We start from the raw sequence: 72,089 nt of genomic DNA, 5'->3' as shown, positions 1-72,089 counted from the left end.
AACAAGATAGGGTATCTCTGGAGATGGAAATGTCCCTGTGGAGGACTGCAACAGGCTACAGAAAATGTTAAAGGATGTTATAGGTGGCAGACAACCCTTTACAGGATTCTCAGGTGGCATGAAATGCTGAATATTTTCATCAGATTCGATACATATTTTTGCAGATCTGTCCGAATTATATAGAACATAGCTGTCTGTAATTAAGATTTTGTAAGAACATATACCTGCACAGAATGATGGATTGATATTTTTTCTTTTGTACTCAGTAAGACAGTGTTAATTTCCCTTGATTAAATGCAAGTTCTGTCTTGAATTTAAATTACTTAGTAAGTTAGTGATTTATTACTTTGTTTCCATACAGGAATTTTCAGGGATTCTTTTGGCCCATACGTAAAATTTGCTCCCAGAGTTTGATATGATTTTGTAGCAGTATATTTGGCTGTCTTAGAGAGGTGACAGGTGGAACGCATTTGCTGTTCTACCAATATGACAACTAACAGGCAGCAATTTTGTTTCACTTTATTTCACCTTATATTTCATTTTGATGACACTAGCATGAACAAAATAATCCGATATTCAATATTACATGCTATTAGAGAAAACACATTTATGTGCATTGATGTCTTTAGTTGTACTTCATGTACTCTAGGAACTGAACACTCAATAAAATATTCATCAAATGTCTTACAAGGTATTGTAATGCAGCAAGTAGTTACTAAACAAAATCTCCTTCAGATAAAACAGTTAGCCTTTTCCCGTAGTGTCTGAAATCATTATCCTGGTTCCAGAGTTTAGTAATGTTTTACAGAATCATTGTTAACAGCTAGTTGCTCCTTGCACTTATACTTAAAAATGCACAGTAGGCTCATAAAAGACAATTCTACCAACTGTGGAGGTGTCTAATTTAATGAGAGATTTGTCAGTTGAAGTGTTCCAAGCAGCAATATCAAGTGACCTCCCTCAGGAATGAAATTCTGACTTTCCTTTACCTTAAGCTACAGACCATTTGCAGCACAAGGGCCTGTTTACATTTTTAAATAGAAAACCTTTGTATTCACAAATAATTCTAAAATGGAAGAGGAGGTAAACAACAGTGAATATAGAGAAACTAGAAAAGTAGAAATGTGAGATAAAATCAGCAGAGAAAAGATTATGCCATTGGGGGTGAAAAAACCCAGATACCTGGTTGAATATCAATTTATTAAGACATACTTTTACATAAAAGTTATTTTGGTCATTTCATTATTGATAAAAGCAAGGCAGATGCTTCTGGTTTGTATTTCCCCTTTCTTTTGATCTTTCTTTGTGTTGTGCATGCAAGTGAACAGTGTGCTGCACCTGGACTGGGCTTAAGAGATTTTCCTTCCAAATAATGCTGTAACTGAGCAATTAAGAAAGTCTGATGCTGGCTAATGAGCAGGTATAGGGTGGCAGAAGTTCTATTACATAGAATGAAATTATTTCCATCATTCTCTCATTTATTTAGCGATAAGTTCTCTGGTGGTCTGTAGACGTGTCTGATCTCAGCTTTTGGAGCACAAAACACTACATCTTGTTTTATGTAGTTTATCATGCTTGGTAAAATTTGTTATGGCCTTCATTTTAACTATAAAAATAGTGGCTACATGTCATTGCATCTTCACACACAAGCATCCACACAATTACATGAACCATTTAAAGAACCATCTTGCCTTAGCATCTTAAACAGGAAGAAATCCTGAGAATACAGGCAGGTTAAAATTCCTACAAGTTTTCATATGAAAAATAAGAATTTCATATATTTGCTTTAGAAGAGGATAAAAGTCAATGAAGAATGCAGGTAGGTTATATGAGTGGACTAGAATGTATTAAAAAAGGTCATGAGGATGTTTTAATTTTGAAAGGTAAGGAAGAATTAATTAGACATTTCTAAGACTACTTTATTTTTATTTGGAGGATTTTGATAGTATTTTGAAGAAGTTATTGCAGCTCTAAAAGATTTTAATAAACTTTGTAAATTGTGTGCCTTTAATAAAATTACAGATATAGAGGGTACAAATATAAGTTAAAGTGCATCCATGAAGCACACCAAAGGTACTCTGAAATACATTAGCATGCTTTAAAAAAAAAAAATAGTTTTAACCAATGAGAAATCATGTATAAAACCATTTTTGGTTTTAAAAAAATCTTTTCTCAAGGTACTACTTTCTATTCTACATTTGTTAGTCATCTTGCTTTGGCATGTACATATGGAAGAAATAATGGACAGCAATGTTTTACTTTGTAAAAATGCTTCTTCGTTTTTAAAATGAAAAAAGTAAACCTAAGAACAATATTTTCTTTGGTTTTGCATGTCAACTTCTTTCAGTTTTTTGTAAGGAACTCTAAAAAGTTTCTACACCTCTCATACTTCAAAGATATCATCAGACCATTTCCTCATTTACTCTAGGAAAAAATACACAATCTTACCTTCTACTTTCCTATAGAGCATTTGATCACATCCTCCTCAAGAAGATATATCAGGCTTCCTATGTAACCTATGCAACTAAAAGCATCTTGCTCCCCTTATCAGCATGGTCTAGAACAGTTTGTACATCAGATACACAGGTTATGATGATGTCAATCATACCTTGTCTAGAGATTTTTACAACTCTCTAGTGTCACCCTTTCATCCTTACCCATGCCAAAGCTACTTTCCACAGTAAACATGGTTTTTCAGATTATGATGGATAACTGATTGTCCCATCATATGCCAAACTTTTAATGAGCCATTATGATTAAGAGATTTTGAATAAATTCAATAGTGATTTAAATAAGTTACCATAAAGTCTATGATGCACTGCAGGTACGTAACACCCTCATCTTTTTCATAAAATAGTTTGAATTACAAGCCAATTATTGCAGTCAAAAGTTAACAACCGTTATATCTCTATGGAAACTTTATATATATATATTACAATATCATTTTCCTAGGGAAAATAACCTATAAACTGCAGTATACTGATAAGCTTGTAGAACAACAGCCATACTTGCATAAAGAGCCATATGAAACACACTGAAGTGTGCTCTATACAGCCTTAGACAAAGATACATTTTATTACCTATACTGGAAGAAGAACTTATATTGAAAGAAAATTTCCCACAGTAATGCTTCCAACAGATCCCTCTCCATTACCATACCAGAGACAAATTCCCTGAAAGAATATAAGGCCTTCAGCAAAGCAGATGCCCTCCTCCTACCTAGGGAAGTGAAATGAAACAAATAATATCCGTGAACTAGTGACCACCTCTTCCTACTGTTTGTTTGTAATAAATGACAGAGTGGACTTGGCACTCGAAAGTACGCCTTTGTTGATCCTTTTGAATGCATTTCTTGACTTGAACTGAACAAATATATGAGAGTCCCATACCCATGATATATTCCTTTATGTCCATTTAGCTGTGATTTCAATCATGTATCAGTTTACACAGTTGGATAATTAAGTTGACATCAGACTGGTTATTTGAATCTCTTCATATTTAAGATGGTCACACAGTTACTTTTGCATAAGTTAGTTCTAACATTATTTTGAGGGAGCCAGGGATTCAGAATATTTGAAAATCAGGCTTGATAGGCCTTTTCCATCTGTTCTGGTTTTAGATTTTATAACAGTCAAGAGTTTTTGTTCAACGCACTGCAAATTTCACTATGTCTCTCTCATTATAATATAGCTAGAATGTATCTGACTGAATTACCCGATGAGATGCCTAATACGTAGTCATTTGGGTTTTTTTCTATGTAAACATATTATCCTAAACTGTACACGAATAGCTTATTATTGATGTAAACTTTTTGCCTAAAAAATTTCAAGTGCCATCTTCCTACAATATGACTTTTGAAATAATTCACAGAATGAAATAAAACAGTCATTCTTATCTCCTTGAGGTACAGAAAACAATGTAGTATACTGAGATATGCCCTATTATCCAAAGATTTGCATTGTGCTTTGTAAATTATCGTTCAATGAAATTGAATTTATTCTTTATCATGCATTCAACAGATGCTTCTAATACCCATCAAATTCACTGTGTTCAGACTCATATTATTTTAATGTAAAAACTTATAAAATATTTATAAGGAGATGGTGCAACAGTACTTTTAATTATGTTTATGTCTTTCTGCTCCATTTAAAATATTTATTGCACCATGAGGAGATATGTAAATTTGGAGAGACTGAGGAAGAAATAAAGGAACTTGGTACAGCTTATATAGATTATGCTAACATCAATATCTTACATTATTTTATCTAATTAAAGCATATTGTGGAGAGTTAATTGGAAAAGTTCTTGTGTTTTTATCTTATGAGTACTAAATCCTTTACAAGATTCAACAAAGAGAGGGATTTGGCATTACTGGAGGAGGAATCAATTTTTAAAAAATTGTTTGGTTCTTGAAATATTTGTGTTCTGTAAGCTTTTAGCAGGGGGAGATGTATTTCATCAATGATTTTTCCTATCTGTTCCAAAAGTGTAAAGGAAATTGAAGATTACGTGAACTCTTATATACAGAACTCCCTTCAGACTTTCTAAACTCCAGCACCAGCTTGTATTCCATGGTTTCCATATATCTTCTATCAGTGCAAGACAGCCAAAAGTAAGGCAGATCTCAACACACCTAAACTGACAAATTAATTAAGGGTTTACCTTTAGAAATTGAGCTCTTCTTTGTAAATAAAATACTATATCTATGTCCTGTACCTGGATGATTTAAATAGCCAAAGAACAGAAGGTGTGCAAAAAGAAAAAAACTCGTCTTTTATGACTGGTCCCCTGTTCTTCCAATAGAACAAGAGAAGGGTTAAACATATCTGAGATGCTACGCTCTATGTAGTTGTGACCCTCACTTAAGTGTTACAGCCATGACCAGGGTTACAGGATACTGAAGTCATGCTTAGGAGAAGGCTGAGCTAAGAAAGCCAATGTCAGGGCAGAACATACTGAAGTTGGGAAGCAGAGATTGGGAAGTGACAGTCAAAAAAAACAGGTTTAGAGATAAATTGAAGTCAGGAGCTGAGCAGCAGGAAATAGAGCCAGAAGTGCAACCAAGAAACATGGCAAAAATAAGGATTCTAACCCTGTCATTAAGTTCTCAGGATGACTTTTTTTCACAGATACTTACTTGGTATCAGCCTAATGATGAGATGATTTTACTTGGTGCTACACCATTTTCAAGTCAAGGTTTCATGACTCCTGGGCACTTTCTGTGACTTCTGGGTACTGTACTCTGGTAGTAGATGAAGACTTACAATCCACTGTAATTTTGTTTATCGAGTGTAGAAAAGTCAGGGTGTAAGAACTTTAATACCCACACATCTTTCTATTACAACCCTATCTTAGATGGGAAGATATAAATGACGGTTTAAAAAAAATCAATTGCATCTTACATTCAATAACTTGGCTCAAGCTTTTTTTGCCTGATAGGATTGCATATGACTAATTTAAACATTTTTGCTAAAACACTGAGGCTTTTTCTTCTAAAACCTGTTTGCTTTTGAGATCAGCTGTCAAAATGGGAAAGATATGCTAGCTGAAGTGATTGTCTAAATTTTTCAATTTTTCCTAGAGACCTGTCATTATCCTTGACTAGCTTCACTTTTTTTTTTTTTCTTTATTTTTTTTGCGGCTGAACAGGTTTTCAATTAGAATTAACTGGATATAGGGACATGCCTTCAAGAAAGTGATCTAGAAAATCAACAACAAGTGGAGTTACAACCTTGGACTTCAAGAGGTACAACTTTGACCTCTTCAAAGACGTGCTAGGAGGAATCCCATGGGCTAGGGCTCTGGAAGGCAGGGGGATCCAAGAGAGCTGGACAGTATTCAAGGACCACTTCCTCCCAACTCAAGATCAGTGCATCTCCAGGAGGAAGAAGTCAGGCAAAGGAGCCAGGAGACCAGCATGGATGAGCAAAGAGCTTCTAGAGAAACTGAAATGGAAGAGGGAGGTTCACAGTATGGGGAAAAGGGACTGGCCACTTGGGAGGAGTATAGGAATGTTGTCAGGGTATGCAGGGATCCCCACTTGGAACTGAATCTGGCAATGCATGTCAAAGATAACAGAAGGGCTTCTTCAAATACATCAGCAGTAAAAGGAAGACTGGGGATACAATGGGCCCACGGCTGAACAAGGAAGGGGCCCTGGTAACGCAGGATGCAGAGAAGGCGGAGTCACTGAATGCCTTCTTTGCCTTAGTCTTTGTGGGATATCTGGAAAGCCAAGGACACGTAGTGAACAATCCAGGCTCAGACTGTGCGGACTTAATCTGCCTGTGAACAAGAAGGCCTCAAGGATGTTGCAGGTTAAAACCAATGTATGTAGCTGTTACCAACAAATGTGATTTTGTATTTACCAAGACTTACAAAGTGGCATTGTACAAACTTACTGTGGGGACGTGCAGGATGGCATTACGTCTTCCTAATAAGTTGCAAATTCCAAGGTTGGCCACAGGCGCTACTCTGTCAACAGGGGCCGCATCCCATACCTCCGGCGGGAGTGTCTCGTTACAGTTTAGCAAAACCAGGACAATCCACATTCGGGAGTTGCTGATGCTGCTAGTGGCTATCCTTATGATAAAGCCCAAGGCCATACTGACCAAGTAACAATAGGCTTGTGTGTGATAAGGTGGTTACAGAGCTATATTAACCGTGCTGTGTCTGTAATAAACTGGCATTTGCTTGATCATATTGGTCGTGTGCTGTGCCCGTGACATCCGCGTCAGCAGGTCTTTACTGCTAAGGCTGGCCCTCAGGCATCTGAGACCTCAGAGAAGAGAGGACAAAACTGGAGAAAGGAAGGTTTACCATCGGTCGAGAAGGATTGGGTCAGAGATCACTTGGGCAAACTGGATCCTCACAAATCCATGGGCCCCAATGGAATGCACCCATGAGTGCTGAGAGAGCTGGCGGATGTTCTTGCTGAGCCACTCTACCATCTTTGAAAGGTTGTGGAGGACAGGAGATGTGCCCAAGGACTGGATGACAGCAAATGTCACTCCTATCTTCAAAAAGGGCAAGAAGAGGGACCTGGGAAACTACAGGCCAGACAGTCTCACCTCTGTCCCTGGAAAGGTGATGGAGCAGTTCATCCTGGAGGTCATCTCCAGGCATGTAGAGGACAAGAAGATGATCAGAAATAGTCAACATGGATTCACCAAGGGAAGATCATGCTTGACCAAACTGATAACCTTCTATGATGGCGTGACTGGCTGGGTCAATGAAGGGAGAGCAGTGGATGTTGTCTATCTTGACTTCAGTAAGGCAGTCGGCACTGTCTCCCACAGCATCCTCACAGGCAAGCTAAGGAAGTGTGGGTTGGATGAGTGGACGGCGATGTGGATTGAGAACTGGCTCAACAACAGAGCTCAGAGTGTCATGATCAATGGAGCAGAGTCTGGATGGAGGCCTGTCGCTAGAGGTGTTCCCCAGGGGTCTGTGCTGGGTCCAGTCCTGTTCAACATATTCATCAGTGACCTGGATGAAGGGACAGAGTGTAACCTCAGAAAGTTCACTGATGATACAAAGCTGGGAGGAGTGGCTGATACACCAGAAGGCTGTGCTGCCATCCAGCGAGACCTGGACAGGCTGGAGAGCTGGGCCGAGGGGAACCTCATGAAATTCAACAAGAGCAAGTGCAAGGTCCTGCACCTGGGGAGGAACAACCCCAGGCACCAGTACAGGTTGGGGGCTGAACTACTGGAAAGTGGCTCTGTTGAGAAGGACCTGGGAGTGCTGGTGGACAACAAGCTGACCCTGAGCCAGCAATGTGCCCTTGCGGCCAAGTAGGCCAACAGTATCCTGGGCTGCATTAAAAGGAGTGTGGCCTGTAGATTGAGGGAGGTCATCCTCCCCCTCTACTCTGCCAGAGTGAGACCACATCTGGAGTACCATGTCCAGTTTTGGGCCCCCCAGTTCAAGAAGGATGTAGAACTGCTTGAGCAAGCCCAGCGGAGAGCTGCCAAGATGATCAGGGGACTTGAGCATCTCCCTTATGAGGAAAGGCTGAGACACCAGGGTTTGTTCAGCCTGGAGAAGAGAAGACTGAGGGGTGATCTTATCAATGGTTATAAATATTTGAAAGGCGGGTGTCAAGAGGACTGGGCCAGGCTCTTTTCAATAGTGCCCAATGACAGGACAAGGGGCAATGGGCACAAGTTGAAACACAGGAAGTTCCAGCTAAACTTGAGAAAAAACTTCTTTCCTGTGAGGGTGGCAGAGCAGTGGAACAGGCTGCCCAGGGAGGTTGTGGTTTCTCCTTCCCTGGAGACATTCAAAACCTGCCTGGACACATTCCTGTGCCCCCTGCTGTAAGTGTACCTGCTCAAGCAGGGGGGTTGGACAAGATGATCTCTAGAGGTCCCTTCCAAAACCTACCATTCTGTGATTCTGTGAATAATGTGAGTACAGGATATCTCAAGGAAGAATAATCCAGTGAAGCTTTAGGAAAGACAAAATGTTAAACCCAAACTAATTTTCATTTGCATAATATTATTATTAAAAATAATATATGTATATTTGGTCTATATGGACTAGATAGAGAGTTGACTGGCTGTTTCACTGAATTAAGCGATTAATTGAAATGCATCTGTCTATACTCACCAGTATAAGTAAATACGCTTCAGACTTCTGTGATGTTACCTTCATGCTACATAGCAACCCTTCCTGATGAAGTAGTCGCACTCATGACAGCCTCCAGAGTTCACTGCCCTTCAGGAATGTTGCTCTAAATGAACCTGCTTGGAGAGAGAGACCCTTGAGTGAAGGTCTTCAAGACATCAGAAGTTTTCAAGGAACAATGAAAAGAACTCTGCAGCACTTCTTGCTTTCACCCGCCTCGGTGGCAAATCTCGTTCTGCTGGCATTGGCCCTCACACAAATGCCAGTGTTTGTATTCTGCCACTGTCTTAGGAAACTAAGAGCTCTGAGTGCATACTAAATACTAACAACACCTTTCTTGAATGGGTAGAAACTGGATATCCACCAGAGGCTACACAACCATTTCTATTTTGCCTTTTCATCCGTATTGATTCCCCTCCTTCCAGTCAGATAAGAGACACTTCAGAATCAGGTAGTGTTTAAACAGTACTATATCACACATTTGGATGCATCAGTCCTCTGTCCCCCTCTCAAAAATCAAAAGTCTAAGATGTGCCTATTCTTGCAGTTCTGACAGCTAATGTCAAAAGCAAACAGATTTTTAAGAAGAAAGGGAAGAGGTAGGAAAAGAAGCAGTGTTTAGCAAAATGTTTAAGTTAGTCATATGCTATTATCTCAAGCAGAATGATCTCGAGCTAACATAATGAGGGTTAGTTACAACAGACTTTGAAAGGATTAATATATACTCTTGAATCGCCTCAGATGTAGAGCTAATAGAAAGCTGTCTGGGTACATCAGTTCTCACACATCTTTCAGCTCAAACAGAGATTCAAAAGCTAAATCAAACACCCTGGGACATCTGAGGGGTCTTGGAACACATACAGCAGTGAGCTGATTGTTATGATCAGGAGGTTTTTGTTCCCATCTATAACAGTATTGATAATGCTTCTCCTGTAATCTCTGTTTATATTCTTCTTCTAACAATTAATAAAACAATGCAGTACAAGTTATTTATATAAGCTAAATGTTACTAATTTTACTCTTTCAGAATGCAATGATATCACAAGAAATAGAGGGCAATTCACAGTATTTATGGTGCCTTGTCACTGGTGTATCAGAGCTCCTTACAGTTTTGAGAATATTGATCCTCTCATCACGTCATTTGATGTAGAGAACGAAAGTCTAATGGGTGAGGAGGGAAGATTAAGTTTGTCTGGTCTCTGCTTTGGGGTCTGCATGAATATTATAGACTAAAAAATTCTTGACAGAAAATGATTCAGTAAGAGGAACAAAAATTAGGACTCAGGATTTCCTGTAGAATGTCTTCAACTTTAGCTCTGGACAGTATATAATTTTGTTCACTCTCTCTCTCTGATCCTGTGAATTTACTTAAAGCTGCACTTACAGTGTCAGCTGGAGCCTGGACTGTGGTCCAACACATCTGTTCTCCTGGGGAAAAAGTCACTGACTGTAGAAACATGGAGGTACTGCTGTTCCATCAGATGTAGTGCAATCACATGCCTCCAGTCCTTGCACTAAGTTTCATGGTGGAATTCAGGCAGCTCTACAAGACTTCAACCAAGGTGGCACACACGTTGTTATGGGATGCTGTAGACTATCTACATGCTCTTGCACCTGATCTATGAGTTGAAATTTCAGACAGAAACCTTGTTGCTGTCCTAGGATCATGTGAATTAATAGCACAATAGTGAAGGTAGCTAATAGTGACCACCAGCTATTTGGAGAAAAATAGTATGTACCTTTGCATTGATGTCTGTCATCTGCTGTCTGTGACTTCTAACAACTGAATTCCCCCAAAAATTGTCCAGAATGTTCATTGGCAGAACCAAGAAAATGTTGAAGTCCAACATATTGCCTGATGCAGCTCTCAATGACAGGATTTAGGATATTCGTAGTATGGCTACCTGTGTTTTCCCAAAAGCAGGATTGTTCACTCAGTATGCAAAATGCCAAAATGCACACAGAGTGGAGGTATTTTATTAATTTCCTATTTGCACAAAGATGGGTGCTAGATGGTAACTCCACAAAGCTAGCACACAGCACAAAGAAACTACAACATATTTATCTTGTTATATGATTAGTAAAACTCTGCCTAAATTCATATTAATTGGTTAGTAATTATACTATCATCTTCTATTGGTTTGCTATATTCTAATTATCCTCTCTAGCTATATGAATTGGTATGCTTGCTCCTCACAGGAGTGTGGGGGAGGAAGTCTTCTCAGGCCTGAACTGAGTCGTTGGTCATGATCTCCCCTGGCTGCCTTTTCTTTTCCCCTAGTTACTGTAGTTTTGACTAACTTCACACTTTATCACCCAACTTTCAGCATCTTCTGAGGAGGGATATCCTCTTTTATCAGTCTCTCAGTTCTTCTTCAAGGGTATAATTGTAAAACAAATGCTTCCTTATCTCTCAGTTCCCCCCTCTGCCTGCCAGATTCTGTTTTGCAAAGCTCATGTGGTTCATTGTTACTACTTAGTGGAATTATCAGTTTCTGCAGGATATCACCTGTAATTTCCATTTCCTTGAGTCCTTCAGTGTTGAGGTCCTTTTTGGAAAGACTTTTCTTCTCATTTTACTTTGTAGTGCTGATGAGGCATTTCTGTAAGGCAGATGAGATACATGGCCCAGACTGTAGTTAGTTAAGGGGGGATCTGAAATACCTATTTTAATCATACCCTAGTAGTTGAGTGATGAATTCTGCTGACACATGAAAAACATAAGCTTAAAGTTGGTGTCTAGCTTTGGTACCTGAGTAGCTTTCTAGACACCTAGATTCTGCCAAAGTACTATTACCTGTATTGTTAGATTCCGTGGTTTATTTTGCAAAGAATGGCACTTAGCTGCTTAATACCATCTGTAATCTCAAATAAAGTATTCCTAAATATTCCTAAATATTAATTAATTAAAATTCCTAAATATTAATTTAGAAGCATTATATGATTTGTCTCAATTGTGTAGTTCATTCTTTAAAGTGTATTAATCTCAGCAATTTAGGAACACAAAATGACTAGAGACTCACACACTTGGCACAACTGTGACTGGAGCCAAAGATTGCTCAGAGCTGCTTTCCTTGGTCCTGAGATTGTCAGATTGGCCAAACTGGCCTCCAGGATTACCTATGGCCACTGCAAGGCTGTCCTAATTTGCAGTTTGATTGGTCCTGAAGCATGTATGCAGCTAGCAGGGTATTAAAACTGCATTTAAATGCTGGACTAAGTACACCAGAAGTTGAGAAAACAACTAGGCAAGGGAGTTATTGAAATAAATCCCTTGTTGCCAAAAGTCTAACTTTAAGATCACTTTACGTTTCTCTGGCAGTGCAGTGTCTCTTTATTGGACCAGGAAGAGTAAGGCACCAAATACAACTAAAACTTGTAGGACATAAATCCATATAGCAAGTGTGTGACTGAATTTTCTCTCTTACTGCTCTAATTAGCTTGAGCCTCAAAATAAAGCATGAAACCATTCTGGATATGAGTGAACTTTTCTGGAAGATCTGCTTTAGTGGTATATAAGTTATCAGGCTTTATATAGAAATATTGTGGTGAAATTTTACATTTTTACATTTTGGTTATAGAGAGCTCCATATATTATTAAGTCCCTTCTGTCCTTCCAGTTTGCAGAAAATAGGGAACGCTTTCTCCTGGTAACCAGTTGAGAAGTATTAAAAACTTTAATTTAATTCTAATTCCTTAGAAGAGCTATACCTAAATTCAGGGTTGGAACACAGTTTGATATATTGTTTCTGACATCCCTATGCCTTTGCACTCTTTTACATAATGCTATTTATGCCTTCATCACTTGAGTCAGCTATAACTATTATGCTTTCTGAAAATTAACTTTCCTGACTGAAATCAATAAAAACTACTTCTTGACTTTGATGTTTGCACAAGTAGCATTTGACATTTCTAAGCCATGTTAGTACCTGAACTTGCTCTTTGAATGAACATAAAGAGGAATGGAGAGTGTTGCAGAAGCACTGAAAGATCAGCTTTGTAATGAGCAATGCCTCACTGACTACCTTGATTAATGTCAAAGACTGCTGATCAAAACTCTCTCTCTTGTTCTCTTACTGACTGATTTCCAAGTATCAATTAAAAAAGTGTCACAAGGAAGGCATTAATAAAGTCGTGAAATTCTGCCTGATCAAGAGGGTCAGTCACAGAGCCTTTGATTCACCTGTCTTCAAAATGGGGCTTGCATGGGGCTTAAATCGAGGAGTTAACACAGAAGGGCCCTTTGACATAAAATTTGCCATACCTATGTATTTTTTTTCTACTAATTTTATTTGCTCAATTATTCATGATTTTCCTCCAGAATACATGACAGACAAGTCCTACAAAGCTAAGACATTATTTCAGACTCAGCAGAATTTATTCCAGATTTTTTGATTTTTCCCATGGCATCTCCCTTACTCTCTTTTCCTTTGGCAGCTAGAACAAACACAGGATGAAAAGGCCTTGATGAAGATCCAATTAAATGTTGAGACTACATCAAAACCGAAAGGTTTTTTCTTCTCTGGTTACATTGCTTTCTTCCAATCTTAAGTTCTTTTCAGGATCTTTTCTCTTTGCATGGCGGATACCTGAGAAACCTTGAGAAGACTTATAGTAGTCCTATTTTCATTGAATCCCTGCATTTGTTTTGAAATGCAGGTGTTATTCCTAAGGAGCAAGGAAAAGGATTTACCTTTTCTTTCAACACTAATTTTTCTGGTGAGAAGACAAACAGAAATGAATCATTCTTAGCTCACAAAATATATCTGTAAACAGCTATTCAAATATGTTTTCTTTTTCCTGTGTATAGCTGATGGCAGCTGATGGGTAGAACCATCAATTCATTTGAGCAACTGAAGAAGGAGAGGTGAAGTAACACCAAGTGAGAGTCAGAGGACTGACTCCTGATGCCCTTTGGCTGTGCTGCTAAGGTGAAGAAGAAACATTTCCCAATGGCCTGAGACATTTGTGATGAATGAAAGCCTCCCCTCCCTGTTTGTGATTGGTGTCTTCCTCCTGGAAAAAGAGGACATAAAAGGTGAAGATGCACAGCCTTCTGTAGAGGAGAAACAAGGCAGAAAATATTGTGTAGAAAAACCCAGATTCTTGGAAGAAATGACTCACAAAGCAGCAACTGTGAGTCAAAGTAGTGGACTAGGCAAGAAATGCAGAGCCCTCTGCATGTTTGTAAATGCAGGACATAGGATAGTTAACAAGAGGAGTTTCTGGAAAGAGAATATCAAAGCACTTCTACAGACCTTTGTCAAATTACTCCACTTATTCCTAGTGTTTTTGTCTCTGATTTTTCTTGCTCACCTTCATGCACCTGCTGGGATTTTGTCTTTTTCTTGCTGCCAAAAGCTTCAGTTTGATTGTTTCCATGTCTGCTGCACTCCTTTCAGATATTCTGCTCATTTATTCACTTTGATTTTCTCCTACTTAGCCTTTTGATTACTTCGTTTGCAAACTGTGCCTTAACCATGTATCTAATGAAATTGTCATGATACCAAATAGACATTGTAGAGTGTCCTGGGAAAGTTGGTTTTTTCAAAGAAGAGAGAAAATGGGTGAGCAGCAGATGCAGGATTAATATGTTCTATTTCAAGCACTTCCATTTACCAGTGTATAGTCTTTGTGGCTGGAACCCGAACACAAATTTTTTCAGCTAACACAGAGCAGCTAAGAGCAAAAGCTTTTCTCACTAGTGTCTTCTGGGGCACTTTTTATTTCCTCTTTCCAAAACAACCAGATGCTTTTTATGCCCAACTCTCCTAGTAGAAATTGCTAACTCATAGTTCAAAAACTCTGAGCCAAATGTATCCCTAGTGTAAGTCCATAGCCTTATATCTGGCCCTTTGTGCTTGAAACCACTTCATGACACATTCAGACTCCTCTTTGTTCTACACTAGCTGGCATTCTTCAGGAACTATTGCACACAGGGATATTTCCTGCTAGTAGGCTCATGCCAACTTTCTGAAATACTTGGCAGTAGCAAAGGATCATTTGTAAAATTAGTAGCCCACTTTTATCTGTTCACTACAGCATTATTTGGTTAAGTGACCCATTCTCTAAGAAAACTGAGCAGAGCACAATTCTACTCTTTGTTACAAAAATTAAGCAATGCTGAAGCTTTGATACTGAACATAAATGTAATGCTAGGAACTGTTAAGAACTGTATCATGGAAATTTTAAGTCACTTTTTTTTTCTCCTCAGACATACTGTTCTTCTGTTTAATTTATCCATGTAACACAACGGTTGCTGATCTCTTCCTCTAGAGAAATCTGCCTAATTCCATTTGTGTAGGAACATTCAGGAACAGAATTCAATCTTATATGCTTTAGAGATCTAACCTGCTTTCACTGTAGGAGCAATTGTGTACATATTGAGTAAAATAGAAGAGAACAGACTTATCTCTTTTTAACTATTGCTTTCAAAATAATTTCTATCCAGGCATCTATCACAAAGTCTTAACAGAAAAATTTTGATTCCACTTAAGATTTGAGCACTGCACTCATAATGAATAGTGTTATGCCTTTGCAATTGTTACATAAAAAGGTATTTGTACTAGAAGTACCGTAAGAAAGTATTAGACTTAGTTTTATTACCCTATTTGGGCAGAGTGGAAAATGCAGGTTCCATTTGTCTTCCTCAAGGTCTGCATTATTTGACTATACGAGTATATGCAGAAAAAAGGTAGTAAAAATGTTAACACGTCACTTAAAAAATACACATAATTTAATAAGAATCAGGATATGATCTAAAATACTCTTGGCACCCCAATGACAACATAGAGGTATTTTAATCACTCAAACATGGTAATCCTAATGCTTAACCAGGACTCTTAGACCACATTCTGTTCTGAGAAAGGAAGAGGAAATGTGGCTAAGCTGGAGGCATCATGTCTGCTCCTGACATTTGTAAGCAAAATGCACACAAGGCTGTTGGTGAGATCAAATGTGCTTACTATTTACAACGCAATCTGTTTGCAGTATTTGCCTTCCCCTCCAGCCTTGCAGCCATTTGCTAAAACACAAGGGTAAAAGAAAAAGCAGTTGCAAGAATATGGCTATTACTCTACTTCACCTATGCAAACTCCACGGGCTTCTAAGTGATGGTGGCACTATCCCCTGTATATGCCCAGGACTTCCAATCACTTATTTCCTCTTTGACATGTAATGCAGTAGAAGAGAATTTTGTTCATGTCCTAGATTCTGTATTACTTTTGGAGAAAGTGAATTAAATGTGGGAAGATTGTTAAATAGGTAGCTAATATAGAGCCATCAAACAACCTTTAGACCCTGACAGAGTTGGTTCAAGACAAGAAACTTCCTCAAGGATTTGCTCAAGACTCCAAGATAACTTCCCAACACAAACAAGAAAAAACAAAACTCATATAAATAGAAGCTTCTAAATAGCTGAAATTAAATGATGGGACATTGTCCTTTCCATGCAATTTTGGGAGATATTAAAACATATAGTGAAGAATGTGGTATAAGAACCTGATGAAATCTAATTGCTGTATAGGCAAGTCCTGTGCTTTCCACTATTTCAGTTCTTTTAATAAAACCAATGAGATTTCTGGTGCAACCCAAATGAGCTAAGACCGTGGAAACTGAGCCCTAGGAAGCTTATCTTTGGTAACAAATTTTTGCACACTGTGATGACTATAGAGAGAAAGACAAAGAAAACTGGAATTCTGGAAAACTCTAAGATTTTTTAAAGGTCCCATCCTACCGTCCTAGTGCAGAAAGCATTACTGGATGCAATGGAATGTTGCTATCATAAAAATTTCAGAGCTGGGTCTTCATCTAACTTGCTCACAGCAGAGAAATTCAGTATAATGCACGTCAAATAACAATATTAAAAGTCATGCCTGGTGTTTTCTGCAAATGTCCCGAAATCAGTCAAACAACTATAAAATAATGTCTGCTTACATATGTTTCCTACTGTGAAAATCTGTTCAGCTCATGTTAATTTCCTTCTACTATGAATGAGTAAAGACAACAATTAGCAGCATGATTATAGGAAGAGATTTTCATAAACAAGTAAGCTGGTTTCAGTGGGAGTGCCCTTATTCAGTGTACACACAAAATTTCTTAAACACCTCATAAGACCTAGAACATTTTTTCTCTTAAGAATAATTCACAGATATGGTAAGAGTGCATGCAGTTTATTCCATTAACTATTGGTAGGAAGTCTGTTATTTCCCATCACTTAGTAGAATTTAAGATCCATCTGTATGTAAATTTTATTTTTCATTGTTATTAATCGCAATTTCTTCATTAATTGGTTCATGCCTGCTGTCTTATTTTCTATTTTTCACCCATGGAATAACTGGAAAGTTCTTAAATCTAGCTGCATGTAAAAAAGAAGAAAGTCATAAGTATTCAAACATCTTCAATGTGACAAAGTATACAATAAAGAAAGAGAAAAAAAATCAGTTCCTTTTCAAGATTATGACTGTTGCTTTCTTGCTATTGGTTGGTTTGAGGAGTGGTTTGTACAATGAATAACAGCATTAGTCATTGTATGCAACTAGAGGAAATGCTCAATTATTGATTAATTATGAATATTAACCTAAAAGAATATTTTAAAGTATTTTGAAAATAGTTTTATTTCTAAAATCATGAAGTCCTTCATATTTCACTCTACAGCCATATGGTAACACTGAATAACTACTTGTTTTCAAAATCAGGACATCAGCTATTCAGTTTGGCTTTGTAACATTTGTATTTCTTTATTTTACATTTCCTTCAACCTCCACAGCATTTGCAAAACCCTGGTCTCCAGCAGTAGAGCTCCAAAACACTGAAATGAGATTATCATTAATAATTTCCTCCCCTGAAGAAGCTGCTTGGGACACAAACCCAATTAATTCCTATAATATTTCCCATGATAGATTTTACTTTTCAAACCAATTCATTTCAGACCTTTTTCATCTATGACTTTTATGATGCTAAACTGTTCTGTGGACCCATTCTGCCTCAGTCAATTATAGGAAAGTGGGTGCTTTTATTATCTCTAATGTCTACTATTGCTATCTTATTAGTACTACACCTTACCAAGGAAGTCTGAATGCAGAGTTGGGTGTGGGTTAGCGAGGAAAGGAAAGGAAAGGAGAGGAAAGGAAAGGAGAGGAAAGGAAAGGAAAGGAAAGGAGAGGAAAGGAAAGGAGAGGAAAGGAAAGGAAAGGAAAGGAAAGGAAAGGAAAGGAAAGGAAAGGAAAGGAAAGGAAAGGAAAGGAAAGGAAAGGAAAGGAAAGGAAAGGAAAAAGGAAAGGAAAAAGGAAAGGAAAAAGGAAAGGAAAAAGGAAAGGAAAGGAAAAAGGAAAGGAAAAAGGAAAGGAAAGGAAAGGAAAGGAAAGGAAAGGAAAGGAAAGGAAAGGAAAGGAAAGGAAAGGAAAGGAAAGGAAAGGAAAGGAAAAAGGAAAGGAAAGGAAGGAAAGGAAAGGAAAGGAAAGGAAAGGAAAGGAAAGGAAAGGAAAGGAAAGGAAAGGAAAGGAAAGGAAAGGAAAGGAAAGGAAAGGAAAGGAAAGGAAAGGAAAGGAAAGGAAAGGAAAGGAAAGGAAAGGAAAGGAAAGGAAAGGAAAGGAAAGGAAAGGAAAGGAAAGGAAAGGAAAGGAAAGGAAAGGAAAGGAAAGGAAAGGAAAGGAAAGGAAAGGAAAGGAAAGGAAAGGAAAGGAAAGGAAAGGAAAGGAAAGGAGAGGAAAGGAGAGGAAAGGAGAGGAAAGGAGAGGAAAGGAGAGGAAAGGAGAGGAGAGGAGAGGAGAGGAGAGGAGAGGAGAGGAGAGGAGAGGAGAGGAGAGGAGAGGAGAGGAGAGGAGAGAAGAGGAGAGAAGAGAAGAGAAGAGAAGAGAGGAGAAGAGAAGAGAAGAGAAGAGAAGAGAAGAGAAGAGAAGAGAAGAGAAGAGAAGAGAAGAGAAGAGAAGAGAAGAGAAGAGAAGAGGAAAATGATCCTGCATGATTTTCCTTCACTCCCTAAGTGACAAAGGCTGAGAAATAACTACCCAGGAATAGAAGTACAAAAGTGGAGGAGGTCTGTCTGTCTGAGCAAAGTCAGGAAAGGCACTCTATCCAAGGCCTACAGCAGCTGAGCAGTTGTGAGGAGTATATAAAAAATAAGTGTACTTTTTTATGTCAGTGGGACTTTCATAGGACATTGTTTCCCATGTAAAAAATTGATTTTTCACAGCAGTAGTGAATAGAATGTCATAATCCTAAGTTTCATAAAGCGACTGAAGCACTGACACCAGCCATTTCATGAAATGCCTGACACTTTTAGGCATTTCTTATAATGACTCAGTGGAACAGCTAAATAGTGTAATAGAATTCCTATAATTCCAGGAATGACTTTCAGTCATATCATGAAATGAATGATTTCACAAGACAACTGTAAGTTATTTATAAAATCTTCACTGTGAGCTATGAAACAGGTGCTGTAGGCTGGGAGTTTGCCAGTCAGTGTTCCAGGCCAAAGACAAATTATTTTTGCGAAGAGGTATCATAGATTTGACAAATGATCAGAATTAAAATGCCTCTTTCACCATTTAACCTGATGTACCTTTTGTAGAAGAACAGATTGCAAACAATAATAATAATAAGAAGAACAGAAAAAGAAAATTATTGTTCCCAATAATTTGTAAAGAGAAAATAAACATTGTTACTGTTCAGGAAGCTGGGTGAAATATTTCTGGGAAAATGAATTTTTTTTGCTGAAATTTGCTCTTTTAATGAAGTAAAAATTTTCATGAAGCTAAATAACTTTGAATTAAATTTTCAGTGAGAAGATAGGTTCAGAGGTGCCTAGACACTTCTACACCCATACGTGTATGTGTGTGATAGGCGAGAAAGAATAAGAAGAACTGAAGGTCTGACTTTTCTCAGCAGGGATGAATGGCATGAAACATGCTCACTTTTGCTAAACTTATTTGGCAATTCTGTTTTCCTTCCCATGTGGAAATGCAAGTGTGTTTAACACCCTAAAGTTACCAGAGTACAGAATACTCCTCTGTATATTTTTGCAACTTACTTAAAACAGCTAAAATCCTATCTTGGCGATATTCACTGCAGTAAGACTGATACTAACATACCTGAGCTGAGATTGCTCTGGGTGGTGGCTACCAGCAAGTAGTGCATTTTATGACACACTGTTTTTTGGAGAAAATATGATTTAGAACATTTTCAGTCACTTCATTAAGAATGTTCATACCTGATAGATACTATGACTCTGCAAATGTCCTAACATCAAACATTTTAATCAGGTTCAACTAACATTCCAAAGCCTCTAATCTGCACATATCAAAATAGATAAAACACTAAAAACTTGGTTCTGAATAACTATAACACTATTATCTTACACTAGAGTAGTTGTATTGATTTAAATGAAATTACAGCAGTGTAAAAGTAGAGTAACAGACTAGTAAACATGGCCCCTTGTGCTTAATAATCACTTAGAAAATATATTTTGTGTTTTCCTTTTTAATACGAGTTCCTATCAAAACAGAGAGGCAATGAAAGGAAGTTCCGTACTCTGAATAAGGAGTTCTGTAATTAGCAAACAGGATAGTGAAGTGGGTGGCTCATGGATTAGATGGGTGTACCCTTCGCTGGGTAAAAAAGTGGCTGGATAGCTGAGCCTAAGGAAGGTCTACAATGGACCATTTGAAAGAAGCAAGCATTGTTCTTCTTTTTTTTGTTTTTCCCTGTCCCTTGCTTTTGTAACTAGTCTCTTTAGGAAGCAGAATGTGTCATCATGTTTCATAATCATGTTGTATTTTATAAATAAATGGCTCATGGATTAGACAGGTGTACACTTCTCTGGGTAAACAGGTGGCTGGATGGCCAAGTCCAGAGAGTTATGGCAAATGGAGCACAATCCAGTCAGTGGCCAGTCACGAGTGGGGTTCCTCGGGGCTCAGTTTTGGGGCCAGTCTTGTTTAATATCTTTATCAGTGATCTGGAGGTGGGGATCGAGTGCACCCTCAGTAAGTCTGCAGGTGACACCAAGTTGGGTGGGAGTCTTGATCTGCTGGAGGGTGGGAAGCTTCTGCAGAGGGACCTGGACAGGCTGGATCAATGGGCTGAGGCCAACTGTATGCGGTTTAACATGTCCAAGTGCCGGGTCCTGCACTTGGGTCACAACAACCCCAGGCAACTCTACAGGCCTGGGGAAGAGTGGCTGGAAAGCTGCCCAGTGGAGAAGGACCTGGGGGTGTTGGTGGACATTTGGCTGAACATGAGCCAGCAGTGTGCCCAGGCAGCCAAGAAGGCCAGCAGCATCATGGCTTGTTACCAGGAATAGTGTGGCCAGCAGGAGTAGGGCAGTGATCGTGCCCCTGTACTCGGCACTGGTGAGGCCGCACCTCGAATACTGTGTTCAGTTTTGGGCCCCTCACTACAAGAAACCTCAGATACCTAAATTCCATCATAGACACCTAAATCCACTTCTGGATGAGGCTATATACCTAACAACTCATGCATATTAAATTTCTTTTGTAGATTGTTCTGCCTTTCTTTCTTTGAAGCACATAAGCCAAACAACCCTTGTGATGGGCTTCCTAGAAATCTCAGAATTTTGGTATGCTCCCTACTATCTTCTACTTATCTGTCTTGATCATTGTTACTGCCTGAAAGACGTCTCTTTGTCTCATGGACCCTGTGATAAAATTTGTGTAAGGTATCTCTCATCATTATAGTGCCAACATAGTACACTTTTTATTACTAATTTAATCAGATTAGTGTCTTTTCGGTCTTCTAACTAAGGACTACCACAACAGTTAATTCATTAAATTTGTACTTTTTTTTAGGAGGTGTCACATGTAATGTTTGACATGTTAAGTGATTTGTTACACTCCTCATTTTCTCATTTCTTTCTCAGTGAGAAATGTCTCCATGTACTACACCTCTCATTTTCATCATACTATATGTAAAGAAACATAATGAGTACAACACATGTTTAGGGTAAATGCATGACTGAGAACAGCCATAAAAGTAATTAATAATTTTGGAGTAACAACAGGTTTAAATTTATCTTTTCAGAATGCTAGAATTCCACATATAGCTAGTATTCTAAGACCATAATTATTTCCCATCTTCTCCTGTGTAACCTTAGTTTCTTTCTCAGTTGTTTCCTACATATCTTGTTCATTGTGTTGCCTGGCTGCATAATAGCGCCTGCTTTTAACTTTTCTCCTGTGGGATGTGAAAAATATCCTCTTTTTAGAACCTGGCCCCACCTGCCACATCATTTTCTCTGCTTAATAGTTTGGCTTCAGGGTCTCTAAGTTAATCTAGGGCTCAGAGTAATGTCAGTGCTTAACCTGCTTTAAAGATCTCAATAAATAGAATTTAGATAATTTTGCAAGACAAATGATATAGATGTTATGTTAGATGCAGGTTTTGAGATGTTCACAGAGAGGTTGGTGTCTTATCGGCCTGTTTACATTCCTAAAACACTGCAAAATTCTGAGCCTTGGTACAGAGCTGGTCTGCTTAAGCACATTTGTGCTGGTTTTGCCTGAGAAGGGGTTAATTCTCCTCACTGTGGGGGTCAGCTACCTTTCCAGCTTCCCGCGCTCTGCCGCGCGGCGGAGGGGGGGCTGGGAGGGGCAGGGCCATGGTGGGGACGGCTGACCCCAACTGGCCAATGGCAGGTTCATTCCATACCATGTGACACCATGACCAATATATTGAGGGCGGGCAGTGGCAGCGCGGAGGCAGCGCGGCGTCGGGTCGGTGGGCGGCGAGCGGCTGTGGCGCGTGCGGTTTGTTTCGGCGGTTCGTTCCCCCTCTCCCCTCCCTTCCCCCCTCCCCCGGGGCTTTGCGCCTCTCGTTGTTCTCCTTTACATTGCATTTCTACTGTTGTTTCTTTTAATTTTAATTATTAAACTGTTCTTATCCCAACCCACGAGCGTTACCCTTCTGATTCTCTCCCCCATCTACCGGTGGGGGAGTGAGCGAGCGACTGTGTGGGGCTGAGCTGCCGCTAAACCACAGCAACATTGTACCTGATGTAGCATTTTTATACCTAGCCAGGTGGTAGATTGTCATCCTTCACTGTCAGGCTAAAATGGTTGGCATAAAGAAGTGGTATAGAGTTTTCAATCTCAAACTGGGATATGGACATTAGGACCCAATTTGTTATACTTGAGAGCCCTAAGTGCACTCTGCTATTTACTTAGCCTATAAATATGAAACTGCTGTATTTCTTGATACAGCACAATAGCTGCTTTAGTTGACTTATGGTCTCCAGAAGACAAAGTGGTCTATATTTGCTTACATTACTTAACTTTCATAGAAAATTTTTCTTCATTTTCACTGACTCTGACAACCACTGAACACCTTGACCCAATCATATCAACCATTTAGGTCTGAAAGATTTAATAGGCTACTGCTTTCCCTACTACTTTGGTTTAGGGGAGGACTCTGATCATGATTGCTTCACTTTTCACCCCCCAGGAAAGTAAAAATGCCAAATGAAAAATATTTAGGTATGATAAATGGTGAAGAAACAAGCTCCATGGAAGAAATCAATGTTCTGAAGATCTAAATTAAACTTTTCCAATTAATTTAGCAGACCAGACTTTGCTTATCTTCCACATTGACTAGGTGACATGATCTAAAACAGCTTCTATCAGCAGACTCCAGCTTTTGAGTTGAACAGGAAAAATTCAGAATAATTTTCCATAGCTTTCATCCTCTTCCAGAAAAGCAGAATCTTTTCTGCCTCTTTAGTCTGAAATTTTCTATTTAGGAGAGGAACATTTTTCCTTGCTTCCATTCCCAGAGGAATAAGCAAGTCCAATTTCCACTGCCTCTTTGCTGTCATACTTTGGAAATATTTCCCACAGAGGACTGTGTCTGTGAATGGAGACACAGTGATATTTCTTTCAAAATGTGGGCTTACTGTTGATGGAGAAAGGAATTTTAATTTAGAAATGAGGTACTCAGTTGCTCTTTCAGCTTGTTGCATAAGTAGAAGACATACCCTTTACAGGATTGTTGAATCTCCTTTTCTGAATAGGGTGTGATCAGTAGCTTTTTTTTCTGGTCTAGATATAATTGAACCACTCAGTGCTTTGAGGATGACCTGTCACTGCTCTATAACTCATCGTAAATATTTAAATTAAAATTAATATAAACCAATCTAATGAAGTGCCTGCTCCAGGCCCTTTATAGAGTTTTGTAATATTCTGTTGCCTATAGCTTGAAAAAATCTCAGAGCACCTAAGAATAATGACCTAAATTTCTAAACCAACAATGCATTTTTCTGAAGAAAGCGGTCAGTGTAGTGCTGCAGAGCTTTTCCAAAATGCTGTTTTAGTGTCTAGCCTAGTATTATGTAAAAGTCTGGTGTTCTGTAAGTATATACTGTAACGGCACAGAAGTTACTACTCCACAGGCAGATAGTAATTAGTCCACTCTGAAATATTCTGTCCAGCAATAGCCTTTTATATGCTAGATAATTTAAGGCTTAGGTACACTACAGCATTATCATTCATTTTAAAACTGTTTCTGTCTGTATTGAGGTCATGTGGTTTAAGAGCCTAACTGAGAGGGTAAAATTGGTCTGTACAAATCTTCCTTATGCAGCCAAGTGATATTAGAAAGATGTTACTTGGGGGCAATTCATATTTCAGGTAAGTTAAGCGACTGCTGGAAGCATCTCAATCCCTGTTGCCTAGAGGTAAACAAGGGTGAGTAGGCTTCTGGATTTGGAATCTCAAGTGACAAGAATTCAAGTCTGTATTCCCATAAGGTTCCCATTTCTTGACTATAATTTGTCTTTGACAGTTGCTAGCTTCTCATGCTTCCATTCTTATTGAATAACTAATAACAGAATTTCTTCAGCTGATCTAGTGAGACGCTATCATTCTGACTCAGTTTTTCTCCTTCTGGGTCTTCTTGAAAGGACATCCTAAAATGCTGTGAATTATGCAAAGTGGGCAGAAAAGTCCACTTGAATATCACCTCCAATTTGCAAGCAAGAGAGGATATTGGGGATTACTTCCAAAAATGTGCCTCTGACTGTACTGATAGGAGAACAACAGTTTTCATTGTTCTGACACCCAGTCAAAACCCAGATCCACCTGCGTTACTGACGGTCCCAGGAAAGACTGGGTAATTTACTAAAAATTTACTAATCAAAGTGACTTTCTTAATGTCACTCACAAATTGTATTTTGCAGTACTTAGACTATGTGTTCATAAATATATTTTTGTAATGGTTTCTGGTTACGAGCTTATATTCCTGAGAATCAAATATGCAGATATATTATAATATTAATCATAGATTCTGGAATTGCTAACACTTCACTGAAAAAAAAATGGAAAATTCACAGGTCTTTTTATTTCATTAGGTGAAGTTGTAAAGTAATTACTTAGCAGACAGTGCCATTATCGCTCAAGATGACCTCAGAAATTCTTTAAGGAAACAGTATTGTCTCTGGGTCTGAAAACAGCACAAGTAACACCTTTTGTTTGTTTAGACTCCACTTTGCTTAAATGAGGAGGTCATGAGCTGTATCCTCTTCCTCTTTTATTTTTTAACCCTTATAACTATACAATGTAAATTTGATTAAATCTTTCTTATAAGATGTGTGATATACAGAATGAGTTGGTGTAAACTGATGTGAAACAAATAAAAGCGACACTGTGACACACATGATATAAGACATCACAAATGCAGAATTTCTCCAGATAGAAAGAGAAGAAAGATAGGAAGAAGAGAATCTACTTTGGTAGATTCCCTCAGGGGAAGAATGGAGCATGAGTTCAGCTCTTAATACCCGGAGAACACACAAGGGTAAGGATTGCTAAGAGAACTCTGAAAATAAGCTTGAGCAGGAGTTGGCGATTATCACTCGACACCAGAGATTCTATTCCCCAGGCAAAGTTTTCCCTCTCATTCCTACTCCCACCCTCCTGGATTCTCTAATGTCTGAGGGAGGGTAATTTATGATGCAGTCTTAACAATCAAAGAAAACAAATTAATTGGAAATCTGGCTTCATTATATTTGTTTAGAAAATTTCTGAAATACAGAAATTTCAGCCCATGTTACTGCCAAATTTATTCAGAAGCAGAAGCATCTACAAACAAATCTATTAACCCTCTATGTAATGAGCAGTCATCTGATCAGTCTTGGTATAACATGCTTGCTAGTTGAAATTTTGGTCGAATGGAAGATGTTTACCCCAAAGTACTTTTCTCTCCCCGCTAAACCAAATGCAAACAGCTAGCCTCTGATTTAGACTCACCAACCCTAACACCCAATTATGAAGGACAAATTTGCTGATGCAACTAGAAGCATAGTGATCGAGAAAGATGGAAATTAAAATTTGATAACAAGTTTCTTTTTCATGTAGCATGAATGTGTCAAGAAAACCTGTATCTATTACAGAAGTTCAGAGGAAAGAGATAAGGTTGTATGATACTCTTTTCTTTATTTCATTCAGCTCTTTAGCCTCATATATAAGCAGTCTGCTAATCATTAATTTATCATGAAATCCAAGAGGGAAGCTTTATTCCTATGTTAAGATTTATTCCTTTTTCTGTTCTTGTATTTCAGAGGATTTCAAAATAAATAGATGCTCTCCAAGACTGCAGAGAAGTAATTATTTTCTTTTAACAAGCTTATTAGTTTATTGACTTATGTTGAAGTGGGCTTCTCAGTTATTATATTTTATTTGCAGAACATTAGTTTTTTGAAGAATGATAGGATGATTAGTGTCATATTAGTGTGTCATCACTTGCAATGCTATAGTTAAGGGTTTGCCAGAATTTACTTTGATTCAATGGCTTCTTATAACTTAGCTATTAAAACAACTTTCACTGCTGGCCTATGAGTCTGCCTTTCAACAATTTAGTAGAAAATTATTTTTCTAAGTTTCATTAAGGATAAAAGAACTCGTATAATTTTAAGCAATTTTTTATATCATCAAATATTGTAGTTTTGATTAAAGCCAACTTCAGACACCATTTTAAGGGAATAAGCAATATGTATGATAAATAGATAAGATACATGGGTATTTTAAGTAACTAGGGGCATACTTTTTCTTCTCCTTTGGATATATCATGGAAAACATGTAGATTGAGGTAACTTAAAAATTGCCAATGTGATTATGGTAAAGACCAATATATAGTTACTGAAGCTTCAGACAAGTTGAAAGGAATAGGTTACCTTAACTTTGGTAGCGCATCTAATCTAAAATGATGCAGTCTTGGTTCCTGACTAACATACTTACAGTTCTTGACTATCTGCAGGCAAGAAAATTTTCTATATACTATAGCTGCCTCTTATTCTCATAAAAAACAAAGGCACTGATTTTTCAGCACAACTACTCAGCCATTTATGTTCATACATATGTTCACTGGTATTCATATCAAAGGGATAAGGGCCCACTCTCCTGGATTGGCCTGCAATACTGAAGCAGTAGTTCCCACGCAGCTGAGTCAAGTATGACGTTCATCACAACTGAGCAATCATCTGCATGGATGTAAAACAGTGTTTCTACTGTACATGAAATGATATACAGAAAACAAGCTAGTTCTCAAAATACAGTCTGAATGCATTTTACTTAGTCACATTTAACGTTGTTCTATAGAATTGAACAAGTGTATCCATACCCTACTACCTGTTGAGGTTGTTGTCCTTAAAAGTAGAGGCTGGAGATTTGATTGATAGCAAAGCAATTTTTTCTGGCAAGAATTACTGTAATGAAGGGAATGCATCCAGAGATGCAAGATATATGCATTATTTAAATGCACAGGTACTGGGTATGTGGTGTGGAGGGTGGAGAGGGACAAACAGGACCATCAGGTTTGTTAACTGTTTTTTCAGAGACTGTTATATACTTTTTTTTCAGATTGGACCTCAGCTTCTTCATCTATGAGAGAAACTAACTGTTACAAATCTTTTTGTGAGCATTCTTGTTGCCTTTTTGTGAGCATTTATGTTTTCATCATGTCATCCTCTTAGATGCATCAAGGTCAATGAAGGATAGAGGACATACAAAAGAGGTATTGACAAGGGTTAGAAGAGCACAGTATTAAAACAGACAGAGAATGATGAATAGAGGACAGAACAGTAAAAGCTAAAAAAAGAGCACTGGCAGTATGGCCACTGCTATGCCCTTTGGACATGGAACTAAGGCTGCTGTAGTTTCAAAGCCATGTCTACTCTCTGATGGTGAATTTAAGCGAGGCATGGAGCAATTATATACTCATTCTTGACTTTGGGGCTAACTAATGATTTAAATGGTAGCAAAGGTGGTTTCTTAGCAAAAGTTGATTTCTTTGTTTGTTCTCCAGGATGGCATGTGTCTTTTATCTGTATCCAAAGTACTCTTAAGGTCTGAATGATATGTTTCTCCATTTTGTTGCTTTAAACAGCTCAATAATTTAGTGAGAGCAATCCGCAGTTTGGGAGATTAGGACCACAGAGGGTTTAATTTTACTTTAGAGCTGGATTTAATGAGCTTGCAACTTAACAGAGACTTTCTTATATAATAATGCCTACCAATTTGATTGTTGAGCTCCAAGAAAACATAACATGGACAGCTTCCCAGAGTCTTGATGGCCAGAGTGGATGATTTCATTCATGTCTCACAAGTGACAAATATCTTGTAGTTCATGCTTTACATTCCAGCTGCAGTGTACTCACAACTTATTTTATTTCAGTTGTGTTACCTAACAGCCATTACCTTCTGAGCATTCACTAAATTAGTATTGAAATAAATTCTACAGATATTTCCAGAAAGAAATTTGATTCTAGGCAGGGGAAAATTTGAGCAAAAGAAATTTAAATATAGACCTATACTACCTATAGGTAGTACACTATGCTATACTATGTACTATGTACTATATACGTAGTGCACTATACCATACAATCTAGTTTTTCCTATGGTTGCTGTTGTTTGGTTTAAAGAGTTAGATGAATTTCCGTGTAGTTATATGACACAACACACTGTAATAATAATTTGAAATTCAAACACCTTTACCTTTTATGACCCATTGAATATATATAGCTGTTCATTTTCTCAGCAATAACCCTTTCCAGGATAGATGTGCATCAATTGTTCTGTGCCTGATCGGGAATCAAGTGATACAAAGCATGGCCAAATGGTTCTGTCCCACAAAATTGTGCAAATTGACCTAATTCTTTTTATCTCTTCTTCAGGGAAATATGATCCAAATGACAACATAATTGGCATATGCCCATCTCTGCACGGGAAGGCTGTCAAGTCCTAATGAACAGGAGTTTGAAACTCCCTAATCTTTGCCGTGTTTGTTATCATTCTTTTGCAGGGCAGCGTGATCAGTTGAGGTAGTTGAAGGATAGCTGAGTCTCCAATATAAGAGATATCTGCTACAGAAAATGTCACTGCAGCTGTTGAGGTATGATTTATAGTATAGGTGTGCCTAGGAACAAGCTGTTACTGAATCTTTCTTCATTGTCCCCCCAGCCATTCTTTGTATGGGAGAATCTTCTGTCACCTCTTGCCTCTGCTCAGGCTGGGTCCCAGACTGTTTTATCCTCTACATTGCAGTTTTGTCATAAGTATATTTTCAGCAACAGCATCCCCACAAACTGTTTCTGATGATAGAGTCATCTTCCCTACCTAAGGAAAAGCTATTAAACTTTTGCCACCTTTTGGATTTTGTAATTTTGCCTTGCACATGGATGTAGTGTCTTTTTATGATGTCCAGACTTCACTCCCATTACTCAGTGACGTGTTTTCAAGGTGGGATTAATTTCAGGACCCTAAGTTAGGCAGGCAAGATTTTCTCTACTCCTTCAGAGGTATTTTCTTCCTTACCTTGCCCACAGGCATGTATTTAGGAGGAATTTGCCCTTAGAACCTTAAAATTTTGCCACCAGTTTGTTGCCTAGGTTAGACAGATTTGAAGCCACTCTTTCAATTATTTTCTCTTCCTTTCAGCTTTCTCTAACAACTGCCTCTGTAGGCAGGCTTAACCAGCTGAAAAACATAAATAAAATTACCCATTACATTGGTTACTATATATAATATGATAACTCTCCCATTTTCCACAAAAGCCATGAATGGCTTTTGTTTTCTGGAAGGCTGGTATTTTCCATGCAGCCCACTAATAATTGAATGAGTAAAAGATATTTTTTAAAAGTAAAGAAAACCCCAAACCAAAAAAGTATAAACACTGCAAAGCATTAATCTCTTTAAAATGCGTACTTTGACTACCCAGTGTGGCAAGTACCGAAGTGTAGCTGAAAAACATGCCTTTCAGTCTCCACTGAAGTAGCATTCAAGTGCTATGCATCCCTGACCAGCTTTTGCCAAACAGAACCTGTGAAGCTACTTACTGCAAAGCTTGTGTTTGCCAGCGTTGTACACACCAGTCAGGCTCATTCAGTCACTAGCCGTAAAAGATTAATTAATATTTGCAGTCTTGGTTATGCTACAGGTATAAATCTGACATCTGCTTTCAGGAAGAGAATAAATACTTAACAGGTGCAGCTGTAGATATTGTGCAGGCGCTAGACAATACTATTACTTGGAGAAGAGCCGTTCTTTGGAAAATGGTTGTGACTGGTATACTATGGCACTAATTCAGTCTTTTAAGATCCTGTTGCTATGCTATACCCTACAAATGAGAAGTATTGCCTGAGAGTTGTAAAATGTGTTTCATATTTGCATGCTGTTTCATTATTTTGGTTCTGCATTTTAAGAAGATTAATCACTAAGAAATATATTTTACCAGCATTTTGTTTCAGAAGTGTTACAGTACACATGAAAACTAACTTTGAAATTTATTAACATTCTCATTTCAAAATGAAATAAATAACAATGTTCATTTCAACTGCTCTTTTCCCAGGACACTTTTGAAGCCAAACAATAAAAGATTAATTTATTAATGATAGAATGGTCTTGGAACATAACACAGCCCTACAGAATTTTAACTTGAAACTCCCTCATTTTCCCAAGTGTGGGGTTGGAATAACAATAATAATAATAATAATTAAAAAAAAAATCAAAAACCCCCAACCTAGCAGGTAAGAAAGACATTAATTTAGAATCAGGGAGATCAAAGTTCAAGTCTCAGTTTCACTGACTACTTAGATTTTTAAATTAAATTGAAAGAATCCAACAGGAAAGTCAGTACTGTTAACCTATTTTTGTTGGAAGTGTTTGAATGCAAGTCTGCAGGTCAAATAAGTTCTCTAGCCTCTGGGACTATCTGAGGGGATGAGGGGCTCTCTTTCCTTTCTATTGAAAAATTTCGTTCATCATGAAGCTGGATGGGAAATCTTTCACATTTCTCAAAAAGTTTTACTTCATTAAAAGTGTTTTCGTTCTCAGATTTACAATGTAGATTCCCAATTATTCCAATTCAGGATTTTGATTCTAAATATCAATATTCTCCTGTCTCTCATGACAGAAAGCTCTACTCCAACTACTCTGAAATCATAATTTCTTTAAAGAAGAAAATATATTTCTCTGTTTTGGTTGAAGAAAGGAAAAGCATGCAGTGAGATATGCTTGTTCTCATGAAAATTTCTATAGATCATCACAGGTAGGATAGTAAAGATATTTTTTTATCATTCAAATCAATTATGTGGGTATAACAGTTCAAAAACATTTAAAATTTCTATTCTGACTTACTGCTGTTTTCTACCTAAACTTCCTCTGTTTGCATTTGTTGACAAATATGTTTTCTCCAATAATAATAATAATCTTTCATCATAAGGATTCATCTGCAGTGTAAAGGTACTGTTGTGTATGAACATGGATTTGGTTGGGTGTCATTGCAGGTATCGTAAATTATCTCATATACATGAAAGCAATGTGCTGTCTTGTAAATTTCCATCAAAACTGGGATTCGATTGCTGTTGTTTTAGAGCTACTTAATGCCTATGTAAAACAAATGCAAGTATTAAATACAAGTTCTTCATGTTTCAAGGAAAACAACAAAGCTGCATACTAAATTTGACCAATGATCTATTCTATCAATTTGCTACTTTCCCGTTGACAATTAACTAGTGTCAGATACCATAATTATACTACAATCTGTTTATAAAAGTTTTTCAATTCTGAATGTTTAACGATGGATTCTAAAGTGGAAAGGTTTATATTCATAAAAACATACAATCCTAACTATATTATTACAGAACTTCATGTTTAGATTCAACCAGTCCATTTTTTAAATCCTGCTAAACACTTATTACAACATTGGGTTCCACTGTCTATATTAAAGGTAAAAAACCAATAGCTATATATTAAATTATTCAACTTTTAGTTTTGCTGAAAGTCAGCTTCTTATATTGTAGGAAACTGGAAGGATCTGAATGAAACCATTTGTTTTACATTAGAATAATAAAATATATTTTTAAGAAAAGAAGTAAAGAGATATTTTTAGCTAGTAAAGGTAAGATACTCATCTATTAAAATAGGAAACACTACTGATTATAGGGCATGTTCACACAGTTTCTGATTTATTAACAGGATGCACAATGTTGTATGTGTAGATAAATAGATGATTAAGAAATGGTTTGAATGATCAAACTCCACGGTTAATGGGGTATACTCAACCTGCAGGCTGGTAAGTGGAGTACCACAGCGGTCTTATTTTGGGGTCTGTCTTGGTTAACCTCTTTATTAATGAGTTGGAGGAGGCAATGCTATATACTCTTGGTCAAGTTTGCAGTTGACACTAAACTGAGATGACCTAGTTTACTTGAGGCAGAGGAGCCTAGGCAAGCTGGATGAATGAGAAACAAGAACCTTGTGAAATTCAGGAAGGACAAATGCAACTCCCTGCACCCAGAAAGGAAGAACTCCTTGCAGTGATACTTGCTGGGGAACGATGGTGGGGAGCCGCTCTGCAGGAAAGGCTCTGGAGGTCTTGGCAGACAAAAAACTGGGGATAGGCCAGCAGCACCCTCGTCGCAGAGGAAAACAACAGCCACCTGGACTGTATGAGCAGGAACACACAGGAAGTGTCAGAGCACCACAGGACTCGGAAGCTTCTTCAGAGTCAGAGCACCATGAATGTAAGTCAGTGAGTTGGGATCAGAATCACCTTGGTGAGGGTTACCAGGGTCAGAAACTACCCAGTGAAGGTTGAGCAGGTCTATGAAGACTAGAAAGTTCCAGGGCCAAGCCAAGAAGTCAGTCCACAGGTTGAGGTCTGAACGAACAGGGTCCATAGGGGTCCATGCATGGGCATGGCTGAGCTGAAGACTTGGCCTCCTACCTGTCTCACTGAAGATAAGAAGAAATTCTTTCCCTGTGAAGACAGTGGAAAAGGCTGCCCAGAGAAGCTTCTCTCCATCCTGAGAGGTTTTCAAGTCCCATATGGATAAAGCCCTGAGCTGCTTGATGTGACCTCTAAGCAGACCTCTGAGCAGGAGGTTGGATTAGATTTGATTTTATTTTTTAAACTACCATCTTCTATTTTTGCTAAGTAAAAATTTTTGAATGCCTCACTGAAGATTAAAATACATTTCTTCCTTTTTTAAGAGAAGAGAGATACAGGATGTACTAAAACCATATCCCACATACAGCAGAATCAAGTTTGCTGTTCTCATGTGATATATCATATAAGATGCTGAATGATTTTAAGAGCCTCAGTAAGAAGGGATGACAAAACCAGAGTCAGAAGCAAACAAACAATATCTCAGAAATATTTTGGAAGTTAATTTGAAGCAAAATTTCAAGTTTTCTTTGCACTATTATGTCAGATCCAGAGCTGATCTGACTCAGTTTAAGGTCTTTCATAACTTTTTCATTATTCTTCTCCTAAATAAATGTTTTTACAACATCATCATGACAGTTGTACAGTTTCATCTTCATGTTTTTGCCTTGGTTTTGTTCTATTTTGAACTGTTCTTTTTAAAGCTTTGAAGGTCTGCTGTGCCTCTTTTCTCATACATTCTCTCCATTTGAAATACTATTACACAAAATCTATAACTTAATATATATATTTTTTTCTTTTAGACAGCCAAAACTCTTCAGCATCCATTAGATGTCCTAATTATTTATTGGTTTGTTACAGATTCTATTTTTATGATTTAGCTGTGAACTTCTTAAATCAACAAACAAATCTGGTAAATTAGTGTTAGAAACCAGAGTCCTTTTTTAAAGGACACATTTTTATTTTCAAATGTGCATGGTCTGGAAAAATATTTATATATCTTCATTACTTTGTATGGGCAGACAAGCAAATTTGTAAAGATTGCAGAGGACACAAGTGTGTCTATAATCAGACCAAGTATATTGAGGCAGCAGAGAATTTTCCCATTTTGGAGAGAGCAACAGGAACTCCTGCACTTCTAGAACTTTCTAATAGGCAAAATAAATGCATCTGGTGTGATGTCCCCTAAGAAAGAGAAAGTTGTCTTTTGTCTTGAGGTAACTCCCGGTAACTTTGTAGGATGTACCATGGCACTCTGCTTATTTTCCTAAAAGCTTTTATTATGAGATGCTTTCCCTTAGAAGCAACAAAGACATTAACTACAGTTTCTCATAAACAATACTAAAAGTAAATATGTAATCTATGCACAAACTTCAAATTAATTCAGCATTAAACACTTAATGTTTGAACTCATAGAAGGCTTACAAAAAGGTGATTAAGATACATCACGAATGTGGTGATTAAGCAAATGAAGGCCAGCTAATAACAGTACGTCATGGATGGTTACTCAACTTATATCTGCATTTCCATTTATACGGACATTGAAGTTGGATACTTTGATTTTGGATAAATACATAAGTTGATTAGTAAGTGTACTTAGGAGCAATCATAGGATGAACTTAATGCAAATCATGAGGGAAAAATATTTTCATTCTTATTGTGTTAGTCTTTAAATTATTATCAGACACATTGTTTTGTTTGCAGAAAACCAAAGTAGATTTCTAAAAATTGTCAGCTGAATGCTTACATTTAGTTTTTAGCAGACAACCTTTTAAGAAGAAGTTATCAAAAATTATTGCTGACTCCCAAATGCTTTTAATTTGGTGTTTTGATTTCAGAGGTGTCTAGCTGCAAAGGTCCCATATTTTAGAAAAGATAGAGCCTTTTTTTCATAGAATCATAGAATCATTAAGGTTGGAAAAGACCTCTAGAATCATCATGTCCAGCTGTCAACCAAACGCTACCATGTCTCTAAAACCATGTCCTGAAGTGCTCTGTCTACACATCTTTTAAACACCTCCAGGGGTGGTCATTTCACCACCTCTCTGGGCAGCCTGTTCCATACCTGACCACTCTTCCAGTGAAGAAATTTTTCCTAATATCCAATCTAAACCTCCCCTGGCACAGCTTGAGGCCATCTCCTCTTGTTCTATAGCTAGTGACCTGGGAGAAGAGACCAACACCTGCCTCATTACAACCTCCATTCAAGGACTTGTAGAGAGCAATAAGGTCTCCCCTCAGCCTCCTCTTCTACAGGCTAAACAACCTCACTTCCCTCAACCTCTCCTCATAAGACCTGCTCTCCAGACCCTTCACCAACTTCGTTGCCCTTCTTTGGACACGATCCAGCACCTCAATATCTGTCTTGTAGTGAGGAGCCCAAAACTGAACACAGTATTCGAGGTGTAACCTCACCAGTGCCGAGTACGGGGGCATGATCACTGCCCTACTCCTGCTGGCCACACTATTCGTGATACAAACCATGATGCTGCTGGCCTTCTTGGCCACCTGGGCACACTGCTGGCTCATGTTCAGCCAAATGTCCACCAACACCCTCCAGGTCCTTCTCCACCAGGCAGCTTTCCAGCCACTCTTCCCCAGGCCTGTAGAGTTGCCTGGGGTTGTTGTGACCCAAGTGCAGGACCCGGCACTTGGACATGTTAAACCTCATACAGCCTGTCCAGGTCCCTCTGCAGAAGCTTCCCACCCTCCAGCAGATCAAGACTCCCACCCAACTTGGTGTCACCTGCAAACTTACTGAGGGTGCACTCGATCCCCTCCTCCAGATCACTGATAAAGGTATTAAATAAGACTGGCCCCAAAACTGAGCCCTGGGGAACACCACTTGTGACCGACCTCCAACTGGACTGTGCTCCATTTGCCATAACTCTCTGGGCTTGATCATCGAGCCAGTTTATTACCCAGGGAAGAGTACACCCGTCCAAGCTATGACCTCCCAGCTTCTCTAGGAGGATGCTGTGGGAGACAATTTCAAAGGCTTTGATAGAGTCCAGGAAGATGACATTCACAGCCTTTCCCTCATCCACTAGGTGGGTCACCTGGTCATAGAAGGAGATCAGGTTGGTCAGGCAGGACCTGATCCCCTGGTTTTCCTGCCCTTGCCTGGTGAGTTCACTCAATATGTATCACTCCAAAATCTTCCCTGGTACCAAGGTCAAGGTGACAGGCCTGTAGTTACACAGATCCTCCTTCTGGTCCTTCTTTTATATGGACGTCATATCAGCAGTCCTCCAGTCATCTGGGATTTCCCATTTTAACCAGGACTGCTGATAAAAGATGGTGAGTGGCTACTTTGTTCTTTCCTCTACTTGACTCAGAAATACCTCAAGAAGCATTTCTTTCATAGGCTACCTCCTTGCTGTGAATCTCAGACTGCTCTTTCTCATCATAGCTAATCTGGTTTAGCTGTAAATTCTCACTAGGAAGGGATCTTTTGCTTCTCTGCTTTCTTCCTATTCTGATGCATTATCCCCTTTTGCCTTTGCATTGACTTTATTTCTTGTCTTGCACCCACTTCAGTTTAGCTCATGATTGCTAGAGCAGACACAGAAGGGGTGGAAACATGCAGCTGGAGGCAAAGAAACTAATCTTTTCAACAGCAACCAGCAGCTGGTTTTCAAGGTGAAACACCTTTATAATCCCTACACTGCACAGCAGAAGTTTCTCCAAGTGTGAATTTCAGTTGTTTTCAGGAAGGCATCACCTCCCCACTTGTGCCCAAGTGATTGCACCTGACCCAGAGCACAAAAGCCAGGACAGAACTAACAGCCATTTTCCCCTTTGCTGTTCATCTAGGTCCTTTTGACAAAATACTGGGCTAAAAAGATTTTTCATATTTGCCTTAATTTGGAGTAAGCAAAGGATTGAAATGGATACTAGATTATTCCCTGAATTCAAAATGATACATCTTGGGAGGTGGGTATTGTTCTTTATGATACACCCCAGTATCAGGAAGAGAAACATTAATTGCAACTACTCCAGGATAGAAAAGGATTCCTTGAACATCTTCCACACACCTGCCAAGTCTTTTGTTAACAGTGCCCACTGCTGCCTTCTGAGGAGGGTGCATTGCAGGGAAGCTGTGTTACAGCTGAGAGTGACTGTCACATCCCTATCCTGTTTCTTATGTTAAGTAAAGACAAGTTGCATTAATGGATACCAGGTAGCTGCAGAAGACTCAGCAGTACTTATGTGTTCCCAGTTAACTGAACTCTTCGCCCCCCCCCCCCCCAAAAAAAAAGATCAAGTTTCATTCAGAAATTGATCGGGCACACTAAGACAGAATTTTCCTTTTCTTCTCAGATGCAAGTAATCACTTCCCTTTTTTCTTTCTTTTTTTTTTTTTTTGTTGGCAGTGGAGTGCTGACTTTTCTTTCCATCTGAAAGAAAATATTTTTTTTAAACATTAAAGCGCTTCATCTTTCAGCAAGTTTAATCTTCAGGGGAAAAAGAAAAAAGACAACAAGCAATTAATTTTACAAAAACATTGTCTTTTCAAGAGCTAACTCAGATATTTGCTTTTGCATTTTAACTCACTAATCTTAATATTTTGTATCTTTCATTTCATTGTTATTACCTTTCAGCTTCATACAGAAGAAAGTCAGATAGGAACTGAAAGTAACATAGAGGAAGGCTGTTCTTTCAAGATGAGGGAAGTTTCTGAGAGGAAGAACAAGTACAAACATGTTTGAATTAAGTAGAAGAGTGGCAGCAGGAACAAATAGGAATTTCAGGTAGTCTGAGAACCAGCCTGTGTCATAGAAGGATGCTTGGCTTTCCAATTTTAAGAAAGAATGATAGCTATTTTATAGGATTTTTGAATTATTTTATGCTAGCTCTATAGCAGGAACTTACTTTCAATTTTATTCTGGTATCTCTGAAGGAAATAACCTGAACCATAGGACACAGTTGGTTGACTTCTTCACTCATCTGTCAGTCAGGAGAAACACCACAACATTCTGTCTTCTCATAGCTGGAATAAAAGTGACAGTGATATCCCCTTCTTTGATCCTCTGTCTGGGAAATGAAACACAACGCTGCTTGCCTGTAGCTAGTCAGATGAGAGAAACTAGTGATAAACTGTCGGCATGACATGCACATTTGCCAGATATTTAGAGTCAAAGGTGCTTTATATATTTCATATAAATATGTGTTTAAAATCCATGCTACTAGATACGTAAATTACAGCTTTGGAAGTGGCTGTTCTTCTAGTAATTTGATAAAAATAATTAAAACTAGTGAGGCTTTTCATCTGTGTAAATTTAAGCAAATCAGCTTGGCTTGTATGACACTAATCTTGACAATCCTGTAAGCAGACTTCCATTCAATGTTCTATTGATTTCTACCATGAAGGAATGCTCTCCTTGCATGGTTCTTAGTACAGGATAAAGCCTTAATCTTTAATGTATTCCTGTCTGAACAGATGGAGCTGTAACACCTAATTTGGATTCATACTGGAATTGCGTCTTTTAGAGTGGCTCTCACTCTGCATATATGCTTTCCACTAGCAATGTTACCTGAACTTGAATTTACTTGATTTGGACTCTTCTTAAAAGAGCTTTGGCCCAGCTGGAGAAAGTATGCTATAAATATTGTTTAAATTTCTTGGAAGCATATTTTTTTTGATGAAAACATGGGAAACTTGTGGGAACAGTGATTGACTGAAATTACTGAGACCACAAAAGGACTTAAATTTTGAAGAATAGCTTTTTAGCACACAATATTTAAAGTCCTTTCTCTGCTTCCTTCCCATGGATGTTTTTAACAGGTGCTGCAGAACAGTTTGTTCTTAATCACCAGGAGAAGGATAATACCTAAATTTATAAATAAATATTTTGGGAAGACGTGGATAATTTTTATCTATCTGGTAACTATGAATTATCCTGTAAATTCTGTATAACTAAATGAAACAGTAAGTTTCATGTGTTTTATTAATCCAAAATTATAGACTGAATGAATCCTTTTGTTTACAGCCAGACAGAATAACCTCTGTTTATCTGTAAGCTGACGGTTATTAGGCTCTGAGGCAATTTTTGGGTGTTTGTTTCCTTAAACTTTCCTTAAACTAAACTTTCCTTAAACTAAATTTTTATGTTATCTGAAGACACTGTAACCTTGGTTTTAGGGTGTATTTTTTAGTCACCTGTCTGCTCTGCAGTGTGTTCACAGTCAGGACAGATCTTAACATTTTGAACTATATGCAGAAAATACTCTGTTAGTCTTCTCTATGCAAATTTTGGATGTCAAGGGAGCACAGCTGAATTTCCAGAGTTGAGAATATGATACAGGAGTGCTGCTAATGTAACTAGAATATCTATATTTTCCATCTCTTCCACAGACTTCAGTTTTGACATAATGAAGGAGTTTAATGACTAAAATTATGGAAAACCAAGTGCATTCTCTGTCATTAGCAATATTAAAATCATCTGAACATCAACATTGATAGAAAATATTGCCATCTCCATTGTAGATTTGATAAGCAGAAAGGTCTCTTTTTTGGATTTATAATCCATGAGGCTAAAGACAATAGAATTGTTACAATGCAGAAACTCGGGAATTTAGTTAAAGTAGTTTTGCTGAAGTCAGTAGCTTGGGTGATACAAAATCTTTCTGACAGAGTTCAGCAGAACTTGAAGGAAGCTGTTTTTTGATTGTGGGGCCAAAATTACAGACTGGCCAATAAAGGCAAGAGTTTTATGCTTTAAGTTTCAAGTTGGGGGTTGTTGGGTTTTTTCCTTGCTTTTTTTTTTTTCAGTTCCTCCTACTCTCCATTCGTTTCCCTTGGCATTGACAGGAAACAAGGAGGAACCAGTTGACTTTCTTATGCATAAGCTATGAAAGGCAGTTGCAGGGATGTAAGTGCTTCATTTGTTAATCAGATGGATCTGTAAGTTGGTCTTAAATATTAAGAGTTGCTAATTTAATAAGAGGAGGAGAAAAGAAGAAAAATACCATAACATTTAACATTGCTGAAACATTTCAACATCTATTATTCCTTCCAATCTTTATCTGGAAAAAAAAAAAACAGGTTGGACTGGTGTGGATAGTGATCTGTCTATGAATTGTAAATGGATGCCACTTCTGCACTTTCTGCCACAGTCATTCTCTTTAGTGCTGGCATTTTTGAAAGACAGCACAAATCCTAGTTCCTAGGTGCGTGGCATCCTAGAGATGTCAGATAATAAGATGTATCCAGACCCACTGGTAGTTGGACCTCTTGAACAGGGAGACGCACTACAGTTATATCTATATCTATTTAATTATCTATCCCTGTGCATGTGAATAATCTAAATTAATCTGGATGCCTGTCTAGCTTTCACAAGATTTTAATTAAGGTGTCTTGAATGTATATGTTACTTTTGAGTGAGCACCTGCAATACTTTTTGTCTTTCAAAGATTGAAAAGTTTTCCTATTATGGCTAAATTTGTGTTCATAGAAAGAAAGGAAAGAATGAACTCTCCACACTTAAAATAGAAAAATAAGATAAATTATTTTCCATATTTCATTCTTCTCTGTTGCATTAATTTTGAAGTCAATAGGTGAGATTTAGCAATGTTTTATTTCCAGAGTTCGGTGAAAGTGTATTAAAATATTGTCACAGCTTTACGCAGACGGGTATATGAAGTCAAGTAGAAAGGTTGCTGGATGAAGAGGCTACCCCTTTTTTGAGAATCTGTGATTTATTTTAGTCATTGACAAACACATCTGGCTAAACAAAACAAAAAGCTGCACTTCTCCCGATTCAGGCAAAAATTTTTAATGCATAGTTTTAATGTCTGTAAGCCTTCTGGAAAAGAACTGAAAAGGTATATAAAACAAAAATCAATCTTGACTCATGAAAAATATTTGGATATTTAATATATAACAGGAAGAGGAAACTTCTGTAGTATTGCAGAGAAAGAGAGATAACTGCTTAAAACTGCCAGTACTCACTGAATCAACAAACTGTAACATAACTCAAAAACTGTAAAGGATTTTGTCTACTAGAGCTTTTTTTCACAGCTAATAATTTAATTTATACTTCAAAGCCTACCTCAAATGAAAAAAATCCCACAACCTACAGTTATTATAACTCCACATGACACCATGTCTCAATCCACCCACTAGTGAGAGTTGCTTTTATCTTTCTTGTCATCCTCACTATTTCCTACACTGATTGTGAGAGGAGGAAAATAATCTCTACTGTTAGCACATGGTCTGAAAAGACATCTGGTTACAGAAGTAGATGCCCTGTGTCCCCTGTGAAGAGGAGTTACGTGGATTGAGGGTGCCACTTCAGGGGCAGCTGAGGTGTTTTTAACTTCTGATTAAGTTTTTCCATCATTATCAGTACTAATACTGTGTCTGAGGGAAGCAAAGCTTGCTAGTTCCATGTAATTTTCACCCCCACATCAACTGTGTTTTTGATTTTGTAGTTGAATGCCTATATGGTTGAATGTGATAACAGGGAAAACAATCTAAAGATAGTCTGAGCTGTAAGAATGGTTATATTCCTTATGTATTGATATGTAAATGTATTTTCAAACCTAAATTATAGTGTCTTCATTGAATATATGTTATTGCTGTATTATGTAGATAACCAGCTACTGAGCCATAGGCCATAGCTGTCATTTTCCATGGGCACAGAAAATATTTGCTGTCATCTAACATAAAATTCTGGTAGGCTCCCACAGTACTTAGATTTTCTTGCTCTGTTTGCTGACACAATTGTTGTTTTCTTTGTCTAGATGTTCCAGTTTGGAGTTTTGTTCAATTAAGACAGAAACGTCAGGGCAACTTTTACTACCTAAAATCTTTAACCTTACTTTTTCTCCTCTGGTCTGCTTACGAACTCCTACTCACCATAAGCTATCCATACTTCTTTTGCCTCCTCTGTCATACTCATTTCTAGTTTCTCAACTATGCAGTTATTTCCATAAAAAACTATACTTATTAAGAGTAACAATGAAAACATAACCTTTCTCACCTTCATCAGCGTCTGTAAAAACTTGAAGGAGTCACTTCTTTTCTTACTCCTTCTTCCCCTTTTCTTTCCCTCACAATTTCTATGCATATTAATATATCTGTTATTCTTAGTTAGAGATTTGTCGTGGTTTAGCCGGCAGCTCAGTCCCACACAGTCGCTCGCTCACTCCCCCACTGGTAGATGGGGGAGAGAATCAGAAGGGTAACGCTCGTGGGTTGGGATAAGAACAGTTTAATAATTAAAATTAAAAGAAACAACAGTAGAAATGCAATGTAAAGGAAAACAATGAGAGGCGCAAAGCCCCGGGGGAGGGGGGAAGGGAGGGGAGAGGGGAAATGATCCGCCGGAACAAACCGCACGCGCCGCAGCCGCTCGCCGCCCGCCGACCCGACGCCGCGCCGCTCCCGAGCCGCAACCTGCCCCCCCCCCCCAATATACTGGTCATGGTGTCACGTGGTATGGAATGAACCTGCCATTGGCCAGTCGGGGTCAGCCGTCCCCACCATGGCCCCGCCCCTCCCAGCCCCCCCCCCCGCCACGCGGCAGAGCGCGGGAAGCTGGAAAGGTAGCTGACCCCCCACAGTGAGGAGAATTAACCCCTTCTCAGCCAAAACCAGCACAATCTTTAATTAATATTTTCCTCAAATCTGAAAGGGAAAATACAGACCTTCAATATTCCCTTATCTGTCATTAATGTCCATAATTGACAATTATACATGGGGCATAATTTTCACAGTGCTTATCCTTCTACTTCTGGGTTATGTTCTCTCAGATTCCATTTGCTGGAGGTACATGTTTCTGAGTTCTTTCAACTGTGCATTACTTCAAACTTAATTTTGTACTTTTGGTTAAACTTAGGTAACTTAAGCTGTTTATTTATACTTGAGTAGGTTATAGGTATAGTGTATTTTTTGTTTTTAGCAACTCCAATCTGAAATAACCCTAGGACACAACCCATCCTACAACTGACCACTGAAATAAACAACAAATCATATTTGGACATGAACTAAGCTGAGATACCATCATGTCTGGAATCAGTGGTAGGAGAAGAGTTTAAGTCTAAATCTCTCTACTGCCACCTGAGAAGTGCCAGTATTTCAGAATAAAATGCCCTTTATTCTGTTTAGATACACCTTTAACAGTAAATATGCTTCTGCTATTTCTCAGTGTCTTCTTCTCTGAACTAAGCAATTCTAAATTGCTCAGTCCCTGTCAGTTGTCCTTTCCATTTATCATCCCTCTTGCCATATGCTCAATTTTCTCCATCATACTTAACTGGCACTAGCTATGTAAAACGGATTTTTCTGATTTGCTGTGAAATAATTCCATACAGCAAAGGCAATTTCTGTGTCCATACAATCTAAAATAACCCAGAATAAAATAGAATGGCTCCAAATTTGTATGATTATGTGTCACAGGGAAAATAGTGCCTCAGCAATAATAGATGTTTCTTCACTTAAAGATAAACCTGTAAGTGTATAACTACAGAAGATATTTTTGTGTGGTGTAGCTTATTAGCTGCATTCTATCTGCAAGCACAGAGCTCTGTGTGTGCTAATTTGTCTTGTTTCACTTTGACTGTAGTGGAGATGTACCTCTATACCAGATTTCTACTGGAAGAGTAAAAGGCTATTATGAGCAACTTAGCTCTTCTAAATTATTTTCTTAACATCATGTCAGATTTGTCAGTGTTTATAGATTTTCCCCTAGGTTCAATATCTACTTTTTTTTTTCACTCTGTCATTCAGTAGAGCATTGCGACAACTGTGAGCATTTGCAAACATGGCTTAAAGATCTGTTTTATATTGGCTTTTCACAATTTATTGTCACTTTTGAATTTGCTTTATTTCATGTCTTGCAAAAGAACAGTGCCAAAATGAGCTTAAATTTCAAAACATGCACTCTTCCAGCAAGTCAATCAATTAGCAAAGCATCTTAAAGTAGCTTTGGAAAATGAATAATAGCAAAGCTGCAAACAACAGTATGCTCCTGACAATATTCAGTCTGTTCTTTACAGAAATAAAGTATCCTTAAATCAAAGGCACCATCATCTTCAAAAATAGTATTTTATTTTCCGGATATGAAAATTGCTGCATAATACTTATTATGCAAGGTCAAAGCAACTTTGAAAGAATGGTAATAATACATGCTACACAAAGAATTTTAGTACCAATGGTTTGCAATAACCATTATTTTTACTGAATTAACTAAATATCGTATGATATTTCACCTCATTTTCCAGCTGTCACTGAATGAAATGACTATGTCTGACCTGTAATACCACTCTTAGCAAACCTGTCAATACCAACACCAGAGTCGATACCATATGGTCAACTATTAGTTGCTTTTTCAAAAATATCTTGTGATTAAATTTCTTAATGAGTGTGATGAATGTTACAGAACCCCACCTGTCCTGAGGTAGAATATACCCATCTTTTCTGTAAAGTGATCAGGTGAAAAATAACAGAAACTAAGTTTCCTCAAAATGCTATGTAGCTTTTTAAAAGAAAAAAAACCATCAGAATTATTGGGTGAGAGATTATGATAGAAAATTTTATAGCAAATCTCCCCCCTTTCAACTATATCTTTAAAAAATAGGTCCCTTCCTTCTCTTGCACTCTGAGTCAAGAGAATTTTGTGGTGTTTTGGGCTGCAGCAAAACTTCTTGCAAGATAAAATATTATTTCCATTGCCCCAGGATCCATCTGATTATCTGCTTCTATTTCTATAGAGATTTCTTCTGGTTTCTACCTGTGCTGTATTTTTTCAAGGTAATGTTTCGTATTATGTTTAAATTAGGCACTTAAAACCACACTGGCAACATTTTAAAAGATATTGGGAGGTTCCTAATTCACATTAAAATCAATGAGTTAAGTACCTGAAGATCTTTGAAAGTGGGACAGTAAAATAATTTGGATGCAGATTATTGGGGTACAAGATAAATTTGGATAGAGAAACATAAATCACTTGACTAGTGTTTGTTGGTGCTAGGCGTAACATTGCCTCGAGGTCAGAGATCAGCTCATACCAAAGTTAAACAGCAAGGGATAAAACAGATTGTTACTCAAGTATCTAAAGTAGTGTAATAGCGGGAACATGAGGCTCAGGTTCCAGATTTCCCTCAGACTTTAACTGATTTGGAAAAGGCAGAAAGGTCATACAAATTCCTCATAGTTCATCAGGAAACTTTTTAGGATTGGGATACCTAATTCAACAAATTAATCTCACAAAGTAATACTCTCACAAAGTATTCTGTAAAACTACAGACTAGTAATTATAGTTTACTTAGAAAAAGGGAATTAAAACTGTAATAAGAAAACAACAGTGGAAACTTGGATAAATAAAGTGTATTGAGAGAAATAACAAAAGGAAAAACATGTCCCTCATCCTTCTCAGTTCTTTGATGTTTTTATTGGGCAATGAGGTGTACTTGCGCTTGCTAAAAATACTGAGACTGTCCATCACCAAAGCATAAATGTAATAAAGGACTATAAAGTAAAAAATTTTGGGGAATGTAAAGAGATAATGATAATTTTCTGTTTCTCACAGATTTAAGATGAGGGGGCTTTTCTATTAGGCTATCAGACAGCTGGTGTAAAACAGTGAGAAGAAATATTTATTTATCTATTCACTTATTTATTTTTCCTAGTACACAGTTCAGCTGTTGTACTCATTCATTAAGTCATAGCTCCCAAGAGGAAGATAATTAAACTAAGTAATGGAAGTAAAAATTGTTAAACCAAACGATGTGGACATCCCTAAGACTCATACAGTTCATAGTTGATATACCATGGGAAATATCATTAAAGATTTCAGAACACCTAAATATTTCTTCGTCACCAACAGTTTGTAGTTAATGTCAGGCACAGAATATAAATCAAAACCGGGTCTTTAGTCGGACGTTGTCTTCCTGATTTATGTTCTTATATCTTACTATCCAAATCATAGTGTCCTGTTTTCAGCTGGGAAAGAGCTGATTTTCTTCATAGTAGCTAGTATAGGGCTGTTGATAATGTGGAGATATTTTAGTTGTTGCCAAGTAGTGCTTACACTAGTCAAGGACATGTGCACAAGAAGCTGGGAGGGGACACAGCCAGGGCAGCTGACCCAAACTGACCAAAGGGATATCCCACACCATGTGACGTCATGCCCCATATATAAAGCTGGGGGAAGAAGAAGGAAGGGGGGGATGTTCTGGATTATGGCATTTGTCTTCCCAAGTAACCGTTACGTGTGATGGAGCCCTGCTTTCCTGGAGATGGCTGAACACCTGCCTGCCCATGGGAAGGAGTGAATGAATTGCTTGTTTTGTTTTGCTTGCACATGTGGCTTTTGCCTTACCTATTAAACTGTCTTTATCTCAACCCGTGAGTTTTCTCACTTTTACCCTTCTTTTTCTCCCCCATCCCACTAGGGGGGAGTAAGCAAGTGGCTGTGTGGTGCTTGGTTGCTGACTGGGACTAAACCACGACACATTGAAAGATGGATCTTTTTTTGAAATATTTAGAGATATATTACATATTAAATACTAACTTGCAAATGAAATGCTGCTGAACATTTTCTGAACCACGCAGGAAAATTATCTATGTCTGCTGTTTTGTCTACTTTTTTAAAATTGTGTTTCTTAAACCAGGAATTTATGAAATGCAAATTAACTTTTCAAAGTCTGTGGAATTTGGACTTGACCTGAGAATAAACCATCTAAACTTGAGATGGTTTAATCTGACATAGAAACTCATCTTGTAGAATTAGTGTTTGAGATCTTCCTGCTGGGAATCCAAATATGATTTGATAGAATTTCAAGGTTGTTCCTTTCTGTTTTCTTCCTTGTTCATTTTCCTGTTTTGCAACAAATAAGATCTATGTAAGAGAAATAGAGGAATGGTTATCATTACATGTTGTGTATGGATGTGGATGTGAATAAATGGGTATATGTAGTCTCAGGGGAACTGGTAATATTTCCAGGGAACCAGTTGATTACATGTGGCTCAATGTTACAACTTGATGAAGTCTTTATTTTGACCTACAGAATCTCTTAAACTTTTAACTGATTCTAAACTTGTAAGTAGTCCAGTTGGATTTAGCAGGAGCCTTTCAGACTACAGGGTTAATTTTCAGAAAAGTATTTTTTTCCAGTGCTTTGGGTGCCTTTCTCTTCTACCTTCCCTACTTTCCAAGGTTTCACTTTTCTTTCTCTTCCTATTTCTCTTAGTCTTACCCAACAGAATTCCTTATGCCAGATAAGCAATTCTTTGTAGGTTGGTGAATTGTCTTGAAAAATATACATTCTGTGTGAAGAGCAAAGTAGTTTCACCAATAGAGTATGTGTTGTCGGTTCCCAAGACTGCACAAATCATCTATAATGTATACTAATATTTTTATTTAGAAAGTAACAAATATGTTAGATACTAATAACCTTGAGGTTTTTCCTGTGGCATTCTACAAAGAAAGAGCTGCATTATATGGAGCAAAGTCTTATGGCAATTTCTGTGAGAACCTTTTCTTTTTAAATGAACATAACTCAAATTTCTTGCTTTTAACTTATCTTCCTGTACATTTACATGAAATGAAAACATTTAAAAAATAAACCTTCCTATACTATCAGGAAAGCAAAAGTTTTAGAACAGTAGACCTATATACATACACATTTTTATACGTTCCTCTGTTTACTGGCATACAACATTACATTATTAATGCATAAAGTGCCATGCTAAATCATAACTTCAACAGTTATTAGTGCAAGTCTTAACATATTATCTGCCTGTTGTTTAATTACTTGATTTTGTTTGATTTTATTCACAAAATAATTAGTCTACTAAGCATCTAATTATTGCCAAGGCATGCATTATACAGATCTTCACCATCATGTAAACATTGAGTTAGTGAACACTAACATTTGAGATGTTTCCTATCCGACCTACTAAAAGTAAGATCTTCTTGAGATTAGTAATTTCCTTTAAAAAATCTGTTTAATTAGCCTGTCTCTATAATATTTCAACATAATTTTTGCTGTCCATAATTCTTACCAAAACCCACCAGTTTTACCCTTCTGATTCTCCCCCATCCTGCCGGTGGGGGAGTGAGCAAGCGGCTGGGTGGGGCTGAGTTGCTGGCTAAACCACTACAGTCTCCTTTGGCTCCCAATGTGGGGCTCAGAGGGTTTGAGATAATAACAGCTGCTGGTCACAGCACCATGTTCTCATTTTTGAAGTACATGTTAAAGATCGGTGTTGGTCTTTTTAGTCTGCTGTGTTCTGCTGTGATTAGTAACATTTTGCCTAATAGATTTGTTATTGAAACAATGGTCTTCAGCTTTATCTGCTATTTGGGGTTTGTATTGGAACTATTACTGTACTTTGTATACCACTTCACTGGGGCAATCAGCAATTATACCTCCTCCTCTAAGAGATTTTATATTAAGGATACTCCGAATGGTATCTTTATTACTTTCTTCTATGATGTGTCTGCCTTCACTGCAACAACCTTTTTGTATCTTGAACATCCTTGGGTAGTTAAGATATACTTATTGTTAGTTTTTGGGCATGTTGTTTTGGTTTTGACTAAGCAACAGAGAGACACAGATAACTGCAACATGCTGGGGTCTGGCCCATGCATGCCGAGCCCTGCTCAACAGTATTCAGTGCTCCCAAGGGGAAGAGAAGGTCTCTGGATTGAAAGGCAAAGTGACTGGCACTGTGGCCACTCAAACCCCAATGACAGGCACTGCAGCCACTCAAACCCCCAGGGCAAGCATGTGGTTACTCAAACCCCCACAACAGGCACTGCAGCTGAATCAGAGAATCAATCCACACCAGTATCAGTTGCCCCCATACACAAGAAGAAATCTTGGAAGCAGAAGTCAACTCATTTAGAAAGAGATGATGAAAAATCAGGGCCATCATGAGGATAAGAGGAGGAAGAAGTTATAAATGAAATACAGACCACCCGATCCCTGTCCTTGAGTGAGTTGTGATATACACAAAAAGATTTTGGCCGTCATCTAAGGCAGCACATTGTCACCTGGCTGCTCCGATGCTGGGATAATGGGGCCAGTAGCCTGGAACTAGAGGGAAAAGAAGCCAAACAATTGGGATCCCTTTCTGGGGAAGGGGGCGTTGACAAAGCAATTGGAAAAAAACCACAAGCCCTCAGCCTCTGGAGGCGACTCCTGTCTGGAGTGAAGGAAAGGTATCCCTTTAAAGAAGATATTGCATATCGCCCAGGAAAATGGACAACTATGGAGAAAGGCATCCAGTATCTCAGGGAATTAGCTGTGTTTGAGGTGATTTATTAACAGTCATGCAAAGATCCAGATGAAGCCCGGTGCATACAACCCATGTGGTGGAAATTTGTACGGAGTGCACCATCCTCATATGCAAACTCATTGGCAGTGATGTCCTGGAGAGAGGACAAGGCACCAACAGTGGTGGAGGTGATTGATAGACTCCAGGGTTATGAAGCAAATATCTCTTCCTCCCTCATCTCTGCTGTGGAGAATCTATCCCAAGAGGTCCAACAACTCAAAGAAGGTATGTCTTTTTTAAATTTCAGAAAATTCAGAAAGGATTTTATATACATCTTTTGAGGCCCAAGATCAGGGCAGACTTTCAACACATTATTTTCAGAGGGTCATATCAGTGTATTTCTCTTCAAGTTTTTTAAGTTGGGATCAATATATGAGAAAAAAAATTCACACAATGGACTATAATAGCTAAAGTTATAATTAATTTATTATCTGAAATTCTCATTTATTTATACATTCATCAGAGAAGCAAGTTATTTATTCACTCATTTTTTGTCACTTAATATTTCTTTGTTATTAGTTTACTTTTTGCCTTCTGAACTTGCAAGAATTTTTATCCAAAAACTATTTGAAAATAAAATTTTTCTTCCCTTCTTTTCTTTTTAAATATTAGACAAGCATGTTAGTGTAAATTCATGTTAAATATAAAGATTGTTTTAGAACAGCTGAGAAAATGCAACATACTGTAAATTGTACCAAATAGGGTTCCTGTCAACAGCTAAGCTTTCTAGATGCCCTTGAACTTTATTTCTTGGGAAAAAAAAAATAAAAAGAAAAAAACAAAAAACCAAACCAAACAAAGCCCACATAAAACCCCAAACCACAAAAATAAGTGTGTCATTCAAGTCTCAATCCACACCAGGCCAAGTTGGAGGAGGACTGCTGAATCCAAGAAAGAATGCTTAGCCCTAGAGAAGATGTGAATTCTACCATTCACTTGTGCTCTCTTGACAGATAAAAGAGTGAAACTCATGGTCTCCCCAGACAACTTCAACCATTCCTTCTCAGTTGGATGAGAAAGATAGTGACCATGACAGGTGACCATGGAAAAGTGTATGTGCCAAAGAAAAGGAGAATAAGAGAAAGTCCTGGAGGTGAACTAATCCATACCATTGAATTATAGTAGATTAAAAAAGGCATTACATAAAGCATTTGGAATATATGGTACTTCTAACAAACATATGATTTTCCCCTCCTCTTCTGTTACTTTTTCGTATCAGAAAACCTGCTTCATAACTGCCTAATATTATATTTGAATTGGATTTATTATTTTATTTTAATTGATTCATTACATGATTCTGAAAATAAAGCTTGGACTACTTGGTAAAAATCTGTTACAAATGTGATTAAGCTTATTGTGCATCACTGAATTAAAAACATGGTATTGTGGTGAATCAGTTTTTTATGTCCTATTTTCTTCTGTTAGTAACATGAGAAATTTCACTTTATGATGAACTGTGTAACTGTTAATAAGAGGAAAACAAAGATCATCAAACTCTTTCTATAGGTAAAAGTTCAAAAGCTTTTATAAAAGCAATGAATTATTATAAAGAAGGCTACACTTTACTCAGCATAAAAAGAAATGCAGTATTCTGTGCAAAACCCAATGTAATTTTCAAGCTGGTTTTGGGCATCTTTGACACAATGTCATAATCCAAAATGGGCATGCTACAGTCTGCACAGTTCTAATTACCTTTTAGATGGTTCTGCCTGGTATTGATTGCTGAGTGTAGTTCTCAACACACAATAGTGATTTTAAAAGATAATTCTTGATTAGGTCTGTGAAATATTTATCTTCACACTTAATAACCTGCTTCTTATAATTAAATGACATGATGTTAGAATTGCACGCGAATGTGCATCAATAGAAAGCATAAGCTTGGTATTTACAGAAAGCAACTCTATATTCACTGCTGTGATATGAAGCTAACAAATAACACGGGAGCCTGATGCACCCTCTTTACTGTTTTCAGTGCCGAACTGGGATTTGGACAGGCAAAACTCTGTACTTTTGGGTCTTAAGTTTTTTTTTATTTCATGCTTATAATACAGCATGCCAAATGGAGGGAGTTCTTTTTCCCACCTAGATCTACTACTTTCAGACAGAACACAATTAGAGCCTTAGTTTTAATTAAGTGTTGATGATAGCAAGATAGTTCAATGGCCTTTGCCATATTTTTTCCAGTCCCCAAGTATAAGTTGGTATAGAAGCTATAGTATAGTAGTTAAGTATATAATTAACATTGTCTCTAAACAGCATTTGTCAAGGAGTTAATTAGACTTTGGGCAGAGCTAGTCTGTTCTCTCACTGGCACACTACTATTGAAGAAATAATTTGGCTCTTTTGTTCCTGTCTGTCTATCTTGGGTTTAATAAGGATCCTTGTCACCATGGTATTCTTACTCTTTCACCAAAAATGAAACAAAAGTGCTTCTGAATTAGCAAAAAGCAACTGGCAAACCAAACAAAAATGCATTCTGGCATATGAAAGGATATGACATTTAGCCCTGAAATTTAGCACAAAGGACAGGAAGAGAAAACATATTTTTCCTCTCCTGTGATGTAGTAATGCAATGTTTTCACATCTTTACTCTAGTACTGCATTATTTTTTTTTGGTAAAATGGTAAGGTTGGTCACAAATTACTCCGTAACTACCATAAATGCAATAAAACTTTCAAATTTCTTTATTCATCAGGTTGGCCTTGTAATGGCTTTTTCTTTTTTGATAGAAGCTTTTGCTGAAATGAAAAAATAAGTTCTGAAAAAGAGCAACGTGGCTTTGTGTTGCTTGCCACAAGAACTCAAGAATACTTACTTCAGTACCTCAAAATGATCACTCAGCTACACTGTCAACAGTGACAACATTAGTCATTGCCTCAGTAGGGGCCACAGAGAGTATATTTAACATGTAATTTTCATTTGTTTCTTAAGGTCAATATGGGACCCCAACTCATTTATACAGAAGGCTGTGTATCATGTTCATTTTCTGATCTGAACTCAGGAAATTTCCAATTCTGACCTAAAAGAGGATAATAACACAATTAGAAACCACTGTACATTTTTTTCTTTGCCACCTAAATGAATTGGGGCTACCTGGTGCTTGTCAGATTCAGCAGCAGAGCAGGTCTGTCTGGAAAACAATACTCAGAGTCTGCTGGAAGAGACAATAGCACAGAATGGAATGCCCTTCTTAGAAAATCCTCTTGTCTGCTGAAATCACACTTACTTTTAAATTTTGTAGTGAAGTGTGGGTAAGATTAAACTCCAAGATTAAACCAAGTTTTGCCCTGAAAATAACTTTTCTTGGATTAGCTTTCAGGCTGCAGATGTGAATTCATTAACAGTGTGTTTGTCTCTGCTTGCTATGAACTTTCAGCAAGTTTTTTATCATACATGTTTCTTATGAACTCGCAGGCAAACAAAAGTGAATGCATCTAAACTTTCAAATAAATGTTTGAGAAGATAATGCTCGGTGCTAGGTCTTTGCTTTGCTGAAAATACTGTCTAGACTGTTAAAGGAGTCTTTATCTGACTTCACTCAGTTCTTCTGTCTCAACAACACTCTGCTGCTTGCAAATTGTTTTCTGATTAAACATATCCTGAAATTGCTTCACATGCAGAACTAAAGTGGCCAGCTCAGAGAGTTCTGGTTTTGACTTCAGGATGTGAAGAAGGAAATTCATATAATAGAAAGCCGCCCTTTCCTCTGTATTTATCACTATCCTGAAGATGAAACAGTTGGTTTCTATCTTAAGACTGTATGTGTTCATTTAATGTGAAGAGAGGTACTCTACAGACACAAAATGGTCCATATGCACTCTGTAGTGCATATACAGGGAATCTGACATATTCTGAACATATCACATTTCCTAGATCTTTCTTGACCACCTGTGCAATGTATGAGCTAAGCTCAGTATCCCTGCACAGACTGCTCATCTTCTGCAGATTCATCTGATACATCCTAGATGTGGTAGGCCTGCTATATAGTCATCATATCAATAGTGTAATTAACAGGAGAAATGTATAGATACCAGTCAAAGGTGAAAGTCTTCCAGCTCTACCTGGTCAAGATTTCTTTGCCTGTGAAAGGAAAACCTGACAATGTTAGAATACTGTCATCTTATTATTACTGTGATGGTACTAATATTACCCAAAAACTACTCATGATTATGGTAGCACATCTTGGCATGCCACAGTTTCTTAGATAGTGCAAAATATCTGTTATCCTTAGTTTTGGAATTTAAAATGTGATTAGGTCAAATGAGTTAGGATAGAGAAAAAAAAAGAGATCCTTCTGTTCTCTCTGTATCTTTCTTTTCCAGTGTGTTCAGAAAGATAACTGTATAAGTAAACTCAGACCCAGTGACAGATTTAGATTTTGGCCATTGTGATGGTCTCTTTAGTGCCAAACCTTCTATAACCTTTAGAGGAAGTGAAAAAAGAAAACACAAATTTGTTATTTCACTTTCTAATAACTCCCCCAAAAGCTCTTAAAGGTTCAGAGAAAACGTTCCATTTTGGTTCTATATTTATTTCTGGACTTGAAGAAGACACTTGTCATAGCCATGAACATTGATCAGAAATGAGCTAAGAAAAGTTGACATCATGGTGAAATTAAAGTCCTTGCCATTTCTTGACAGAAGGTGACATGCAAGCTAATATATTTCTTTCAGTTTACTTGATGAAATTTGTCCAGACACTGTAAGGATCCAACTTATAAGGAAAGTCCAAATTCAAGCTGCTTAAATGAAAAGAAAAATCTGGAGGTGAGTCATATGAGTTATTGTAAGAGCTTCTGTGTTGCCAAAGAAGTATTTTCCATCAGCTGATTATATTCAACTGAGTTGTTTCTGCATTGAATCTTTTGTAACACAGGACAAAGTGCTTTTGGGCTTGCAGGGGGGAGCCTCTGGGAGAATTCTTTGTTCCTCCTATCATTTTTTTTAAAGAAATGCAAGGTCAAACAATGTGATTAAATCTTACTCAGATGCCACCACCTCCTTTCTTCTTCTTTTGCCAATGACTTCCTGGGGCCCTATTCTCTCCTGCAAGATGATAGAAAACACTACATAAAAGTTAAAGAGAGTTTAGCCCTACAGGGGAAAATACAGTCCCTGTAGTAGTTAGACCCAAAAGGAAGATATGAGAAACAAAATCTTTTTTTTTTGTTTTAGTTGAACTTCTGATTGCCAAATAATATGCTTTGGGAATGCACTCTTTGATTTTTCATGAAAGAAAAATGAAAGAGAAAGAACGAATGAAAAGAAGGAAAGAAGGAAAGAAAGAAGGAAAGTGAGAGACAGAAAAAAAGGAAAGAAATACAAATATATTTGACTTGCTAATGTATTTATTAACACCTTCCTCTTATTCATTAATGAAGGGATTGTACTGTTAAGAACCATAACTCATGGGAATCTGCTCAAAATAATTATAATAAAACAGAGTGGCTGGAATCTGTGATATGAGACATTTGCTTACTTTTGTAGAACAAATTGTGATCCTAGCAACAATAACTTCGGTCTTATTCTACCCAAGCTGTGTTTTTTTAAGGTATGTAGTAATACGTTTTTTAAAGTAGGAGTCCCAAAGAACTTATTTTTAGTATCTATTTACCACAACAGTACAACAGCAACTGAAACAATACAGAAAAACTGTAATGGTTATAAACTCTACAAAGATTAAATAAATAAACAAGTTGAATACTGTATTTCACACATTTAAAATAAGATTTTATTTTAGTTTTAAATGTCTACTTTAAAGAGATTTAACTGATATGTCTAGTCTAATTAAGTCCAAAAAGGATTCCTGTGGCCAAAGCAGGGACATGCAAGTTTCTTGTCTTATTCTTCCTTTGTTTCATAAATCAATCAATTAGAAATTGAGGACAATTAAACTGAAAATAAAAGCTGATCAAACTCACTAGCTTTAGAAAAAAAATTTTGTATTAATATAACAAAAAATGGAATTTTGTGAATCTAAACTTGTCTTACCTTATATTTAATATTTTGAATGTGGGTCTATAGATTCACAAATGTGAGCCAATATTGAGATATTTAATTAGAAACAGCTGGAAAATCACATAATGATTCAGGATCTGGAGGACGCATAGTCCAACAACTTTTCTCAGAGCAGGATTGCCTACAGCAGGTTGCTTAGGACTGTGTCCAAATAGGTTTTGAAAAATCTCTAAGGATGGAGACACCACAACCCCTCTGGGCAACCTGTTCCATGTTTGGTCACCCACAAAGGAAAAATGTTTCCTCGTGTTCAGACAGAACCTTCTGTGTTTCAGTTTGTGCCTATTGCCTCTTGTCCTGTCACTGGGGACCACTGAGAAGAGCCTGGCTCCAGCTTCTTTACACCTGACATGAGGTATTTTTACTCATCGGTAAAATCCCCCTGAGAATTCTCTTCTCCAGGATGAACACCCTCCACTCTCACTTCTCTCAGCCTCACAGGAGGGATGCTCCAGTTTCTTCATCATCTTTATGGACCTTGGATATACTCACTCCAGTATGCTCATGTCTCTGTTGTACTGAAGACCACTGAACTGGATCCAGCACTCTGCATATATCACAACAGTGCTAAGTAAAGAGGAAGAATAACCTCCCTTGATCTGCTGGTTACGTTCATCCTCATGCAGCCCAGGATACTTGTGAAGTTTCCTACCTGTGTCAGGATCTAAAAGCATACATAAAGGTATTCTTGACCTAGATTTGTCTTGCACTTGACACATTATTCAGGAGGTCTTAATTTTCCTTACGACTAACAACCTCTCAATATTTAGAGATACTTTTAGAGATATTTTTATCTCTAAACCTAAACTGATTTATATGACTGAAAAATGGCTTACAATGAATCTGTTTGGCTGCATAAATTCGGTATTCATACGCTTATTCTCCTTGGGAGCTGAAGGGTAAGAATTATGTCGGTAGGGGAATAGACAGGGATCGGCGACTGGAAGATCACGGGATGTGACGGAAAGATAGACTCCTCCCCACAGGAGTGGCAGGAACAGGAAGCACAAGAGCTATATAAGCGTGTGACACAGCTAAATAAACGGACATTTTGTATCCATCATATTGATGTCTGTGCATCACTGTCCCCAGGGTGGGTAGAGCCCTGTGTCCCGGAGATATGCGGCCCAAGATAAGTTCTCCCATAGAAGCGTACAGCAACAAGTGGTGACCCCAACGTGATCGGCGGGGTGGCATGGCAAGTTCGCCGGGGGGAAAAGATAGCTTGAGGCACGCAGGGGCAGGACGGGGAGCCGCAGGTCGGCGGGCGCGCCATGCAATCAGTCGTAAAGGTACTGAAGGGATTGGGGAAGGAATATGGTACTTCGATTTCGAAGGCGCCTACCTCAAAGGCCATCCAATGGATGATTACGTAGGGGCTCATGTGGAGCCCCGCAGACATATTTAATAAAGATAATTGGGTGAGAATTAAAGAGGAGTTAGCTGAAAGGGCTATGGCGGGAAAACCCCAGTACATTCAGCTCTGGGGAAAGATACACCGACTACTATTGAAAGCTCGGGATGATCAGGAGATGTGGCGGCAGGCGCGGCTGTGCCTGCACGGTGCTACAGGCGACAGTAGCCCAGAAATAGACCCAGGATCGGCAGTGGGGACGCAGACAGGGGCAAGCATCGCGGGGGATGGGGAAGAAGCAGAGAGTTCGGACAGAGTAGCCTGGCCAACTACTCAGTCTGAGGCTCCCAAGGAGGTGGATCAGGAAGCGGCGGTGTTCCCTGTTGAGCCAGCAGGACCTTTGGAATGCCCCCCTGCATACCCTTGGGACGATTTGGCACAGGCGCGGGTACCTGCGCGCGGGGAGGGTGACGTGGCAGCGGACGCAGCGGGAGTGACGGAGCGGAAGGAGAAAGATGATCAGCGCTGGAAGCAGTGCCGGCAGCGGCACCGCCCTCTGCCTGACCCTTGAGACTGGCTCCCGGGGCAACCCTTGAGATGGGAGTCGGACGAGGAGGGGGATTGGGGTGCCTGGAGGGGAGGACAGGGTGGGTAGAGCCCTGTGTCCCGGAGATATGCGGCCCAAGATAAGTTCTCCCACAGAAGTGTACAGCAACATATGTCCTCCCATAGGTAAGAACAGGAAGTATGTGTATCAAGATCTTTGTTTTCATAGGGCCTATCGTGTCATTAACATTAAGCCTCCAAATACAGTTTTAAAAGGGAGGATTACAGTTGGCTTGTATCACGAATAGTGTGGCCAGCAGGAGTAGGGTAGTGATCGTGCCCCCGTACTCGGCACTGGTGAGGTTACACCTCGAATACTGTGTTCAGTTTTGGGCTCCTCACTACAAGACAGATATTGAGGTGCTGGATCGTGTCCAAAGAAGGGCAACGAAGTTGGTGAAGGGTCTGGAGAGCAGGTCTTATGAGGAGAGGTTGAGGGAAGTGAGGTTGTTTAGCCTGTAGAAGAGGAGGCTGAGGGGAGACCTTATTGCTCTCTACAAGTCCTTGAATGGAGGTTGTAGTGAGGCAGGTGTTGGTCTCTTCTCCCAAGTTACTAGCAATAGGATGAGAAGAAATACATACAAGCTGTGCCAGGGGAGGTTTAGATTGGATATTAGGAAAAATTTCTTCACTGAAAGAGTGGTCAGGTATGGAAGAGGCTGTTCAGAGAGGTGATGGAGACACCATCCCCAGAGGTGTTCAAAAAACATGTAGATGCAGCACTTCAGGACATGGTTTTAGAGGCACGGTAGCGTTCGGTTGACAGTTGGACATGATGATCCTAAAGGTCTTTTCCAACCTTAACAATTCCTTGATTATATGATTCTAAGAAACATTAAGAGTTCATACAGAATCCCTTCTATATATGGTTTTTACAGAAGAACTGACTTCTACAGAAATACCAGGCACATACAGTGAATACTCACTTTTTTCTAGCATTGTATAATACTACGTATTCATCTGGTGATTTAGCTGAGGAGAACTTTTGGCTTTGTCCAAATTTGCTTTGGAAACTGAATGAACATGTTCATTCTAGACTCTTTTTTATTGTCAGGTCTGACCCAAAGTTACTGGAGACAACTGAGCAAACATATGATATAATCAAGTATTGGTCTTTCTTTTTTTAACTTCAGCTTGACTATTGTGAACTTATTACTGCTTAATTGCAAATTCTAATGAATAAATTCAGTCTGAACATCAGATCTGTGCAAATTCTCTGTTTATTGCTATTATTATGGGCTCTGTCAGACAGAGGAGTTTGTGCTCATATGTATTTTATAAAAATAAAATACATTTTTTAAAAAAAAACATACGTGAGCTATCAAACTCTTTTTAACATAGTTATGTAAACTATTAACATAAACATTTTAATTCAATGAGATCATAATGTTTCAACTGAATCACAAGTAATGATATTTTGATGGTATAAAATGCATAATGAAGAAGAGTTTTAAAATATATAAGATTTTATAGGGTAGGTATTAATATTTTATTTTTTTTTCTGAACTTATTTTGGCTTCAAAGACCTAAAGTACAGGTTTATTAAGCTATTATTAGTTTTAAATTATATTTGCTGCAAATATATACGATTTAAATATCTTTGAGACCAAGAAACATATTTATATTTAACCTTTTACGTTTCTACAGATGTCCATGCCTTTTCCCTTTTCTATAGCATCTTCTTGCCAATGCTTCACACACAAACAGTTTTCCAAGTGTTAGAAACATCTTAATGTTAATGAAATATTCTCAAATTCACCATGCTTGGAAAAACAGTTCTAATAAAAATGGTCACACACCACTTCATTGCATTTAGAGTTCCAAATTGTGTTTTTACTAACTCTAGAAGTAAACCATCAGAAACCTTATAGCTACAACAGAGGTACTATGAAATTGCAGATAGGTAACAAGGCAAAATGTAGGTGATCGATGTCATAGGTCCATATTTGTGTTTTCTCTCTTTCCATAGCTCTGAAAGTTTTTACCATTGGAAAATTGGTCCAGCAAAGGGATCAGGATACAATGTGAGTGAAATATAATCAATACATTTTTATTTCTATATTTCTATTTTATTTTCTATTTTTATTTCTTTATTTCTAAAGAAAATTATGCTTTTCTGTGGACAGATGACCACAGTTAACCAAGTTAGCAAGTAGTAGCAAGTTATCTTATGTCAGGTGAGCTTCACAAAGTAAAGCAGTCACTTAAATTTTTACATTATAGGCTAGAAGCTTTTGCTTAGTTACATGCCTCAGTTGACTTAGATGTAAACTGTTATGCTGTAATAACTGGCTTACTACCATCCATGTTAAAAACTATGCCACCATTATACTTAACACTGATTTCAGGGGACGTACTTGTGCATACTAAATACTATCAGCCTTATAATAACTCAGTCTTATGAATCTGAGTAGTAATTACACTCTCTGAACACTCTTGTTAAAACAAAGTTAGTGTGATAGAATGGAATAACCATCAGCAAATGTATCATCACAGAGTATGGGGAAGACATAATTCAGTGATTATTAAGCTGTGAAAGTATCATATAAGGTTAAAAAAAATCGGATGCAAGAATAAATGTAAAGTTCATTAATATTTCCTTGCTTTGGTACTTACAGAGAATGTCTACTAAAGGGACTCTTTTAAGCTGGTTTCTCAGTGAGTGACCTTCTGTTTGCTAAATTATGTCTCTGCAGACACAGGGTCCTACAGAATGCACAGTATTAATTCCAATTCACCTATGCACAATATTAGTTCCATTTTGCCTTCAATGCAAGTGCTTAGGTAAGGGAATATTTGTAGGAACGCACCATGTTCACTTGCAGTCCATTTTTATCTGCAACTTGGAGGGATATTTAAGTGGGAAATCTTAGTTAAAACATCTTCTAACAGATGTTGGAACCGACTTAAATCTTGACTTAAAACATTTAAAACATAAAATATATACATATATTACAAGGAACTAGAATTCTGCAAAAGAAAACACTCCTGAATTTGTGTCTCTCATGTAAGAGTCCAAGCCCTAAGTCAGATGAAAGAAAGAAACTGAACTGATGCAGTTCCATTTATTTCATCACTTACCATTGGCCCTTACTACTATGACTATGTCATAGTAAGTTACCAAAAGACCCTCTGACAGCCATGAAACATAAGAAATTTCAGTGCATGGAATTTAAATGGCATCATTCTGCTCTGGATTTGTTTTTATCCCTTATGGATCAGTTTTTATACATGGTCATTGTCTCTTGTGAGTGCCTCAAAATGCTCAGGGCAGCCTCAGTATGAATTATATATTCTGATAAACAAGAGTACGTTCGATGCTGCTGTCTAAGGCTTCCGACACCCAAGGCAATGACTTCTTTGAACTCACTGACTATGAACCCACTGGCTGAACTCCCATGTCTCAGTACAAAATTCTCAAGGGAAATGTGGAATTTCTACAAGATAATGCTGCAAGGTCTGGAAAGCAAAAATGTCAATGAGACCTTCTGTCTTCTGTCTAGACCATCTACTTTAAGAACAGTCTGTGCTTGGCTTTTCCAGATTTCCTATATTTTACCCAGAAGGAGTAGTCCAATTAAATTCTACCCTAGTCTTTATTTATGCAAAATTAATATAAAAAGAGAAGCATGAAATGAGCTTAATTAAAAGAGAAAAATAATCTTCATTGTTTTTGACTGTTTTGACTAGCATGATTTTTGCCTTAGACCAAAAATGGGAATTCACAGCCTGTTTGCAGGCAAAGACAAGGCAATAGACTTAGCTGCTGCAAGACACCAGGCAACAGTGACTGGGAGAAAAGCAAGTGAAAAAAAATTTTTAAAATTATAATTTGAAAAATGTTTATTTTATCCTATATAAGCCTACATTTAGTATTTTTCTACCCTATGAACATAATTTTCCCATACTGAAGGATATACAGATTTCACATGAAAATACTACTCCTGACCTTTACCTCTTTTACCAAGTCTCTGAGTACGTCATCTATGAGTGATGAAGTGATCAAGGTGAGGTTGGTTGACCTGTAGTTTCCTGGGTTGTCCTTGCCTTTCTTGAAGATTTTAATGACATTTACCTTCCTCCAGTCTTTGACCACTTCTCCCAGCTGTCATGGTTGATCACAAATTATTGAGGACGGCCTTGCAATGACATCTGCAAGCTCCCTTGGAACGCATGCATGCATTGCAGCAGGGCCCATGAAATTCAGTATGTTCAGTTTGCTTAAGTATTCTTTAATATCTGTTATCTGGGATCAGACAGAGAACTGTCTCAACAGCAGAACTCAGAGGGTCGTGACCAATGGAGCAGAGTCTGGATGGAGGCCTGTCACTTGTGGTGTTCCCCAGGGGTCTGTGCTGGGTCCAGTCCTGTTCAACATATTCATCAGTGACCTGGATGAAGGGACAGAGTGTAACCTCAGAAAGTTCACTGATGATACAAAGCTGGGAGGAGTGGCTGATACACCAGAAGGCTGTGCTGCCATCCAGCGAGACCTGGACAGGCTGGAGAGCTGGGCCAAGGGGAACCTGGCGAAATTCAACAAGAGCAAGTGCAAGGTCCTGCACCTGGGGAGGAACAACCCCAGGCACCAGTACAGGTTGGGGGTTAAACTACTGGAAAGTGGCTCTGTTGAGAAGGACCTGGGAGTGCTGGTGGACAACAAGCTGACCCTGAGCCAGCAATGTGCCCTTGCGGCCAAGTAGGCCAACAGTATCCTGGGCTGCATTAAAAGGAGTGTGGCCTGTAGATTGAGGGAGGTCATCCTCCCCCTCTACTCTGCCAGAGTGAGACCACATCTGGAGTACCGTGTCCAGTTTCGGGCCCCCCAGTTCAAGAAGGATGTAGAACTGCTTGAGCAAGCCCAGCGGAGAACTGCCAAGATGATCAGGGGACTTGAGCATCTCCCTTATGAGGAAAGGCTGAGACACCAGGGTTTGTTCAGCCTGGAGAAGAGAAGACTGAGGGGTGATCTTATCAATGGTTATAAATATTTGAAAGGCGGGTGTCAAGAGGACTGGGCCAGGCTCTTTTCAATAGTGCCCAATGACAGGACAAGGGGCAATGGGCACAAGTTGGAACACAGGAAGTTCCAGCTAAACATGAGAAAAAACTTCTTTCCTGTGAGGGTGGCAGAGCAGTGGAACAGGCTGCCCAGGGAGGTTGTGGTTTCTCCTTCCCTGGAGACATTCAGAACCCACCTGGACACATCCTGTGCCCCCTGCTGTAAGTGTACCCGCTCAATCAGGGGGGTTGGACGGGATGCTCTCCAGAGGTCCCTTCCAACCCCTACCATTCTGTGATTCTGTGATTCTGTGAAAACACATAAACTGTGAGAAGATGTTGTGGGAGTTTCCTTTGGGGTCTTTGTCCCCTTCCTTGGTTGCTGCATTTTAGCTCAGGCCCTTGCCCTATGTCCTTGTATGAGTTTTCTTGCAAATGTGTCTTTGCTTAGCATTGCACCTTGCTGTCCCTGGCCTGGCATCACTTACTTGGCTTCCTGGATTGCTACTATGCATTGCTACTATGGACATGGCTGGCAATCATACGAATTCTGGCTGACTTGCTGGTCCCTGACGCTTCCTTTCATAAACACTTCTCTTTACCTATCACCTTCAAGATTTATAAAGCTATAGTAAACAAAATATTATTGTCCACATAAGAGAGGAGAATTCATGAGGCACTAGAATAGTCTCCTTTAGTGAAGCTTTGTTAGATGTTCGAGCATTCAGGTACTCCTTTTACAATCTTCTATGGTCAAAAAAATCCTACAAAATGGCCATTCATGAAAAGGGCCAATATTTCCAAACATTCAGATGTCCTTTTTAATTTGTTAGTTTTTTTAAAGATGTAGGTGAAATCATATTAAGCACTGTCCCCAGATATAACCAAATAGTATTATGAGAGATCTGAAAGTCAGATCATTTATTCAGGTGTCAATTACAATATAGTGCCTGATTTGCTTGAGTCAGCAGCAAAAATTATCTGCCGGGCACTAAAGTCATATTGCCCTTCTCAACCTAAAGGTACTCAGAGACACTACTTGATGAAAGAGGGTATTCCTGGCATTAGATTACTAAGAAGAAGCAGCTGTTGTAACTGTGAATATTCTATAAGGTACTAAAAGGTCATTGTGATTTGCTGCATTTTATTAAGGGAAAAACCAGAAGCAGAAATGACAAAGAGTTTGCCCAATGTTACCTAGCAGTTGCAGATCTTCAAATAAGCTTAAGCTGTCTTAAACTTAGAAAAGGTGAAGAAGACAAGATTAATTTTCTTACGGAATTCTATGTGTTGCACCTTCACTGGAACTATTCCTAAAAGAAATTAAATTAAATTTTAAAAAAATTTTTTAAAACTTTTATTTGTTAGCAACTGGGCACAATGATTCTCCCCTGCCCCCCTAAACATTCTTCATGTTTCTGAGTACTCAGCAATTAATTTTTTTTGTGTTCTCTCTCAGGCATCCTTTCTGAAACCACAAGAACAAATATTCTTTTTTTTAAAAAACAATGCTTACTATACTTAAAATATTTTTCCATTTGACAGATAAACTATAAGAACAAGGTGCACATGTGACATTTTTATAAAAAGGTCTTCTTGTGTATATAGATAAATACAGACAAAGTATCTGAAAGAAGCTTACTTTTTTATCACTTCTCTTGGATTTAGAAGCTCAAATTATGGTGGGTTATAATTTGACATCATACAGCAGTTGCTGATTTTAATCAGACCAACATCTTTACCTTTATTACTAGAAACATTTTCTTTACTCATGATAATCCAAAGAAGACAGTACCTCAGGAGGTGAAATAATTTTTGCTGCTGTCCTTTAGGATTTAAAAAATACGTATCTGTTTTGGAACTGCTGAAGAGAATACATAAATCTGGAAAGTGATATGTTTTGGACTTTATACAAACATTTGGGTTTATTTTTCAATCTGAAATAAAATTATTTGTTTTCTTGTCTGATCCTCTTTCTACTTCCCCCATATTAACTGTCTGTTCTGGTTTCCTTCACTCATCTAATCTCCTTTCACACATACTTTATTTTTTCTAACACAAGGTTAAGCTTTTCTGCACAGGAGGCAACTGAAAATGTGAACTTTTTTCATCCCCAATGTTAAGGACCACAAAGTTTCCATTCTCCGAGGCTTCATATATTCATGACAGCCAAGTCCAGTATCGTAAAAAAAGCTGTGAAGTGTGTAAGATTTGATCGTTTGAAGGTGCTTGGAGACATGGTTTTGAAAGGATGCTCAGTACTTTTGCAGTAGGATGGCCTATGAACCTGAGATAGTTTTAAGCAAAAGTCCATGTATAGGTACTACGCAGCACACAAATAGCAAATCTGATGTTGTTGGGCGGCATAACATTGGCATATGGATTTATTAAACATTCATTAAACATTTTGCATGTGCAGATCATTGATAAAGATGCCTGATTCACTGGGCATGTACTAAACTATTGCTGTCTGCATGGATAGTGTACATATTTGGGATAATTCCAGGTGAAAAAAAGAGGAGCTAAATATGTTGAAGACTTAAATTACTAACTGCAGGAATCTACTTGCAAACCTGAAAGCCATGGATGGCATCAGTTTGTAGGCTGCATTCTCAAAAATGTGTGTCAAGTTCCTAACAAGCTAGAACTTCCTAGGTCTGAATAAACTGTATGTTGAAATCAGCTCACACAACTTAGTTTGGGTTTTCAGTTTCTCTGACAACTTTATTACTTTTCTCACATGTATCTCTATATTCTCTAAGCAAGCAGTTTGCCAAGTCCTACATTCTTCAACAGTGTCTGCCCTTTCTGCTGGCAGTACACTGTGGGCTTGGGGGACACTTCTTATATCACTGAGCTCCCCAGGCTTCTCTAATCCTGGAGGTTTTGAGTTAAATACTACATGAATACTACCCTTGCAGACTCTTTTTATCGCTGCTTCCAAATGAAAGAGTATTACATATTCATTTGTTCTCCAAAGTCATTTGTGGATCTGTGAATATGCCTCCAAAAAACTGGAAGCAGGATTATCAATTAACAAGAAAAGTTGTTCAGAGGTAAAATGGTGAAATAAGGCAAACTGAAAATACTGGAGACAGATGATCTCACTACAAGGGCTAGTCAAGGATAAAGATAAAAGATGGACTCTTAGTACCAGCAGAGAGTTAGGGAAAAAATATATTAAGATGATAATATTAGTCAGTAATTCACTGAATAGGTCTGATACCTCTTGATTTCCAATAGAAATTTGTTGTGCAAATAATTAACAAGCTAATAAAAAAGGACCCCAAAATGTGAAAATGTAAACAAGCAGCTTTGTCAAATAAACTAATTAATACTCCTTATGTCATTGTGATTTTAATGACAATGAAGTCCTTTCATTCCTTGCAAACAGCTGAACTTCAAGTCCTTGGAGAGTTGACTCTGGAGACGTTCTGATGAGACCTATACTGTACATCAGTGTCATGAGTTAATTGAGCAGTTACAGGGAGACATGCAATAGTAGGCAAAGGTTTTATTTCTGAATTAATGTACAATTTGTGTACTGTTGCTGACAGAAATATGGGTAATTTTTCATGGTGATTAGGCAATGAAACCATATAACTACTCATTGAAAGGTGAAACAGAAAGTTCTACCCAGCCCTTATATTTTCTCTTAATGGGGAAAAATGAAATAAACAGACATTTTCCCATTAACTGTGTATTTGGAATTGCTCACTCAATAAAGATTTCAAAGGGCCCTGAGGAAAATAAAATGACTCGTGATGATCTCTATTTCACATCAAGCCTAACCAAGTCCTAAATGACTCTTCTATAAGACTTACAGATAACACATTCCTGGTCTCTTCATTAATATTAATAGTGCTTTCATACCATGGCACAGAAACAATTAAAGCCTGCAGTGTCTCCACATCTGTGTGAGACCTGTGGTACTGGGATGTTTTCATTCACTTCAATTTTCTGTTTGAACCATACTATACAAGGTATTATGAAATATTAAAATGAAAAAGTAATAGGACAGCACCATTCTGCTTTCTGTTCTTTTTAAAGTTGTTCTGTACATTTCATTAAGCCAAGCAACTTACTTACAGAAAGGAAAGAAAAAAGACCTTGCTCATGTTGAGGTTCCACAATTTTTTCATTGACATAGTTTTCTCACTTTTGCTAATGCTAATTAATTAGCATGAAGGAACCTGTAAGTTTCTGTAGAAGCTAGGAAGCTAATCGGGAATTCTCTTAAGATTCCACCAAAATAAACCATAAATGTTCATGGGGTGAGAAGTGTTACATTGCTGATGTGGATCATGCCTACCAAACCATGGTAAGTGTTCATCAGAAAGCATGATGAGTTTTACATCCCCAAAACTACAGAGACAACTTTTAAAGATGTGAGATAAAGTATGCTTTTGACTTCTTGGCTTTTGGTTGTGGGTTTTTTTGTTTTTTTTTTTTTTCTTTTCTTTTGAATGACTTACAGCTGTGCAAGTCTGCCCACAAAACCAGCTTTACATTAGTAGAATGCTTTTACTTCCAATCGCTTGATGTGATGAAGTCATTAATTCGGCCCATGTATAAGTGAGTTGACCAAATTCATCTCAGGTATAAGTGGGCACAAATCAAGTTAAGTCATTGAATTGCACCCACTTTAATCGATGCTGATTTTTTCTCATTTTATCAAGGAGTGGCTAAGGAGGGCTCAGTGTAAAAAGCTTAACAACACTGATCCAGAAAAGATGAGTAGCTCATCATTTTATTACATTGAATGCTAGGAATTCTTGTAAAATTCTAGGTTAATGTCTGAAAACTGATAAGAAAACACACTTTTCCCCATAACCATTAACTTCAGAGACATTGTTTCATCTTGAGGACACCTTAAAAAATATCTAATTCCTTTACAGCTTGTTTTCTCTATACTGAAGGACTTGGATATGTAAAAATAAAAACTCATTAATTATATGTCTTATGGGTTTATTCTAGGCGTTTTTTATTTTTCAACTCTATGTTCTTTATTTGTTGTGATCTATACCGAAAGTGAAAGTGAAAGTATGTCTGCACATGCATTATGCTAGTCTGAGAAAATTTATCTCAGTATTTAGAGAGTGTTTAGATAAATTTAGAGAATTTATCTCAGTATTTAGAGAATTGGGTGAAAAGTGGTGGAATTTCTTTCCTTTAGAATAGAAGAGTATCTGGATGTAAAATTATAGAAACAGGTTAACGAGCTGTTGGTCTTGTATGTGGGATTGTGCTAGCTATTGTAAATCAAATCTGATCTAGTTGACAACAAAGTAAGCTCAGCATGATTGCAAATATTTTTCCTTAAGTTGCAGAGGGTGGTAAAAGGAACACTATTTTTTTTCTTTTTTAAAATATACCATTTAAAAAATCTTTTTTCCCCTTACTTATCAAAACTTCAAACCAAGAGAGACTTCTGCTGTGCTTTATGATATAAGCAAACAGTGCAATGGAAACAATCCATTTTGGTTGCATACAGGGACAGAAATCCTCTCTGCATGTTAACATAAGAAGCATAGATCAGTTCACTCTACAGTATTTCCAGATGTACTAATTTCCCAGATGACATTGTTAGATGTTTTCTATTACTTGGTGAGGGAAGCCAGAAGCTGAAAAATACATTTACCTTATTTGCATTGAAGAAAGTTTCCTCATAATATTATAAAGAAATTACTTCTTGTTTAACCACATCTTGAGGCAGAAATTCCTAGACATGATGCCATATATAAAGATAACAATACTTTTTAGCATGAAATATTAATTCATTCTATTTATACAAAGTGGTAAGGAAAAGAGAGGAAATCTATTGTAGTAGAAGGGAGGGGAATATTGTATAATGCATATGTCTACAGAGACAAAATAATTGTATTGTATGCATTGAAAGTAAGCTTCTTCCCCTAGTTAGAGAACCTTTCCTTTATGGCATGGTCCTTACAAGGCTAGAAAGTTATACATTTTACTAAGTACCTAGCAATACAATGTACTTGAATCCCAAAACACTGTACTGGCAAAAAGTTGTTGGCATGGGGTATTGTGCACAGCTCTGATCATCAGTGGCATCCAGGCAGAGGTTGCTACGCCTGCTGTTAGCAATGTGCCATCTTCTTCTGTAAGTGCACTGGCAGAGCAGAAGGGGAAGAGGAACATATGTTAATTCAGCCACAGGCAGCTCAAAGATACACTGAGTGAATGAGTTTGCAACACGGGCAGATCAGTGAGGCTAATTTCTTCCCCAGTGGAAAAAGGGAGCCAAGATATGGAGATGCTCACATGAGAGGTAAAGTACATGTCTGTGAGAGGCCCATGGGAAGTTTCCCAAATTCTCCTGCACAAGGTGCCTGGTCCATAAGAATATATCTGCCCATGCAGATTCACAGCTGTGGCAGATGGCAGATGGCATGCCAAGACACCACAAGAGATATGCTCCTACTATGGATTGCAGTGACAGACCTTTCTGTCTATGATTTTTTTCTCACTAAGAAATTCAGGGAGCAGAGAGATACAACGGAGGAGGTGGGAGTGAAGGAGGAAAATGTAGCCATGATATTTCAAAAAAGTGACTGACAACAGCTACTAGCTACTTTTATGCTTCTAAAATGTGTTCAAGAGACAAGCACAGTGCTTTAGTGTGCCCCGAGTCTTGAATAAAATAGAATACAATCAGCTTGCATCACAGCAATTTTCAGTGGCATTGCCTTATGTCCATCATGAGTATCCTTGCACTATAGACCTATGTACAACAGCCATTTATAACTCAGCAGTCTAGTGAGGCTGTTTTCCATGATCCTTTTATCAATGTTGAAATAGGAAAAGGAGCTACAAGAGCTGCTCAACACTGAAGATATTAAAAATTACTATTTCTTTTACTTTAATTCTCAGATCAATCAATTCTTCAGTGTGATTTTAATGATCCTGAACAAATAACATACGTAGAATCATAGAATCATAGAATCATTAAGATTGGAAAAGGCCTCTAGTATCAAGTCCAACCGTCAACCCAACACCAGCATGCCCCTAAACCATGTCCTGAAGTGTCACATCTACACTTTTTTAAAACACCTCCAGGGATGGTGACTCAGATATCAAATATCAAAGAATAGCTATCAAGGTCTTTTAAAAAGGCTGCTATTTATAAGACTCCTTTTCAGTCTAAGTACAATCTTGAAAGCAGTAAACCTATGTTGCAATTATCCTTGTTGTTAGGATTCCATAGTCGAACCAGCCTGTAAGTAGATAGCCCAATAACATCTGTCTCATTAACTATTTTGTTAGTTTTGTTTTCCAAACCCATAAAAGGAAAAGTTTCAGGTCTATTTCTTTATATCCTTCATTATCATATAAATATATTTTTAATACATTTGTTATCTGAAGTAAGCAGTACAAACTGTCTTGGTGTTGGAATCTCTTTGCAGACCTTGTAGTTTCAGTTCTTCTCCTATAAATTGACTTTCATAATAAAATTTATTTTTTGAGATGGCATATCTGTAGTGACTTAGAAAGGTGTAGATTCTTAGAATGCCAAATTACTATGTAGCACTGATACATACAATGTTAGCATAACACTGTGTGAGCAAATCAACATTTAATTTATTCTAGACGACAGCCTCATTTATGTTAGGACAGCATTTGCATACTGGTCAGGGATATCCACTGAGTTTTCTTGAATGGGAAAAGAAGATTTATTAATTTAATCTCACCCTTCTGCTAGATTTTTACTCTGTAATCATCTGTATCTGAGCAAGTCATCTTTACTGGCAGCGTGTCTATATATAGATATCTGTATTGCAGGTGTTTATGTTGATCAGGTGTTCGTATTACTGTTGAGGTGGTTATGTTAGATTTATGTTGAGAGAAATTTATTATCTCTTTCTGATCTCCCCAATCATCTATTTTTTTTAATCTATTAATGTAAATTTCAAACAATTGTTAGCAAGTCCATCTCCTGTACAAGCAATCATAGTAACAATTCCTGAATTAGAGTAGCCACAGGCTGCTTTTACACATTGAATGCAAGCTATTCAGTTGATTAACACATCTCTTGTGATGCTCACCTGGACTACACACTGCTGGCTTTTACTGATATTATGTGTATGGAAATACCTACATACTCTCCTATGATTTCATCACTTCTAGTATTCTTTTTAGGATTTAGTGGCAAAATAATACAGTCAGCATTTCAGAATCAGGTAAGCCTACCAAGAACAAACTGGGAGACAGGCATGTTGACAGTCATTGGTCATCTTGAGAAAGAACTGGAATGATTCAGTGCATCCTCTGCTGCAAGCCATCCCTAGCTGTGTAGAAAAGGAGGGATTGCTGTGGAGAAGTAGGATTTAGAATGTAGAAAGAAATCTTAGAGGCAGACAAAACTGGGAGCAGATTTGAACAGAAGTTTGTTGGGTTTTTGTGGATTTCTTTGTTAGTAATATCTGAGCCGAGGAAGAGAATGAGCGTAGATTCTGCCTACCACAGGAACTGTGTTTTCAAAGCATGTTAGGAAACCCATCTTCCATGACAGATATATTATTCAAGTATTATATTTTTTACATATTTATCAGTGTGAAATAAGGCTGGATTTTGGAAAGAGGAAAGCAAACAACAGACTCTGCACGAAGTTAATATCTTCTGTGCTTTCCCTTGAATAACACCTACAAGTCAAGACATCACTGAAGCATATGCTATTCTACCCTGCAACAAAGTCAATCCCTGCCCAAGAGGCCTGCAGTCCAAGTCTTCTCATCAAAAGCTGATAGTGTAGTTGCTGGAATGACGATTGTCTATATTTCATTATCATGCTTCTGTTCCCCACTGTATAAAGTTGAGACTAAAATGTACACCTGTACCATCTTCCTGCCTAAAGCGGGATCCACTGTGGCATTGTTTAAACCATTCTTAAAAGTTCTGAATGACGGACCCTCTACAGTCTCCTTGAGCAAAGTAATGCTTCAGTAAAAAGTATTAACCTCTCTCCTGAATTTTCCATGCAGCCATTTAAGGCCATTATTTCTTGCCTTGTCATACAAAATACCTTATTGCCTTTTCTCTTCACAGTAGGTTTTTACACAGCTAAAGAGTTCTATCATGGAGTCTCTGAATTTTCATTTTTCTCTTCCTTTGACTAAACATCCCCTGTTTTTTTGGTTTGGCTGTTTTTTGGTGTTTTTTCTTTTTGTTTGTTTGCTTGGTTAGTTGGATTGGTTTTTGCTCTGTTTTGTGGGTTTTTTTGTTGGGTTTAGTTTGTTTTGGTTTCTTTTTTTTTTTTTTTTTAAAGGCAGTTGTGTTCTCTACCTTGCTTACCATTAGCAGTGCTTTCTACTGAGATACAAGACTTACCCAGTTGGTCTAGACTGAATACAGTAGTCCCATGGAGGTCTTCTTTGAAGTATGTTTATCAAAGACGTACCCCATGTTCTGTGGCTTCTATATGTTTATTTACATAACTGAAAATGGTGCTTCCTTTTTTCCCAAGATTCTTGACTCAGCCTGTGGTCCATTACATACCTGACTGTTTTCTACAAAACTGTTTTGTAGCCAACTCTTCCCAGACATGTATCTGCATAGTCAACTATTGCTGCCTTCTTTTTTGTAGTTTCTACATGTTACTGTTAAATATCTTTTTCATATGCTCCAAAGACAACATCTTTGAATCAAAATTATAAGATTGTTGCCAATTTTTTTGACAGTACCAACTAGATTAGCTCACAAGTAAATGTAATTAACGTAATTCTCAATTATACTTATCATCCAGACCATTAGCAAAAAATATAAATCATATGGGTTCAGGGTGAATCCCCATGGATTCACTGGGCAATGGAGGCATGTAATGCTTTTGTTCAAAATGCACTCAGAATTGTTTGGAGACAAGGCTGACTATGTGATACAAACTTTTGCCTACAGGTCTGAAATAAGATTGGGGATATATTTACCAGTAGGATTTTGCTGAATTATATATATATATATATTTTATCAGTCTTTTAACAGGTATTAGCTCAATCTATGAATTTAT

Source organism: Phalacrocorax aristotelis, chromosome 1 (genome assembly GCF_949628215.1).
Source record: "Phalacrocorax aristotelis chromosome 1, bGulAri2.1, whole genome shotgun sequence".
In the NCBI taxonomy this organism is placed as follows: domain Eukaryota; kingdom Metazoa; phylum Chordata; class Aves; order Suliformes; family Phalacrocoracidae; genus Phalacrocorax; species Phalacrocorax aristotelis.
This window is presented reverse-complemented; position numbering follows the sequence as displayed.